At 44.7% G+C, this 72,089-nt stretch overlaps 1 protein-coding gene across 1 annotated transcript; it reads right to left on the bottom strand.

The window, feature by feature from the left end:
- Positions 1-40,329: 40,329 nt before the first annotated feature.
- Positions 40,330-71,554, bottom strand: LOC135524548 (midnolin-like). The gene is given in 9 exon segments (XM_064952172.1): positions 40,330-43,875; positions 51,869-52,198; positions 52,405-52,537; positions 53,703-53,846; positions 53,849-54,211; positions 66,755-66,817; positions 67,040-67,127; positions 68,575-68,803; positions 71,249-71,554. Coding segments are annotated over 9 exon segments (1,689 nt in total). The 5' UTR covers positions 71,325-71,554; the 3' UTR covers positions 40,330-43,612.
- Positions 71,555-72,089: the final 535 nt, after the last annotated feature.

The following is a 72,089-nucleotide window of genomic DNA, read 5'->3' as shown; positions in this document are numbered from 1 at the left end:
GCTTAGCATTTTGAGTAGCATTTAGCACGCAACATTTTCACAAAAACAGGATAACCAAATAAATAAAATAATTTACCTTTGAAGAGCTTCGGATGTTTTCAATGAGGAGACTCTCAGTTACATACCAAATGTGCAGTTTTTCCTGAAAGCGTCTTTGTGTAGGAGAAATCGCTCTGTTTTGTACATCACATTTGGCTACCGAAACGAACCAAAAATTCAGTCACCTACAATGTCAAACTTTTTCCGAATTAACTCCATAATATCGACCGAAACATGGCAAACGTTGTTTGGAATCAATCCTCAAGGTGTTTTTTCACATATCTCTTCATTGATATATCGTTCGTGGAAGCCTGCATTCTTCTCTGAATTCTGTGGAAAAATACTTGCAGCTGACTTTTGCGCACCAATTTCGGCGCAGGACACCGGGCGGACACCTGGTAAATGTGGTCTCTTATGGTCAATCTTCCAATGATATGCCTACAAATACGTCACAATGCTGCAGACACCTTGGGGAAACGACAGAAAGGGCTGACTCACTCCTCTCGCATTCACAGCCATATAAGGAGACAATGGAAAACTGAGCCTCAAAAATCCTGCTCATTTCCTGGATGCCGTTTCATCTTGGTTTTGCCTGTAGCTCACGTTCTAGGGCACGCACAGAAAATATCTTTGCAGTTCTGGAAACGTCAGTGTTTTCTTTCCAAAGCTATCAATTATATGCATAGTCGAGCATCTTTTTGTGACAAAATATTGCGCTTATAACGGGCACGTCTTTTTATCCAAAAATTATATAGCGCCCCCAGAGTTTCAACAGGTTATATTAAGAAAACCAGACGGCGCAATTTTCTTTCTATTTTAATTTATTGTTAACCAGGGGCACACTCCAACACTCAGACATAATTTACGGTACAAACAAAGCATTTGTGTTTAGTGCGTCCACCAGATCAGACGCAGCAGGGGTGATCAGGGATGTTCTTTTGATAATTGTATGAATTGGATCATTTTCCAGTCCTGCTAAGCATTCAAAATGTAGCAAGTACTTTTGGGTGTCAGGGAAAATGTATGGAGTAAAAAGCTCATTATTTTCTCTGGGAATGTAGTGGAGTAAAAGTAAAAGTAGTCAAAAATATAAATAGTGAAGTAAAGTATACAGTGGGGCAAAAAAGTATTTAGTCAGCCACCAATTGTGCAAGTTCTCCCACTTAAAAATATGAGAGAAGTCTGTAATTTTCATCATATGTACACTTCAACTACAACAGACAAAATGAGAAAAACAATCCAGAAAATCACATTGTAGGATTTTGAATGAATTTATTTGCAAATTATGGTGGAAAATAAGTATTTGGTCAATAACAAAAGTTTCTCAATACTTTGTTATATGCCCTTTGTTGGCAATGACAGAGGTCAAACGTTTTCTGTCAGTCTTCACACTGTTGCTGGTATTTTGGCCCATTCCTCTATGCAGATCTCCTCTAGACTAGTGATGTTTTGGGGCTGTTGCTGGGCAACATGGACTTTCAACTCCCTCCAAAGATTTTCTATGGAGTTGAGATCTGGAGACTGGCTAGGCCACTCCAGGACCTTGAAATGCTTCTTACGAAGCCACTCCTTCGTTGCCCGGGTGGTGTGTTTGGGATCATTGTCATGCTGAAAGACCCAGCCACGTTTCATCTTCAATGCCCTTGCTGATGGAAGGAGGTTTTCACTCAAAATCTCATGATACATGGCCCCATTCATTCTTTCCTTTACACGGATCAGTTGTCCTGGTCCCTTTGCAGAAAAACAGCCCAAAGCATGATGATTCCACCCCCATACTTCACAGTAGGTATGGTGTTCTTTGGATTTGAGTCCCTGGTGGCGTAGTGTGTTACTGATGGTAGGCTTTGTTACTTTGGTCCCAGCTCTCTGCAGGTCATTCACTAGGTCCCACCGTGTGGTTCTGGTATTTTTGCTCACCGTTCTTGTGATCATTTTGACCCGACGGGGTGAGATCTTGCGTGGAGCTCCAGATCGAGGGAGATTATCAGTGGTCTTGTATGTCTTCCATTTCCTAATAATTGCTCCCACAGTTGATTTCTTCAAACCAAGCTGCTTACCTATTGCAGATTCAGTCTTCCCAGCCTGGTGCAGGTCTACAATTTTGTTTCTGGTGTCCTTTGACAGCTCTTTGGTCTTGGCCATAGTGGAGTTTGGAGTGGGACTGTTTGAGGTTGTGGACAGGTGTCTTTTATACTGATAACAAGTTCAAACAGGTGCCATTAATACAGGTAACGAGTGGAGGACAGAGGAGCCTCTTAAAGAAGAAGTTACAGGTCTGTGAGAGCCAGAAATCTTGCTTGTTTGTAGGTGACCAAATACTTATTTGCCACCATAATTTGCAAATAAATTCATTAAAAATCCTACAATGTGATTTTCTGGGGGGAAAAAATCTCATTTTGTCTGTCATAGTTGAAGTGTACCTATGAAGAAAATTACAGGCCTCTCTCATCTTTTAAGTGGGAGAACTTGCACAATTGGTGGCTGACTAAATACTTTTTGGCCAAACTGTAGATACCACCCAAAAATGACTTAAATGACTATTATGCGTAGGGGAGCAGGTGAACCTAAGAGCAGACTCAGACAAGGAGACTGGGATAAGGTAACCAAGGTATTTATTGAAAAACAGGGTGCAGATGGGGTGCAGGCCAGGGAAAGTTCGGGCTGGTTGCAGGGAGCCAGGTGCTGAGGCTGAGGCTGAGACTGGAGCGAGGGGAGTTGGGGCTGGGTAAGCAGGTCCGGAGTAGGAATCCAAGGAAGCAGTAGAATGGGGGGTCCAGGACAGTTTAGCAGGACTGACAAGACGTGGGACTCGAGACAGTGACCAGAGTCAGAGCGGACAGAACTGTAGCAGAGAGGAAAACAGCATCAGTCAAGAGCAGGCCTTTCTAATCAACCTGGCCGGGGTATCCTGGAAGGATATTGATCTCATCCCGTCAGTAGAGGATTCCTGTTTTTTTTTAAATGCCTTCCTAACCATCTTAAATAAGCATGCCCCATTCAAGAAATGTAGAACCAGGAACAGATATAGCCCTTGGTTCTCCCCAGACCTGACTGCCCTTAACCAACACAAACACATCCTATGGCGTTCTGTATTAGCATCGAACAGCCCCAGTGATATCAAATCAAATTTATTTATATAGCCCTTCGTACATCAGCTGATATCTCAAAGTGCTGTACAGAAACCCAGCCTAAAACCCCAAACAGCAAGCAATGCAGGTGTAGAAGCACGGTGGCTAGGAAAAACTCCCTAGAAAGGCCAAAACCTAGGAAGAAACCTAGAGAGGAACCAGGCTATGTGGGGTGGCCAGTCCTCTTCTGGCTGTGCCGGGTGGAGATTATAACAGAACATGGCCAAGATGTTCAAATGTTCATAAATGACCAGCATGGTCAAATAATAATAAGGCAGAACAGTTGAAACTGGAGCAGCAGCACGGTCAGGTGGACTGGGGACAGCAAGGAGTCATCATGTCAGGTAGTCCTGGGGCATGGTCCTAGGGCTCAGGTCCTCGGAGAGAGAGAAAGAAAGAGAGAATTAGAGAGAGCACACTTAAATTCACACAGGACACCGAATAGGACAGGAGAAGTACTCCAGATATAACAAACTGACCCTAGCCCCCCGTCAGGAGACACTGTGGCCCCATCCGAGTACAACCCCGGACAGGGCCAAACAGGAAGGATATAACCCCACCCACTTTGCCAAAGCACAGCCCACACACCACTAGAGGGATATCTTCAACCACCAACTTACCATCCTGAGACAAGGCTGAGTATAGCCCACAAAGATCTCTGCCACGGCACAACCCAAGGGGGGGCGTCAACCCAGACAGGATGATCACATCAGTGACTCAACCCACTCAGGTGACGCACCCCTCCCAGGGATGGTATGAGAGAGCCCCAGTAAGCCAGTGACTCAGCCCCTGTAATAGGGTTAGAGGCAGAGAATCCCAGTGGAAAGAGGGTAATCGGCCAGGCAGAGACAGCAAGGGCGGTTCGTTGCTCCAGAGCCTTTCAGTTCACCTTCCCATTCATGGGCAAGACTACACTCAATCATATGATCCACTGAAGAGATGAGTCTTCAGTAAAGACTTAAAGGTTGAGACCGAATTTGCGTCTCTGACATGGGTAGGCAGACTGTTCCATAAAAATGGAGCTCTATAGGAGAAATTCTAGGGACAATTATGAGGCTTGTGTCTTGTGACCATAGCGTACGTGTAGGTATGTAAGGCAGGACCAAATCAGAGAGATAGGTAGGAGCAAGCCCATGTAATGCTTTGTAGGTTAGCAGTAAAACCTTGAAATCAGCCCTTGCTTTGACAGGAAGCCAGTGTAGGGAGGCTAGCACTGGAGTAATATGATCAAAGTTTTTGGTTCTAGTCAGGATTCTAGCAGCCGTATTTAGCACTAACTGAAGTTTATTTAGTGCTTTATCTGGGTAGCCGGAAAGTAGAGCATTGCAGTAGTCTAACCTCGAAGTAAACAAAAGCATGGATTCATTTTTCTGCATCATTGTTGGACAGAAAGTTTCTGATTTTTGCAATGTTACGTAGATGGAAAAAAGCTGTCCTTGAAATGGTCTTGATATGTTCTTCAAAAGAGAGATCAGGGTCCAGAGTAACGCCGAGGTCCTTCACAGTTTTATTTGAGACAACTGTACAACCATTGAGATTAATTGTCAGATTCAACAGAAGATCTCTTTGTTTCTTGGGACCTAGAACAAGCATCTCTGTTTTGTCTGAATTTAGAAGTAGAAAGTTTGCAGCCATCCACTTTCTTATGTCTGAAACACATGCTTCTAGCGAGGGCAATTTTGGGGCTTCACCATGTTTCATTGAAGTGTACAGCTGTGTGTCATCCGCATAGCAGTGAAAGTTAACATTATGTTTTCGAATGACATCCCCAACCTTCTCTGTCTCCTCATTCTTCAGGTAAAATATATAGTGAAAACAATAGTGGTCCTAAAACGGAACCTTGAGGAACACCGACATTTACAGTTGATTTGTCAGAGGACAAACCATTCACAGAGACAAACTGATATCTTTCCGACAGATAAGATCTAAACTTGTCCGTGTAGACCAAATTGGGTTTCCAATCTCTCCAAAAGAATGTGGTGATCGATGGTATCAAAAGCAGCACTAAAGTCTAGGAGCATGAGGACAGATGCAGAGCCTCAGTCTGATGCCATTAAAAGGTAATTTACCACCTTCACAAGTACAGTCTCAGTGCTATGATGGGGTCTAAAACCAGAATTAAGCATTTCGTATACATTGTTTGTATTCAGGAAGGCAGTGAGTTGCTGCGCAACAGCTATGATATGCAGCTGTTCAGGGAAGCTAGAAACCATTATACACAGGCAGTTAGAAAAGCCAAGGCTAGCTTTTTCAAGCAGAAATTTGCCTCCTGCAACACTAACTCAAAAAAATTCTGTGACACTGTAAAGTCCATGGAGAATAAGAACACCTCCTCCCAGCTGCTCACTGCACTGAAGATAGGAAACACTGTCACCACTGATAAATCCACTATAATTGAGAATTTCAACAAGCATTTTTCTACGGCTGGCCATGCTTTCCACCTGGCTACTCCTACCCCGGTCAACAGCACTGCACCCCCCACAGCAACTCGCCCAAGCCTTCCCCATTTCTCCTTCTCCCAAATCCAGTCAGCTGATGTTCTGAAAGACCCTTACAAATCAGCCGGGCTAGACAATCTGGATCCTTTCTTTCTAAAATTATCTGCCGAAATTGTTGCCACCCCTATTACTAGCCTGTTCAACCTCTCTTTCGTGTCGTCTGAGATTCCCAAAGATTGGAAAGCAGCTGCGGTCATCCCCCTCTTGAAAGGGGGGGACACTCTTGACCCAAACTGCTACAGACCTATATCTATCCTACCCTGCCTTTCTAAGGTCTTCGAAAGCCAAGTCAACAAACAGATTACCGACCATTTCGAATCTCACCATACCTTCTCTGCTATGCAATCTGGTTTCAGAGCTGGTCATGGGTGCACCTCAGCCACGCTCAAGGTCCTAAACGATATCTTAACCGGCATTGATAAGAAACATTACTGTGCAGCCGTATTCATTGATCTGGCCAAGGCTTTTGACTCTGTCAATCACCATATCCTCATCGGCAGACTCGACAGCCTTGATTTCTCAAATGATTGCCTCACCTGGTTCACCAACTACTTCTCTGATAGAGTTCAGTGTGTCAAATCGGAGGGTCTGCTGTCCGGAGCTCTGGCAGTCTCTATGGGGGTGCCACGGGGTTCAATTCTTGGGCCGACTCTCTTTTCTGTATACATCAATGATGTCGCTCTTGCTGCTGGTGAGTCTCTGATCCCCCTCTATGCAAATGACACCATTCTGTATACTTCTGGCCCTTCTTTGGACACTGTGTTAACATCCCTCCAAGCAAGCTTCAATGCCATACAACTCTCATTCCGTGGCCTCCAATTGCTCTTAAATACAAGTAAAACTAAATGCATGCTCTTCAACCGATTACTGCCTGCACCTGCCCGCCTTTCCAACATCACTACTTTGGATGGCTCTGACTTAGAATACGTGGACAACTACAAATACCTAGGTGTCTGGTTAGAATATAAACTCTCCTTCCAGACCTACATCAAACATATCCAATCCAAAGTTAAATCTAGAATTGGATTCCTATTTCGCAACAAAGCATCCTTCACTCATGCTGCCAAACATACCCTTGTAAAACTGACCATCCTACCAATCCTCGACTTCGGCGATGTCATTTACAAAATAGCCTCCAATACCCTACTCAACAAATTGGATGCAGTCTTTCACAGTGCAATCCGTTTTGTTACCAAAGCCCCACATACTACCCACCATTGCGACCTATATGCTCTTGTTGGCTGGCCCTCGCTTCATACTCGTCGCCAAACCCACTGGCTCCATGTCATCTACAAGACCCTGCTAGGTAAAGTCCCCCTTTATCTCAGCTCGCTGGTCACCATAGCATCACCCACCTGTAGCACGCGCTCCAGCAGGTATATCTTTCTGGTCACCCCCAAAACCAATTCTTTCTTTGGCCGCCTCTCCTTCCAGTTCTCTGCTGCCAATGACTGGAACGAACTACAAAAATCTCTGAAACTGGAAACACTTAACTCCCTCACTAGCTTTAAGCACCAACTGTCAGAGCAGCTCACAGATTACTGCACCTGTACATAGCCCACCTATAATTTAGCCCAAACAACTACCTCTTTCCCAACGGGATTTATTTTATTTATTTATTTATTTTGCTCCTTTGCACCCCATTATTTTTATTTCTACTTTGCACATTCTTCCACTGCAAATCTACCATTCCAGTGTTTTACTTGCTATATTGTATTTACTTTGCCACCATGGCCTTTTTTTGCCTTTACCTCCCTTATCTCACCTAATTTGCTCACATCGTATATAGACTTGTTTCTACTATATTATTGACTGTATGTTTGTTTGACTCCATGTGTAACTCTATGACGTTGTATGTGTCGAACTGCTTTGCTTTATCTTGGCCAGGTCGCAATTGTAAATGAGAACTTGTTCTCAACTTGCCTACCTGGTTAAATAAAGGTGAAATAAAAAATAAAAAATAAATAAAAAGAGAAAACAGGCACAACACAAAAACAGGATCTATGCAGGAACAAACAGCTAAAAACGTAGACTGACTGTGCAGAGGTTACGATCTGACAGTGTGGAAGTGGCAGAGCTGAGTATTTGTGGAGGTCTTGATTATGGAACAGGTTGCAGCTGGTGGGGATCTGCACTGCCTCCAAGCACATCTGTCTCCACCCACACAATCACACACACACAGAAAGAGAAAGAGGGAGAGCGCATTGGGGGAGTGGCAGCAGATTAGGGAGGCACAGGATGAGCAATAGAGGACGTGGCAGGAGCAGATGTAACAAATACTTTAAAGTATTTTTACTTACACCACTGGATATGAGTGTATAACCGGCTGCATGCATTCCCTTTGGACGTTAAGATGAAACAACTTAATATCTGCCGGCATTTGGTCTAGCTAAATGGCATACTGGAACATCAAATGGTAATGTCGACAAAAACACACAAATGTGTCTTTCTCACCCAAAGACAAAACACACAAATGAACGGTACAGATTAAAAATAAGGTTGGATACAGAGGGAATGGTCAGTCGTTTATGCATTAAATAAAATCTAATCTCTTAGTGTATGACCAGTGAATAATCATTAACTGCAACCACTAGTAAATCTGCAAACAGAAGTCACTAGTTGTCATTTCAGACTGACATATTGACAGTAAGGGGACAATTAAAATAGTCTTATTCATCAGTTTCTGACAAGCAGGGCCTGACCCAGGCATAAGCAGTCGCTTAGGGCGCCAGGTCGTTAGGGGGCCCCCGACAACTATTGAGAGTAAAAATAGAGGAATACACCTGGTGCAATTTTAAAATTTGATTTTAAACTGCAGAAATATCTTTCCACTCTATGGCAAAATGGGTAGAATTGTAGGATAATAGTTCTAAAACTGCATATTTTTCTGTTCGCCCCATGGCAAAATGTGTAGGAAGGGCAGAAAATGTGCTTTCAAACTGCAGTATTTCTCTATGCCCAATGGAAAAATATGTAGAATTGCAGGAAATTAACTTCTTGCCGTCAAATCTCGCTTAGGGCCCCCAAAAGGCTTGGGTCGGCCCTGCTGACAAGCAAGAGATCCAATCCAGACCACTCATTATATGTTCCAGATCGTGCCTGTTCAAACAACAATATTAATCCACATTCAAACGGAGAGCTGGGTCTTGTTTAGTATCCGTTCTGTCCATTTACCTGTCATCATCAACAACCGTACCATAATAATGTAGCAGAAGGAACATCACTGAGCCAATCTGATCAAGAGCTAAGATGGAGACTGAGACACTGATGATCAGGCCAGTCACACTGGAAGGTCAAGGATCGTCCTTCCCACGTGGGGGCCAATGCACACAGATCAATACATAATATCGTACAAATTGAATTTGACCTGGATCAACCCAGACGGCTTGTGCGGCTGGCTGTGATCTGTGGACGAGTGCACATTAAATCCTAATGATCAGCATGGGGAGGGGGAGTGAGGCGCGGTTGGGGGTGTAGTATCAGTTCATCACTACTGAGAACGTTTCTCCCAAATTCCAAATAAAAATATTGTCATTTAGAGCATTTATTTGCAGAAAATGACAACTGGTCAAAATAACAAAAAAGATGCAGTGTTGTCAGACCTCGAATAATGCAAAGAAAATAAGTTCATATTCATTTTAACTAACTCCCATCTCCAAGGGGACCAGCCAAGGGGGAGGAGTCTACAATAAATCAATTAGAAAGCACAAAAGGAGGGAGAGGCAGTGCAAACCATAGAAATTCATGCAAATTAGAAGTAAGCACGTATAATATGGTAAATAAAAGATCGAACAATTTCCAAATGATAATTTAACACACAAATAGGGCTGGTTTCCATTTGGGGGGAAAACAAGGTAGGGCAACATGTGACACGTGTATTTTGTGTTACTTTTACCCCCATCTCTACTGGAAATAGCTGACAGGTTCAGTTGTAATCTTGTCCCCCAGACCATGGTATGGCATTTTTGTAGGTAAATAGAGCAGTAATTCCACATAAATGAATAGAAATGAAAAGGCTGGTTGTTTTTATCCAAGTAAAGACAAAGGAGATGATTGTGGACTCCAGGAAAAGGAGAACCGAGCACGCACCCATTCTCATCTACGTGCCTGTAAAGGAGCCGGCTGAGAGCTTCAAGTTCCTTGGCGTCCACATCACCAACAATCTTACATAGTCCAAGCACATCAAGACAGTCGTGAAGAGAGCACGACAGAACCTATTCCCCCTCAGTAGACTGAAAACATTTGGCATGGGTCCTCAGATCTTCAAAAGGTTCTACAGCTGCACCATCGAGAGCATCCTGACGGGTTACATCACTGCCTGGTATGGCAACTGCTCAGCTTCCAACCGCAAGGCACTACAGAGGGTAGTGCGTATGGCTCAGTACATCACTGGGGCCAAGCTTCCTGCCATCCAGGACCTCTATTCAAGGCGTTGTCAGAGAAAGGCCCTAAAAATTGTCAAAGACTCCAGCCAACCTAGTCATAGACTGTTCTCCCTGCTACCTCACGGCAAGCAGTACCGGAGCGCCAAGTCTAGGTCCATGAGGCTACTAAACAGCTTCTACCCCCAAGCTTCTACCCCATAAGTCTCCTGAACTGCTGATCAAATGGCTACCCAGACTATTTGCACCCCCCCCCACACACACACACACACACTGCTGCTACTCTCTGTTATTATCTATGCATAAACACTTTAATAACCCTACCTGCATGTACATAATTACCTCAATTACCTCGACACCGGTGCCCCCACACATTGACACATTGACTCTGTACCGGTACCCCTTTTGTATATAGCCCCACTATTGTTATTTACTGCTGTTCCTTAATTATTTGTTTTTCTTATCTCTTACTTTTTTGAGGGTATTTTCTTAAAACTGCATTGTTGGTTAAGGGCTTGTAAGTAAGCATTTCGCTGTCAGGTCTACACCTGTTGTATTCGGTGCATGTGACAAATACATTTGGATTTGATTTGATATAAATATGTATTTGAACAAAGCTTTACTTCTGTTTTTTCTTAGCAAGATTTGTTTGTCTTTGCTGTGTATAACAATCTTGTACAGTAGAGTTAATATAGATTTGTTTGTCTTTGCTGTATGTAACAATCTCGTTCAGGAGAGATAATATATACAACAGTTTGGGTGCTTTTTATCCCTTCCTAATTTAATTTATATCTGATGTAACATATCATAAATGTATCATAATGTATGCTAGTTCTCTATTCCTCAACAGACCATTTGTAAGACAATGGTCACAAACTGTGTCAGGATGTTAAAATAACTCAGTGAATGTTAACGTTTATGTCAAGATTTCACCTCATCCTATTCCCACTACGGCTATGACAGGGGGCCACGCGGTCATTTAAAGTTCTGCTGAAAGTTGTTCACCAGAAAAGTCAGCTGTAATCATACAGAGAATGAACCGAGTCTCCTTACCAGGAACAAAAATACACAGTTAATTTGGCCAACGACAGATGACTACATTTGTTTTTACAGAATCTGCGTCTGTTAAAGCAGTAAGCAAATATATTTGTGTATCTGACAGCCTTCACGGGGTCAAATTGAAAAACAATCGGTCTTGTGACAAGGCTATTGTGTTGGTGTCGTTTACATGGCCCGTTTCAGCATATACTATGGGAGGCTAAGGGCACATTTATTTGAGTCCATCTAATTGACGTTTGCGGATCGATGAAACAGAAAGCCAGCCAATACAGACCTATTCCCCTGAGTGTCCCGGGTCCCTCCTAACATGCGTACGAGGCCAGGCACATCATCAGTCACAACTATTGGTCCAGTCACAACATTCTGCACCTGCCCCACCACACAATCCCCATTGATCAGCAGGGGCACCTACCCCTCCTCCATGAGGCTCCATATTGTTGGAGGGACAGCTCACCGGCGTTAGTGGATGTGTCACCGGTGGCAATGCCCTGTCTATTGTCGACCAATTCCATGGGTATAACCCAGCTACAATAGAATGAAATAACCTCGTCAGGATTTCCTATGATAAGTCATAAGAACCGCTGGCCCTTTGATGATTAGTGGGCCTGTGTAACCTGATGACGTGGACTAGTTCTAATGACAGTCCATTTGGCAGTTCCAGCTCTGAAGCATAAGACCATGCTGAACAGAATACACAGATGTTTTCCATGTTACTTCCGGCGCCGACAGAGATGGCCGCCTCGCTTCACGTTTCTAGGAAACTATGCAGTATTTAGTTTTTTTACGTGTTATTTCTTACATTGGCACCCCAGGTAATCTTACGTTTTATTACATACAGTCGGGAGAAACTACTGGATATAAGAGCAACGTCAACTCACCATCATTACGACCAGGAATAGGACTTTCCCGAAGCGGATCCTCTGTTTTGCCCACCACCCAGGACAATGGATCAGATCCCAGCCGGTGAACCAAAACAACGATGCTGTAAAACGGGCAGGTCTTCTGGTCAGGCTCCGGAGACGGGCACATCGCGCACCGCTCCCGAGCATACTACTCGTCAATGTCCAGTCTCTTGACAACAAGGTTGATGAAATCCGAGCAAAGGTAGCATTCCAGAGATACATAAGAGACTGTAACGTTCTTTGCTTCACGGAAACATGGCTCACTCTAGACACGCTATCGGAGTCGATACAGCCAGCTGGTTTCTTCACGCATCGCGCCGACAGAAACAAGCATCTTTCTGGTAAGAAGAGGGGCGGGGGGGGGGGGTATGCCTTATGATTAACAAGACGTGGTGTGCTCATAACAACATACAGGAACTCAAGTCCTTCTGTTCACCTGATTTAGAATTCCTCACAATCAAATGTCGTCCGCATTATCTACCAGGAGAATTGTCTTCGATTATAATCACAGCCGCATATATTCCCTCCCAAGCAGACATAATGATGGCCCTGATTTGACTCTATGTAAACTGGAAACAACATTTCCTGAGGCTGCATTCATTGTAGCTGGGGATTTTAACAAGGCTAATCTGAAAACAATATTCCCTAATTTCTATCAGCATATCGATTGTGCTACCAGGGCTGGTAAAACCCTGGATCATTGTTATTCTAACTTCCACGACACATATAAGGCCCTCCCCCGCACTCCTTTCGGAAAATCTGACCACGACTCCATTTTGTTGCTCCCTGCCTATAGACAGAGACTAAAACAGGAAGCTCCCGTGCTCAGGTTTGTTCAACGCTGGTCTGACAAATCTGATTCCACGCTTCAAGATTGCTTTGATAAAGTGGATTGGGATATGTTCCGCATTGCGTCAAACAACAACATTGACGAATACGCTGATTCGGTGAGCGAGTTTATTAGCAAGTGCATAGGCGATGTCGTAGCCACAGCAACTATTACAACATTCCCAAATCAGAAACCGTTTATTGATGGCAGTATTCGCGCAAAACTGAAAGTGCGAACCACTGCTTTTAACCAGGGCAAGGTGACCGGAAACATGACCGAATACAAAACAGTGTCGCTATTCCCTCAGCAAGGCAATCAAACAAGCTAAGAGTCAGTATAGAGACAAAGTAGAGTTGCAATTCAACGGCTCAGACACAAGACGTATGTGGCAGGGTCTACAGTCAATCACGGATTACAAAAAGAAAACCAGCCCCGTCATGGACCAACATGTCTTACTCCCAGACAGACTAAACGACTTCTTTGCTCGCTTTGAGGACAATACAGTGCCACTGACACGGCCCGCTACAAAAACCTGCGGACTCTCCTTCACTGCAGCCGACGTGAGTAAAACATTTCAACGTGTTAAACCTCGCAAGGCTGCAGGCCCAGACGGCATCCCCAGCCGCGTCCTCAGAGCATGCGCAGACCAGCTGGCTGGTGTGTTTAGGGACATATTCAATCAATCCTTATCCCAGTCTGCAGTTCCCACATGCTTCAAGAGGGCCACCACTGTTCCTGTACCACCCCGTAGCATTCACTAGGTCACAACATCTCCACCCCGCTGATCCTCAACACTGGGGCCACACAAGGGTGCGTTCTGAGCACTCTCCTGTACTCCCTGTTCACCCACGACTGCATTGCCATGCACGCCTCCAACTCAATCATCAAGATTGCAGACGTCACTACGAAGGTAGGCTTGATTACCAAAAACGACGAGACGGCCTACAGGGAGGCTGTGAGGACCCTCGGAGTGTGGTGTCAGGAAAATAACCTCTCACTCAACGTCAACAAAACAAAGGAGATGATTGTGGACTTCAGGAAACAGCAGAGGGAGCACCCCCCTATCCACATCGACAGGACAGTAGTGGAGAGGGTAGTAAGTTTTAAGTTCCTCGGCGTACATATCACGGACAAAATGAATTGGCCCACCCACACAGGCAGCGTGGTGAAGAAGGAGCAGCAGAGCCTCTTCAACGCCGATGTCCAGTCTCTTGACAACAAGGTTGATGAAATCCGAGCAAGGGTAGCATTCCAGAGGGACATCAGAGACTGTAACGTTCTTTGCTTCACGGAAACATGGCTCACTGGAGAGACGCTCTCGGATGCGGTGCAGCCAGCGGGTTTCTCCACACATCGCGCCGACAGAAACAAACACCTTTCTGGTAAGAAGAGTGGTGGGGGCGTATGCCTTATGGCTAACGAGACGTGGTGTAACGGCGTTCTTGTTTAGTTGAAGGAGAGTCGGACCGAAATGCAGCGTGTAAGTTACTCATGTTTATTAAGTGAAAGACAAAACGAAGAAATAACTCTTAAATTATAATCAACGTAATGAACCCAATACAGCCTGACTGGTGAAACTAGCACAGAGACAGGAACAATCATCCTGAGGCTGCAAATGCAAAGCGAAAAACAGGCTACCTAAAACGGTTCCCAATCAGAGACATCGAGAAGCACCTGACTCTGATTGAGAACCGCCTCAAGGCAGCCAACCTAATTAACACCACACACACCCCTAATCAACTAGAATCCCAAACACTACAAACCCCAAAACGAAAACACAATACATAATAACCCCATGTCACACCCTGGTCTGACTAACTAATAAACTAAAACACACAATACTAAGACCAAGGCGTGACAGAACCCCCCAAGGTGACGGACTCCCAAGCACCTCAAAACCGTGGACTGGGAGGGTCCGTATTGTGTCAGGCATCTATCCATGGTGGCGGTTCCGGATCCGGACGTGGACCCCACTTCAAAAATGTCAATGATTCCTCCCCATAGCGTCCATTAAAACATTCCCTAACCAGAAACCATGGCCGAATAGTCCTCACCCAGAACCCTACATAATAGAAGAGCAGCTCGTGACTGAGGGGCAGCTCAGGACTGAGGCAGCTCGGGACTGAGTGGACAGCTCGGGACAGAGGGGCAGCTCAGGACTGAGAGGCAGCTCAGCACTGAGGGGCAGCTCAGCACTGAAGAGGCAGCCCAGCACTGAGAAAAGCCCAGTACTGAGAAAAAGCCCAGCCAGGAAGTAGTCTTGCAGATCCAGGCTGACTGGCGGATCCTGGCTGACTGGCGGATCCTGGCCGACTGACGGATCCTGGCCGACAGCAGATCTGGCAGATCCTGGCTGACTGGCGGATCCTGGCTGACAGGCAGATCTGGCAGATCCTCACAAGGCTGCAGATCCTGGCTGATGGCGGATCCTGGCCCTGGCGGATCATGGCAGACCAGCAGATCCTGGTGTGTTTACGGACATATTCAATCAATCCCTATACCAGTCTGCTGTTCTGGCAGCTTCTGGAGGGATTGTTCCTGGTTGACTGGCAGCTCTGGAAGAGTCTGGATGACTGGCAGCTCTGGAAGAGTCTGGATGACTGGCAGCTCTGGAAGAGTCTGGATGACTGGCAGCTCTGGAAGAGTCTGGATGACTGGCAATTTCTGGAAGAGTCTGGATGACTGGCAGATCTGGAAGAGTCTGGATGACTGGCAGATCTGGAAGAGTCTGGATGACTGGCAGATCTGGAAGAGTCTGGATGACTGGCAGATCTGGAAGAGTCTGGATGACTGGAGATCTGGAAGAGTCTGGATGACTGGCAGATCTGGAAGAGTCCTGACTGGCAGATCTGGAAGAGTCTGGCTGACTGGCAGATCTGGAAGAGTGGTGACTGGCAGATCTGGAAGAGTCTCGACTGGCAGATCTGGAAGAGTCTGGCTGACTGGCAGATCTGAAGCCCTCTCCTGTACGGCAGATCTGGAAGAGTCTGGCTGACTGGCAGATATCTGGAAGAGTCTGGCTGACTGGCAGATCATGGAAGAGTCTGGCTGACTGGCAGATCTGGAAGAGTCTGGATGACTGGCAGATCTGGAAGAGTCTGGCTGACAGGGATCTGGAAGGTCTGGCTGACTGGTGTCAGGACAATAACCTCACACTGGAAGAGTCTGGCAAAACTGGCAGATCTGGCTGACTTCATGCTGACTGACGGCTCAGGCTGCTCCATGCAGATTGACAGCTCTGGCGGCTTCTTGCAGATTGGCAGCTCCATGCAGACTGGCAACTCCATGCAGACTGGCAGCTCAGGCTGCTCAATGCAAACTGACAGCTCTGGCTGCTCAATGTAGACTGACAGCTCAGGCATCCGGGCGGGCTGTATCACCGCCTGGTACGGCAACTGCTCCGCCCACAACCGTAAGGCTCTCCAGAGGGTAGTGAGGTCTGCACAACGTATCACCGGGGGCAAACTACCTGCCCTCCAGGACACCTACACCACCCGATGTTACAAGAAGGCCATAAAGATCATCAAGGACAACACCCACCCGAGCCACTGCCTGTTCACCCCGCTATCATCCAGAAGGCGAGGTCAGTACAGGTGCATCAAAGGTGGAACCGAGAGACTGAAAAACAGCTTCTATCTCAAGGCCATCAGACTGTTAAACAGCAACCACTAACATTGAGTGGCTGCTGCCAACACACTGACTCAACTCCAGCCACTTCAATAATCGGAATTGATAGGAAAGGATGTAGAATATATCACTAGCCACTTTAAACAATGCTACCTAATATAATGTTTACATACCCTACATTATTCATCTTATATGTATACGTATATACTGTACTCTATCATCTACTGCATCCTTATGTAATACATGTATCACTAGCCACTTTAACTATGCCACTTTGTTTACATACTCATCTCATATGTATATACTGTACTCGATACCATCTACTGTATCTTGCCTATGCTGCTCTGCACCATCACTCATTCATATATCCTTATGTACATATTCTTTATCCCCTTACACTGTGTATAAGATATTAGTTTTGGAATTGTTAGTTAGATTACTTGTTGGTTATTACTGCATTGTCGGAACTGGAAGCACAAGCATTTCGCTACACTCGCATTAACATCTGCTAACCATGTGTATGTGACAAATAAAATTTGATTTGATTTGAACCTCAGGAGGCTGAAGAAATTCGGCTTGTCACCAAAAGCACTCACAAACTTTTACAGATGCATAATTGAGAGCATCCTGTCTGGCTATATCACCGTGTGGTATGGCAACTGCTCCACCCACGTAAGGCTCTCCAGAGTGTAGTGAGGTCTGCACAACGCTTCACCGGGGGCAAACTATCTGCCCTCCAGGACAACTACACCACCCGATGTCACAGGAAGGCCATAAAGATCATCAAGGACAACAACCACCCGAGCCACTGCCTGTTCACCCCGCTATCATACAGAAGGCGAGGTCAGTATAGGTGCGTCAAAGCAGGGACCGAGAGACTGAAAAACAGCTTCTATCCCAAGGCCATCAGACTGTTGAACAGCCACCACTAACATTGAGTGGCTGCTGCCAACATACTGACTCAACTCCAGCCACTTTAATAATAGAAACATTTATTTTAAAAAATGTATCACTTGCCACTTTTAAACAATGCCACTTAATATAATGTTTACATACCCTACATTACTCATCACATAAGTATATACAGTACTCTATACCATCTACTGCATCTTGCCATCTTTATGTAATACATGTATCACTAGCCACTTTAAACAATGCCACTTTTATATGTTTACATACCCTACATTACTCATCTCATATGAATATACTGTACTCTATACCATCTACTGCATCTTGTCTATGCCGTTCTGTACCATCATTCATTCATATATTTTATGTACACATTCTTCATCCCTTTGCACTTGTGTGTATATGGTAGATGTTGGGACATTTTTAGGTTAGATTACTCGTTGGTTATTACTGCATTGTCGGTTCTAGAAGCACACGCATTTCATTACACTCGCATTAACATCTGCTAACCATGTGTATGTGACAAATAACATTTGATTTGATTTGAAGATTGGTCTTCTGAGTGGATTTATGTTCTTGGTTGGATCATAACTGACAGTCAGTGTAACACTCTGGTACTGTTGACGTACATCACTTCCTGGTGCTCCCAGAGTGTCTGGTTCTTCAGTGGTGGGGATGTTCTGAGAGTGTGAAGAGGAATGAAACCCAGGCCACCCCAGCACCCAGAACACCCCTGGCTGTTTCAGGAGAAAGAGAGTCTGGGTGGGGAGGAGAACAAATCTGTCTGGATGATTATAGAAGGCAAACAAGCAGACGTACAGGAGGTGAGTAGGTGATGGGCAGGGTGTATGTGCTTGTGAGTTCTGGGGGTGAGGGATTACTGGAGAGATTTAGGTGGCATTTCAGAGGAGGCTCAGCGTGGGTGGCTCAGGGTTAAGTCAACCCCCTTCCACCCTCCCCCTCCTCCTCTGCATCCCAGACCCCCCAGTCCTCCCTCTGCACCCCCCCCCCCCACCTCCACTGAATGCCTAATTCACAATCAGTTCCTCCACTCTACCCATACCAGTGACACACCCCACCCTTCGCCTAACACACAATCTAAGTAGAGTCTCTCTCATGGATTCAGCCTTGAGTGCCAAACAAAGTCTGAGCCCCATCTCCAAGCCTCCATGCTAATAGACCAGTAGCCTCATCAGCATTAGGGCATAATTACCATCAGCGAAGCCATAATTAGTGAGGAATTTTGTAGCGTTGGTGTGAATGCTGCTGGTTTAATGAGCTAGTGGGGAGAGAGGTCAGGCGAGGAGAGCAGATACAATAGGGAGCATCAGCCTGAGAGCAGGCTCAACCACTCAGGGTCATATAGCATACAGCCGCTCTAAAAGGGGGGGGGGGGTAGATCAGTTTTAATATTGCAGATAGATTGTGGCTTCCATCAATGTAATATATTTCTTGGTACAAATATAGATATACACTACCGTTCAAAAGTTTGGGGTCACTTAGAAGCGTCCTTGTTTTTGAAAGAAGGCCAGCATTCCGGAGTCGCCTCTTCGCTGTTGATGTTGAGACTGGTGTTTTGTGGGTACTATTTAATAAAGCTGCCAGTTGAAGACATGTGAGGCGTCTGTTTCTCAAACTAAACACTCTAATGTACTTGTCCTCTTGCTCAGTTGTGCACCGGGGCCTCCCACTCTTCTTTCTATTATGGTTAGAGCAAGTTTGCGCCGTTCTATGAAGGGAGTGGTACACAGCGTTGTACCAGATCTTCACTTTCTTAACAATTTCTCGCATGGAATAGAATTAATTTCTCAGAACAAGAATAGACTGACAGGTTTCAGAAGAAAGTTCTTTGTTTCTGGCCATTTTGAGCCTGTAATCGAACCTACAAATGCTGATGCTCCAGATACTCAACTAATCTAAAGAAGGCCAGTTTTATTGCTTCTTTAATCAGAACAACAGTTTTCAACTGTGCTAACATAATTGCAAAATATTTTTCTGATGATCAATTAGCCTTATAAAATTATACACTTGGATTAGCTAACACAACGTGTCATTGGAACACAGAAGTGACGGTTGCTGATAATGGGCCTCTCTACACCTATGTAGAGATTCCATAAAAAAATAATCAGTTCCAGCTGGAATAGTCATTTACAACATTAACAATGTCTACACTGTATTTCTGATCAATTTGATGTTATTTTAATGGACAAAAAAATCTCTTGTGGACAAGCTGACTTCTTTTAATATGTATACACTACCATTCAAAAGTGTGTGGTCACTTAGAAATGTCCTTGTTTTTGAAAGAAAAACACATTTTTCTTTCAAAAACAAGGACATTTCTAAGTGACCACACACTTTTGAATGGTAGTGTATATATATTGATAAAAGTCAGCTTGTCCACAAAAGATTTAAATGGTTATCAAAATGTCACTCAAGGGTAAGACTACACGAAACACATCCCTTATTTTAAGTGTTTCTAAAAATGCTTTCCTTTCAAAAACAAGAACATTTCTAAGTGACCCCAAACTTTTGAACAGGAGTGTATATTGGGAGTAGTGCCTTTCCTCAGCCACAGTGTGTTATGTTTGCAAAAGTACCATCTCACAACTCGATGAAACCTTCACTTGTGTGCAGACATTTGGAAAGAAAACATGCCAATTTGAAAAATAAAACACAGGAGTTTTTTGAGCGAGAATTAAGATGACTTTCAAGAAACGTCTTATATGGTGAGCTACCGAGTGGCTAGGACAGGCAAGCCCCATGCTATTGTGGAGGACTTAATTATCCCTGCTGCTGCGGATATAGCTGGGACAATGGTGAAGGAAAGGCCAAAAAACTACACAAACAATGCCTTCATCAAACAACACTGTTTCACGATGCATCAGTGACATGGCAGGAGATGTTTTGAAACAATTACTGCTTCGCATACAAGCCAGTGAATTCTATAAGTTACAGCTGGATGAGTTAACAGACTTGGCAGGCCTGTCACAGCTCCTGGTATATGTCCGCCACGTTTATGGGGGTCAAATAAGGAAGACATCCTCTTCTGAAAACCACTGGAAACCACAACAATAGGAGAGGATATTTTCTAAGTACTGGAAAGCTTTGTGACATCAAATGGACTTTGGTGGTCAAGATGTGTTGGTATCTGTTCTACATGACATCTTGTAGTTCCAAGATGGCGTAGCAGTTGGATGTGTGTGTTTGTCTTTGTCTTATACCGTGTCTTATCCCATGTAAATAGCCGTTTTTTTCCATATATATCTTAATTTCCCATTCTATCTACAAACTAAATATACTTTCCTGCAACCCGCCTCACCCAATGTGTTAAGGATCTGCTATTTTTATGCCTTGTAACTGGAACTTCCATCAAAAGCTAGCCAGCTAACTAGCAACTAGTCTTTGTTAGCCACGGCTAGCGGTCTTCAACTTTTTCTCGGCCACCAGCCAGCCTTAACTTAAGACAATACCTGTCAGTCTGCACAGCACAATATCAACCCAGAGCATATCGGATTGCTTCACTCTACCACATCAATGGATTCCTGCCTCTCTGGATCATTACACCGGATCATCAAAGCTAGGTAGCTGCAAACGAGTGGCTACTGTTAACTAACGCCTCTGTCCCGAAGCAAGCACCAGCCAGCCTTGAGCTAGCCTCGAACTAGGCCCATATACCAACTAATTCTAGGGCTATAATACCTCCTTTGCCAATTTGCCAATTGGCCTGGACCCTTTATTGTCGATACGGGGCCCCGCCGATCCATCACGACTGGACTGCCAAAGTGATCGACAGATGTGGTCTCAACAGGCTATTCTGTTACAATGTCGCCGAAGAACCATCTAGCTTTTAGCCCGCTTTTTCTAGCCCGCTAGCTTTTCTGAATGCTGTGTCCACTGCTCGCGTAGCGTAATAGTGACTACCGAACGGCACCCTGACTCACCTATTGCTGCTCTTGTGACCCTATGATCACTCGGCTACACAGCTAATGCCCCCTGGACTGTTTCAATAACATGGACCTCATTTTGTTTACCTGTCGGCCCCAGCCTTAAACTGAGGTCCTGTATGTACCTAACTGACCCGCTCTGTCCATTCATCACCAATTACCCGTTCTTGTCTTAGCTCTCCTGATCAACAACTGTGATTGCTTTATGCCTCTCTCTAATGCCAATATGCCTTGTCTACTGCTGTCTTGGCTGTAGAGCCCTCAGTCCCACTAAAAATGCCTTTGATAGCTCTTTTGTCCCACCCCACACACATGCGGAGACCTCAGCTGGCTTAACTGGTGCCTCCAGAGATTGAAACCTCTCTCTTCGTCACTCAACACATAGGGTTACCGCCACTGTACTCACATCCTACCAAACCATTGTCTCAACATTATGCCCTGAATCTTTCCTACCACTCCCAGAAATCTGCTCCTCTTATTCTCTGTCCCCAATGCACTAGACACCCGTTCTTATAGCATTTAGCCGCACCCTTATCCTACTCCTGCTCTGTTCCTCTGGTGATGTAGAGGTTAACCCAGGCCCTGTAGCCCCCAGGTCCACTACTATCCACTAGGTGCTATCATTTGTTGACTTCTGTAACCGGAAAAGTCTTGTTTTCATGCATGCTAACATCAGAAGCCTTCCCCTAAGTTTGTTTTATTCACTGCTTTAGCACACTCCGCCAACCCTGATGTCCTAGCCATGTCTGAATCCTGGTTTAGGAAGACCAACAAATATTCTGAAATTTCCATCCCCAACTACAGCATTTTCCGCCAAGATAGAACTGCCAAAGGGGGTGGAGTTGCAATCTGCTGCAGAGATAGCATGCAGAGTTCTGTCATGCTATCCAGGTCTGTGCCCAAACAGTTCGAGCTTCAACTTTTAAAAATCCACCTTTCCAGAAATACGACTCTCACTGTTGCCCCTTGTTATAGACCCCCCCTCAGCCCCCAGCTGTGCCCTGGACACCATATGAATTAATTGCCCCCATTTATCTTCAGAGTTTGCACTGTTAGGTGACCTAAATTGGGACATGCTTAACACCCCGGCCATCCTACAATCTAAACGAGATGACCTCGATCTCACACAAATGATCAAGGAACCTACCAGGTACAACCCTAAATCCGTAAACATGGGCACCCTCATAGATATCATGCTGCCCAATCTGCCCTCTAAATACACCTCTGCTGTCTTCAACCGGGATCTCAGCGATCACTGCCTCATTGCTTGCGTCCGTAAAGGTTCCGCAGTCAAACGACCACCCCTCATCACTGTCAAACGTTCCCTATAACACCTCAGCGAGCAGGTCTTTCTAATCAACCTGGCCCGGGTATCCTGGAAGGATATTTATCTAATTCCATGAGTAGAGGATGCCTGGTTATTCTTTAAAAGTGCTTTCCTCACCATAAGTAAGCATGCCCCATTCAAAAACATAGAACTAAGAACAGATATAGCCCTTGGTTAACTCCAGACTTGACTGCCCTCGACCAGCGCAAAAACATCCTGTGGTGTACTGCATTAGCATCGTATATCCCCCGCAATATGCAACTTTTCAGGGAAGTTAGGAACCAATATACACAGGCAGTTAGGAAAGCAAAGGATAGCTTTTTCAAACAGAAATATGCATCCTGTAGCACAATCTCGCACACTGTAAAGTCCATGGAGAATAAGAACACCTCCTCCCAGCTGCCCACTGAAGCTAGGAAATACTGTCACCACCAATAAATCTACGATAATCACTAATTTCAAGAAGCATTTTTCAACGGCTGACCATGCTTTCCACCTGGCTACCCCTACCCCGGTCAACAGCTCTGCACCCCCCACAGCAACTTGCCCAAGCATCCTGCATTTCTCCTTCACCCAAATCCAGATAGCTGGTGTTCTGAAAGAGCTGCAAAATCTGGACCCCTACAAATCAGCTGAACTAGACAATCTGGACCCTCTCTTTCTAAATGTATCCGCTGCAAATGTTGCAACCCCTATTACTTGACTGTTCAACCTCTCTTTCGTATCGTCTGACATCCCTAAATATTGGAAAGCTGCCGCGGTCATCCCCCCTTCAAATGGGGAGACACTCTAGACCCGAACTGTTACAGACCTATATCTATCCTACCCTACCTTTCTAAAGGGGGTGGCAGGGTAGCCTAGTGGTTAGAGTGTTGGACTAACCAAAAGGTTGCAAGTTCAAATCCCCAAGCTGACAAGGTACAAATCTGTCGTTCTGCCCTGAACAGGCAGTTAACCCACTGTTCCTAGGCCATCATTGAAAATAAGAATTTGTTCTTAACAAACTTGCCTAGTTAAATAAAGGTTAAATAAAATAAAATTAAAAAAATTTAAGTCTTCAAAAGCCAAGTTAACAAACAGATCACCGAACATTTAGAATCCCACCGTACCTTCTCCGCTATGCGATCTGGTTTCTGAGCTGGTCCTGGGTGCACCTCAGCCAGGCTCAAGGTCCTAAACAATATCATAACTGCCATTGATAAAAGACAATACTGTGCAGCCATCTTCATTGACCTGGTCAAGGCTTTCGAATCAATCACCGCATTCTTATCAGCAGACTCAACAGCCTTGGTTTCTCAAAATACTGACTTGCCTGGTTCACCAACTACTTCTCAGATAGAGTTCAGAGTGTCAAATCAGTGTGTCTGGACCTCTGGCAATCTCTATGGGGGTGCCACAAGGTTCAATTCTTGGGCCGACAACTACAAATACATAGGTGTCTGGTTAGACTGTAAACTCTCCTTCCAGACTCACATTAAGCATCTCCAATTCAAAATGACATCTAGAATAGGCTTCTTATTTTGCAACAAAGCATCCTTCACTCATGCTGACAAACATACCCTCGTAAAACTGACCATCCTACCGAACCTTGACTTCGGCGATGTCATTTATAAAATAGCCTCCAACACTACTCGGAAAATTGGAAGTAGTCTATCACAGTGCCATCCATTTTGTCACCAACATCCCATATACTACCCACCACTGTGACCTGTATGCTCTCGTTGGCTGGCCCTCGCTACATATTCGTTGCCAAACCCACTGGCTCCAGGTCATCTATAAGTCTTTGCTAGGTGAAGCCCCACCTTATCTCAGCTCACTGGTCACCATAGTAGCACCCACCGTAGCACGCGCTCCAGCAAGTATTTTGCCACTATATTATTTTTATTGCCTTACCTCCCTAATCTTACTTCATTTGCACACACTGTATATAGATGTTTCTATGTTGTTATTGACTGTACGTTTGTTTATCCCATGTGTGACTAACTTGTTTGTGTCGCACTGCTTTGCTTTATCTTGGCCAGGTTGCAGTTGTAAATAAGAACTTGTTCTCAACTAGCTTACCTGGTTAAATTAAGGTAAAATAAAATAAATAAAATAAATAAAAAACAGGGAGACATAGTGGACTGGTAACATGCATGCAAGCAGTTGCTCCCGATGCCACTTGGTTACACTGCAGCTTCCACGAAGATGCTGTTGCTGCCAAGGGAATGCCTGACAACTTGAAATAAGTTTTGGTCACTACAGTGAAAATGGTTAAAGCAAGGTCCCTGAACTCGCATGTATTTTCTGCACTATGCAATAATATGGGCAGCGACCATGCAACGCTTTTACAACATACAGAAGTGCGCTGGTAATCAAGGGGCAAAGTATTGACACGTTTTTTTATATTGAAAGACGAGCTTAAAGTTTTCTTTACTGACCATAATTTTCACTTGTCTGACCGCTTGCATGATGACGAGATTCTCACACGACTGGCCTATCTGGGTGATGTTTTTTCTCACCTGAATTATCTAAATCTAGGATTACAGGGACTTTCCACAACTATATTTCATGTGCGGGACAAAATTGAGGCTATGATTAAGAAGTTGGAGATCTTCTCTGTCTGCATTAACATGAACAACACACAGGTCGTTCCATCATTGTATCATTTTTTTGTGTGCAAATGAATTCCTTACGGACAATATCAAATGTGGTATAGCGAAGCACCTGAGTGAGTAGGTTGCGCAATTACACAGGTACTTTCCCAAAACGGATGACACAAACAACTGGATTCGCTATCCCTTTCATGTCCTGCCACCAGTCCACTTATCGATATCTGAACAAGAGAGCCTCTTCGAAATTGCAATATGCGGTTCTGTGAAAATTTAATCAGTAGCCACTGCCAGATTTCTGGATTGGGCTGCGCTCAGAGTATACTGCCTTGGCAAATCGCGCTGTTAACACACTGATGCCCTTTGCAACCACATACCTTTGTGAGAGTGGATTCTCGGACCTCACTAGCAGGTACAGACTGTGTGGAAAACGATTTAAGACAGAGACTCTCTCCAATCCAACCCAACATTGCAGAGTAATGTGCATCCTTTCAAGCACACCCTTCTCATTAACCTGCGGTGAGTTAGTCACAATTTTCGATGAACAAATAAGGTTTTATATGTAAGATGGTTATATAAAGAGCAAAATTCTTGATTATTATTATATTATTATTTGTGCCCTGGTCCTATAAGAGCTCTTTGTCACTTCCCATGAGCCAGGTTGTGACAAAATCTCATTCTTATGTTTAATACATGTATTGTTTAGTGTGTGTGTGTGGCAGGCTTACAATGATGGCAAAAAAACAACATTTGAGAGTGTGCTGACCCTGGTGCTAGAGGGGGTACGCAGCTGGAGGTTGAATGTTTGAAGGGGTATGGGACTATAACGTTTTGGAACCACTGACTTAGAGGAACCAAAACAATATGCATCCATGCCAAGTGCATTCTACCCAGGCAGGTCTGGACATGTATTCACATGTCCGAGTCAGGATAGGAATGCTGATATAGAATCAGTTTAGACTTTTAGATCATAACGAATAAGATTACATAGCCGGGGGAACCTGATCTCAAAGACGGCTAAATGACTTCTTCTGCTTAGTCAGTACCTACTGTTTGAACCCAACGAAAACAGCAGAGTTGTATCTGCTATATACTATGAGATAAGAAGTAGGCCAGGGGAACAGTCTCACTAGCTCCGTTTCCATCCAACTGGTGACAGATTTTCATGTGAATATTCGAAAATCTGTATAAGGAAAATATGTTCATTTTCCCACCAGTGGTGTGTTTCCAACAAACTGACTTGTTGCGGATAAAAATCAGTGTATGATGAGGTAGTGAACACAAAATATCGTTTTCCACTTAAGATTTCATGTACCAAATAAAAATCGAAAGTTCAGTGTGTTTCCATCGCATATTCAACTCTACCCTTAATTTGGTCACAAAAACTGTTACGTTAAATAGCAAATGTGTCACTCTGGTCATGGCATAGCCAACAGCTCACAGATACAGTGCGGGTAGGCTGTGCAGGTAGGCTAATCTACAGTTGAAGTCGTAAGTTTACATACACCTTAGCCAAATGCATTTAAACTCAGTTTTTCACAATCCCTGAGATTTAATCCTAGTAAAACAATCCACGTCTTAGGTCAGTTAGGATCACCACTTTATTTTAAGAATGTGAAATGTCAGAATAATACTAGAGAATGATTTATTCAGCTTTTATTTCTTTCATCACATTCCCAGTGAGTCAGACGTTTACATACACTCAATTAGTATTTGGTAGCATTGCCTTTAAATTGTTTAACTTGGGTCAAAACGTTTCAGGTAGCCTTCCACAAGCTTCCCACAATAAGTTAGGTGACTTTTGGGCCCATTCCTCCGGACAGAGCTGGTGTAACTGAGTCAAGTTTGTAGGCCTCTTTGCTCACACATGCTTTTTCAGTTCTGCCCACAAAATGTCTATAGGATTGAGGTCAGGGCTTTGTGATTGCCACTCCAGTACCTTGACTTTGTTGTCCTTAAGCCATTTTGCCACAACTTTGGAAGAATGCTTGGGGTCATTGTCAATTTGGAAGACCTATTTGTGATGTCTTGAGATGTTGCTTCAATATATCCACATCATTTTCCATGCTCATGATGCCATCAATTTTGTGAAGTGCACCAGTACCTCCTGCAGCAAAGCACCCCCACACATGATGCTGTCACCCCCGTGCTTCACGGTTGAGATGGTGTTCTTCGGCTTGCAAGCTTCCCCCTTTTTTCTCCAAACATAATGATGGTCATTATGGCCCAACAGTTCTATTTTTGTTTCATCAGACCAGAGGACATTTCCCCAAGAAGTACAATCTTTGTCCCCATGTGCAGTTGAAAACTGTAGTCTGGCTTTTTAATGGCGGTTTTGGAGAATTGTCTTCCTTGCTGAGCGCCTTTCAGGTTATGTCGATATAGGACTCGTTTTACTGTGGATATAGATATTTTTGTACCTGTTTCCTCCGGCATCTTCACAAGGTCCTTTGCTGTTGTTCTGGGATTGATTTGCACTTTTCGCACCAAAGTGCATTCATCTCTAGGAGACAGAACGCGTCTTCTTCCTGAGCAATATGACGGATGCGTGGTCCCATGGTGTTTATACTTGCGTACTATGGTTTGTACAGAGGACTGTGGTACCTTCAGGCATTTGGAAATTGCTCCCAAGGATGAATCAGACTTGTGGAGGTTTACTATTTTGTTCTGAGGTGTTGGCTGATTTCTTAGATTTTCCCATGATGACAAGCAAAGATGCACTAAGTTTGAATGTAGGCCTTGAAATACATCCACAGGTACACTTCCAATTTACTTAAATTATGTCAATTAGCCTATCAGAAGCTTCTAAAGCCATGACATGATTTTTTGGAATTAAAGGAACAATCAACTTAGGGTATGTAAACTTCTGACCCACTGGAATTGTGATACAGTGAAATAATCTTTCTGTAAACAATTGTTGGAAAAATGACTTGTGTCATGCACAAAGTAGATGTCCTAACTGACTTGCCAAAACTATAGTTTGTTAAGATATTTGTGGAGCGGTTGAAAAACGAGTTTAAATGACTCCAACCTAAATGTATGTAAACTTCCGACTTCAACTGTACATTATGAGATTATTATGGATAAGAGCAAGAATATTTTTATTTGTCAAACGGCAGTCAAGCATCGATCATCACGTCACCAGAATAAGACTCTCAATATTTATTGGAAAGGAGCATCAAGATCACTGTGTACTTTCAACACCCTGCGAAGTTCACCATCATTTATTTAATCTGTAGCTTAATAAACACTGCAATAATCTACAGTACGTGGTTTCCCGAGTCGTGGTGTGAGGATCACGCATCGTGTGACCCCAAGTTTACTTCAATATGATGGTTATTATATCAATACTTGCACGTAAAGGCATTTCCACCTCCATTTCTCGCATTATACATTTGTCAAACAAACAAATTATCTGTCGGCATTTATAAAATTGTACCAAAACTTCCTGTTTCCATCACAGCTGTCGTGATTTTTTTGTAATACAGTATGATTTTACCCGCATAAAACTGTGGATGGAAACATGGTTATTAACTGATATCCAGCAACACTGACACCAAGCCAGTGAACTTCTTAGATTGAGATGCATCATTTTGAGAATGGCTAGCTGGATATGTGTTTTCAATACAGATAACAACACCAAATATTTGGGTGACAAGGTCATAAGGTCACTTGAACAATACATTTAAACAATGACATCAGAAAATCACAATGCATTGTTATTATTGCTCCCTTATCGTGCTGTTACACAATAACAGTATTTGTCACACTTGAGCAATGGCTGTCATTATTTAGACTGCAATACTTTAACACTGTCCTTGATTGGATACAGTACATAGTGAACATATGGCCTTTGCCAAGAGAGACATTTTCTTAAAAGGACAATGCTGTCAAAACATTTGGCATTGCTCTCATAATTTTCTATAAGCATTTGAAAGTTCATCCGAGACTTTGTTTGTTTTATGTCTCCCGCAGCTGCTCCCTCTTCGTCTCTATGTACTAGAAATGACGTCAAGATAGCGATAAAGGTGAGCCTTCCTCGCTGCTTATGGTTTCAGTTTGTTACCATGGAAGCACTCTCTACTTCCTGCCAGAGTAGGGCTTCCTGTGTTCATTCATTTTTCTGTGCGTGTGCTCCAGAGGAGTTACTAAGAGGTGTTTACAATACCATATAAGGGGTTTTATGAACAACGAGCTCAGGGCTTTCCCTAAATAAAATAAACATGGTTAAGGATGTGGCTGTGATTATCATAAGCATGTCTGTCGTCCTGATGACGAGTTAAGTGAATTCCTTTCATACACGTGAGAATATACAAACGTGTGTGAGTGTACACACAAACACACACACACACACACACACACACACACACACACCACATACATGCACACACACACGCACACACACTTCTGTCCCTTTCCAAAACTCTTTTCCTACATTCCAATCTCCACCCATTTGCAAAGCAACAAATTATCCCTACTTAAAACAGGCAAATGTATAAACAGCTTGACATGTTATTTCAAGAGACCGTGAAATTGTAGCTACAAAACCAAAAAGGGGTCTATCTTGGTCAAAATCTGCTCTTTCATGTGATTGAAAGTGCTCTTTGAAATTGCCATTACATATATAAACACTGGTCGCAAACGATAAACCATGTTTTAGGTGTGTTTTCAAGGGTGTGAGATTCTCTGTGCCTGTCTGTGATGTTCACCAGAGATCTGTGTCATAGGTACTTAGGACCATCTGTCCTCCCAGCCACCTCCTCTTCCTCTGATAATATAAAACTGCTGAGCAGACAACCATTATGTCATTAAGACAGGCCGTTCTCTCTCTCTCTCTCTCTCTCTCTCTCTTGCTCTCTCTCGTACTTCAACGCCTAGACAGAGATCTTTGAGCAGGGTGCAGCGGTTTGGCCATGAGTGGGTTTATTATATTTTCCACTGAGGCCAGCCTAGAGAATGTGAAAGCAGTGCATACACAGCAAAGAGCTCGCAGCGAGGCTACTTCGAGCTAGACACCCTGGTATAAAGAGTCATTGCTGCATCTAAGAAGGCAGCAGCGGTGACATTCTATTCTTGCAGCTGTATGCTCTTTTATTATGCTATCTCACATATTTTGGGTTGTTTGCAGAATCCCTGCCCTGCTGTCAGAGAAGGAGAGGCAGACCGGAGGACCTTCCTTCCTCTGCCTGGGCCTCGGCTGCAGTGTGGAGCTGGAGTCAGGCCAGCTCCCTTATATCCAGCCCTGTGCTGCGCTATGTATCAATGACCTCAGCTGTTTCTCCCCACTGTAATGACATTCCATAACTCATAGTGCCACATTTACTGATGAGGGTGGTAAATGTGGCACTATTCTGGGAAAGAAAAATGCAAATGAGTTCAGCCTACAGTACTGTACTCAGACTGCTGAATAGCACCTGTTGGAAGGCAACCAAAACACCGCCTGCCTCGCCCTGCCCTTTCAGAAGAGCAGTCCCCTATATAAAACACATGATTTGTACAGCAGGCCTGGTCAGCTCGGAGCAGCAGTACACATTACAATTAAGTTAGACAGCTTCCTAATTAGGCAAGGAGCCAGAGTGTCTAACAGAGGTTTAGCCTACGTTGAACACGATGTGGTGGGAGTGTTAAGGGCTGGTGTGTAGGTCAGGTTAGGGCCCGTGTCACAGCCAGTAAATGGGAGATGAGCAACAGGCGAGCAGCCTGCCAACCAGCCACTGATCATTAATTTGTAAAGGCACCCTGTGACTGGCTGTGGCATTGTAGGCGAGAGGTGGTAGCAGTTTGGCGGGCGGAGTGTAGAGGAGGGTGGATGGGAGCAGGGCCTGTCAGGTGAAATCAGCTCAGCTCAGCTCACCATCTTTCTCACCACAGCTGCTAAAGGTCACCGGAGCAACTACATGCCAAGCCCTGCTCTTTCCTAGAACGAAACGCCTCTAAATAAAAAGTGTTCAGCACAGTCGCAGAAGAGGCCACCAGCTAATTCTACTATGAGCAACCACAATACCTTTAGCAGGTGGGGACGTGGAGGACCTCACACAAACCAGAATGTCAAGCCTGAATGTTAACCCAAATGACCATGAGAAGCTCACCTTCACCTTGTGGTACTTTTGAACTTTGCATAAAGGAACAGTAGGCTCCACAGTATACTATCCTACAGTATACTATGACTATCCTGCCTGCCTTATCTCAGCTCACTGGTCACCATAGCAACACCCACCCGTAGCACGCACTCCAGCAGGTATATTTCACTGGTCATCCCAGAAGCCAACACTTCCTTTGGCCGTCTTTCCTTCCAGTTGTCTGCTGCCAATGACTGGAGCGAATTGCAAAAATCACTGAAGCTGGAGACTTATATCTCCCTCTCTAACTTTAAACATCAGCTGTCAGAGCAGCTTACCGATCACTGTACCTGTACACAGCCCATCTGTAAATAGCCCACCCAACTACCTCATCCCCATATTGTTATTTATCTTCTTGCTCTTTTGCACTGCAGTATCGCTACTTGCACATCATCATCTGCACATCTATCACTCCAGTGTTAATGCTCAATTGTAATTATTTCGCTACTATGGTCTTTTTATTGCTTTACTTCCCTAGTTTTCTACATTTGCACACACTGTACATAGATTTTTCTATTGTGTTATTGACTGTACATTTGTTTATGTATAACTCTGTGTTATTGTTTTTGTCACACTGCTTTGCTTTATCTTGGCCAGGTCGCAGTTGTAAATGAGAACTTGTTCTCAACTGGCCGACCTGGTTAAATAAAGGTGAAATAAATAAATAAATACTACTCCTATACCCTTTTTAAAAGTAAACACGACTCAATCTGATGTGGATCCTTCTCAGAAACATTTGAACTTTCCTTCATCTTTCTATCCCTAGAAATGAGACATAGTGATATATCTGTAAAATGTTATTCTCCCACACCTATCACCACTGACAGTTGACAGTTGAATAGTGGCTGCCACATGGTTGTGTTGGTCTACATCCTGTTTACGCTAGGTCTAATTTAACCTTGACCCCTTTGTCATGCGTGGGCATGCTTTAAGGTCAGCTCTGAGAGGCCAGTGCTCATTGATATGAATGGACAGCTGCCCCCACTGTTCATCTGACCCTCCATGTGCTGTTCAGTGCAGCTCATTACGGAGGACTGGAGAAAGAGCCTGAACAGATATCAAAGGTCCCCTCAGCTCACAGCTGCATACATATCCACCAGGTATTATTTCAAACAGATCACCATTCTTCTCTTTTGAGTGGGCAGGGACAAACAAGAACAGGACAAAAGGCAACGGAATCCCAACAGCAGAAGCCACGAGAACTATATTCGTACACGAGAACTATATCCGTACACGAGAACTATATCCGTACACGAGAACTATATCCGTACACGAGGAATATATCCGTACACGAGAACTATATCCGTACACGAGAAGTATATCCGTACACGACAACTATATTCGAACACGACAACTATATCTGTACACGAGAACTATATCCGTACACGAGAACTATATTCCAACATGAGAACTATATTCCAACACGAGAACTATATTCCAACACGAGAACTATATTCCAACACGAGAACTATATTCGAACACGAGAACTATATCCGTACACGAGAACTATATCCGTACACGAGAACTATATCCGTACACGAGACCTATATTCGAACACGAGAACTATATCCCTACACGAGAACTATATCCGTACACGAGAACTATATCCGAACACGAGAACTATATCCGTACATGAGAACTATATCCGTACACGAGAAGTATATCCGTACACGACAACTATATTCGAACACGAGAACTATATCTGTACACAAGAACTATATTCGAACACGAGAAATATATTCCAACACGAGAACTATATTCCAACACGAGAACTATATCCGTACATGAGAAGTAGGCAACGGAATCCCAACAGCAGAAGCCACGAGAACTATATCCGTACACGAGAACTATATCCGTACACGAGAACTATATCCGTACACGAGAACTATATCCGTACACGAGGACTATATCCGTACACGAGAACTATATCCGTACACGAGAAGTATATCCGTACACGACAACTATATTCGAACACGAGAACTATATCTGTACACGAGAACTATATTCGTACACGAGAACTATATTCCAACACGAGAACTATATTCCAACACGAGAACTATATTCCAACACGAGAACTATATTCCAACACGAGAACTATATCCGTACACGAGAACTATATCCGTACACGAGAACTATATCCGTACACGAGACCTATATTCGAACACGAGAACTATATCCCTACACGAGAACTATATCCGTACACGAGAACTATATCCGAACACGAGAACTATATTCGAACACGAGAACTATATCCGTACACGAGAACTATATCCGTACACGAGAACTATATCCGAACACGAGAACTATATTCGAACACGAGAACTATATCCGTACACGAGAACTATATCCGTACACGAGAACTATATCCGTACACGAGGACTATATCCGTACACGTGAACTATATCCGTACACGAGAAGTATATCCGTACACGACAACTATATTCGAACACGAGAACTATATCCGTACACGAGAACTATATCCGTACACGAGAACTATATTCCAACACGAGAACTATATTCCAACACGAGAACTATATTCCAACACGAGAACTATATCCGTACATGAGAACTATATTCTAACACGAGAACTATATCCGTACACGAGGACTATATCCGTACACGAGAACTATATCCGTACACGAGAAGTATATCCGTACACGACAACTATATTCGAACACGAGAACTATATCTGTACACGAGAACTATATCCGTACACGAGAACTATATTCGAACACGAGAAATATATTCCAACACGAGAACTATATTCCAACACGAGAACTATATCCGTACATGAGAAGTAGGCAACGGAATCCCAACAGCAGAAGCCACGAGAACTATATCCGTACACGAGAACTATATCCGTACACGAGAACTATATCCGTACACGAGAACTATATCCGTACACGAGAACTATATCCGTACACGAGGACTATATCCATACACGAGAACTATATCCGTACACGAGAAGTATATCCGTACACGACAACTATATTCGAACACGAGAACTATATCTGTACACGAGAACTATATCCGTACACGAGAACTATATTCCAACACGAGAACTATATTCCAACACGAGAACTATATTCCAACACGAGAACTATATTCCAACACGAGAACTATATTCCAACACGAGAACTATATTCGAACACGAGAACTATATCCGTACACGAGAACTATATCCGTACACGAGAACTATATCCGTACACGAGACCTATATTCGAACACGAGAACTATATCCCTACACGAGAACTATATCCGTACACGAGAACTATATCCGAACACGAGAACTATATCCGTACATGAGAACTATATCCGTACACGAGAAGTATATCCGTACACGACAACTATATTCGAACACGAGAAATATATTCCAACACGAGAACTATATTCCAAAACGAGAACTATATCCGTACATGAGAAGTAGGCAACGGAATCCCAACAGCAGAAGCCACAAGAACTATATCCGTACACGAGAACTATATCCGTACACGAGAACTATATCCGTACACGAGAACTATATCCGTACACGAGGACTATATCCGTACACGAGAACTATATCCGTACACGAGAAGTATATCCGCACACGAGAAGTATATCCGTACACGAGAAGTATATCCGTACACAAGAACTATATTCCAACATGAGAACTATATTCCAACACGAGAACTATATTCCAACACGAGAACTATATTCCAACACGAGAACTATATTCCAACACGAGAACTATATTCCAACACGAGAACCTGAGAGGATTTTAGTTCCGTTCTAATGTTTGTTTGTGCTTCATTACCCAGACGCAGGTTTCAGCCAGGATTTCATCACAAGAGGTTGTTCTCATTGTAGACATAAACCTTATGCAACACGGTATTCACAGAGATGAGTAACCATCAGACACAAAGGAAGACTTCATAAACAGTTGAGTTGAATCCATTTTTTTTTGTCATCAAAATGTATCCAATCACCTCGAACAAAGTAAGCCTAGATTTGTAAACAGAAACGCAACACAACACAATATAAAGGATGTAACATAATGCCCTTTCATCAATTTTGTTGTTTAGTGAGATGTCAAGGTTTTTCCCATTGGTGCACTCTTCTCTGTCACACGTGAGGTATACAACTGAGCCTGACTGGTCTGACCACAGTTAAAAGTTTGAAAACCGACCAACGGTACTGAACTGCATCCAGGGACTCCTGTATCCCAGAGCCACAGGAATTTCAGTTTGTGGTGGCAGCTGTGGTCTCAGTGAACACACACGGTCTCTGTCTTTCCCTCCTGCTCAGTTTCACTCTCGACTCAAACACACACACACACACACACACACACACACACACACACACACACACACACAAACAGTAACATCAGGCCTGCCGTCAGCAGACTCAAAGTGTGGAGGCAGAGAAGTTCACCAAGTCAGCGTAAAAACAGAGGGCCTCTTCTGGGAAATTCATCAACTCATGGTTGTAACATTACTGTAAACATCCAGTATGTGTGAACGTCAGAGTTCTCTCTATCTCTGCTCTTGCTCTCTCTTTGTTCATTTAGTACAACACACAGGAGGGTAATAGACGTCTACAGTGGCAGGTGAATATGTCACAGGTGTGACTCATTTGCATGTTTAACCTAACAAGATTTTCTATTGGTTAATTGCCTGGTCATGTGACGAGCTGCATGTATTTAATTCCCCTGTTGCATGTTACTTCGTGCTGCCCATAAGATGTTAATGCAATCTGGAGCCATGCTGGAGCCATGCTGGAGCCATGCTGGAGCCATGCTGGAGCCATGCTGGAGCCATGCTGGAGCCATGCTGGAGCCTAGGTTTTTCCAGAGCATGGGATGTCTTGTTTTGGTAAAATCACATGGCTAATGGATTTTGTTTGCGCTGGCCATGTTCTGCGCTGGCCATGTAGTCTACACCCGGCACAGCCAGAATAGGACTGGCCACCCCTCATAGCCTGGTTCCTCTCTAGGTTTCTTCCTAGGTTTTGGCCTTTCTAGGGAGTTTTTCCTAGCCAACATGCTTCAACACCTGCATTGCTTGCTGTTTGGGGTTTTAGGCTGGGTTTCTGTACAGCACTTTGAGATATCAGCTTATGTACGAATAAATTTGATTTGAAGTGAGATCTTTAATAAAATGGACACCTGCCTCCTGGGCTGCATTGCTTCCTGTGACCCTTTGGAAACAATTCAAAAGAATGGAATGGAGAAACTGAAATGTGTTGAAATGGAACATGCCTTAAAAAAACATACCTTAAAAAAAATGTTAAACTGTCTTCTGTGTTCTGCCTCTGCTTCCTGATACCTGCTCAATCCCAGAACTTTCACCTTTCAACCTCGTAACAAATACACAAACTGTAAAGACATCAAATGTACAGGGGGTGCAATTGGGTTTGTGATATTTTCAGGAAATGTATGTCAGCATCTTTTTTTCTCAGTTGTGTTTTTGTTTGTTTACAGCTGTCACGTTCTGACCTTAATTCCTTTGTGATTTATTTTTTTCAGTATGGTCAGGGCTTGAGTTGGGTGGGCAGTCTATGTTCTTTTTTCTATGATTTGGGATTTCTGTGTTTGGCCCGGTATGGACCTCAATCAGAGGCAGCTGTCAATCGTTGTTTCTGATTGAGAACCATACTTAGGTAGCCTGTTTTCACCCTTGAATTATGGGTGATTATTTTTCTGTTTTGTGTGTTTTGCACCTGACGGAGCTGTTTCGGTTGTGGTTTTTGTTTCTTTGTTTGATAGTGTTCAGTTTAAATAAATAACATGAACAAGTACCACGCTGCACTTTGGTCCTCACCTTCCTCCGACGACCGTTACAGAATCACCCACCGAGAAAGGACCAAGCAGCGTGGTGAAGAGAGGCAGTGATACCTGGAGAACTGGACTTGGGAGGAGATATTAGACGGCAGGGGGCCCTGGGCACAGGCTGGGGAATATCGTCGCCCCAAGGCAGAGCTGGAGACAGCGAAGGCCGAGAGGCGGCATTATGAGGAGCTAGCACGGCAGAGCAACAGGGACGAGAGGCAGCCCCAAAAATGTATTGGGAGGGGGCACACGGGGAGTGTGGCTAAGTCAGGTAGGAGACCTGAGCCAACTCCCCGTGCTTACTGTGGAGAGAGGTGGACCGGGCAGGCACCGTGTTATGCCGTGAGGCGCACGGTGTCCCCGGTGAGCAGGCATAGCCCGGTGCGTTACATCGCAGCGCCTCGTATCGGCCGGGCTGAAGTGGGCATCGAGCCAGGTGCCATGAAGCCGGCTCAGCGCATCTGGTCTCCAGTGCGTCTCCTTGGGCAGGGGTACATGGCACCAGCCCTACGCACGGTGTCCCAGGTTCGCCAGCACAGCCCTGTGCGGTCTGTTCCACCTCGCCGCACTGGCCTGGCGACAGGGAGTATCCAGCCAGGTAGGGTTGTGCAGGCTTGGTGCTCGAGAACTCCAGTGCACCTCCGATGCCTCCTCCACGCACCAGGCCTGCGGTGGCAGCCCCACGCACCAGGCTGTCTCTCCGTCTCCTTCCTCCAGGTGCTCCCTCCTGTTCAGGGCTGCCAGAGTCACCCGTCTGTCCTGAGCTGCCCGATTCGCGCCTCTGTCCTGAGCTGCCGGAGTCGCCCCTCTGTCCTGAGCTGCCGGAGTCGCCGTCAGTCAGGAGCTGCCGGAATCGCCCTTCAGTCTGGCGCTGCCGGAGTCTCCCGCCTGTCCGGCGCTGCCAGAATCTCCCGTCCGTCCGGCGCTGCCAGAATCTCCCGTCCGTCCGGCGCTGCCAGAATCTCCTGTCTGTCCGGCACTGCCAGAATCTCCCGTCCATTTGGGGCACGCTGCTAGGGTCCCCAGTCCGAGGTCGCGCGGCGAAGGTCGCCGCTCTAAAGGAGCCACAGAGGCGGGTAAGGAAGCATGCAAAGACTATGGTGGAGTGGGGTCCACGTCCCGCGCCTGAGTCGCCACCGCGGACAGACGCCCCACACAGACCCTCCCCTATAGGTTCAGGATTTGCGGCCGGAGGGGGGGGGGGGGGTACTGTCACGTTCTGACCTTAGTTCCTTTGTGATGTCTTTGTTTTAGTATGGTCAGGGCGAGAGTTGGGTGGGCAGTCTGTGTTCTTTTTTTCTATGATTTGGGATTTCTGTGTTTGGCCTGGTATGGTTCTCAATCAGAGGCAGCTGTCAATCGTTTTTCCCTGAATGAGGACCATACTTAGGTAACCTGTTTTCACCCTTGAGTTGGGGGTGATCGTTTTTCTGTTTAGTGAGTTTTTCACCTGACGGAGCTGTTTCGGTTGTGCTTTTTGTTTCTTTGTTTGATAGTGTTCAGTTTAAATAAATAATATGAACAAGTACCACGCTGCGCTTTGGTCCTCACCTTCTTCCACCGATGACCATTACAACAGCTATGGGTTTCTCCTAACTGATCAAAGCCAGAGCAGACAGACAGTTATGGTAACAGGCAAACCTAATTTCTTACACATGTGCACCAAGGAATGTCTGCCTCCTAGACGTTTGATACCACCAATTCTACTCTACCCGATTACATTATCATCAATATTGTTTTCTGAGGGGTGACCAAATCAATAACTCCGGGGTACCCCAGGGTTCAACACTGGGTCTCTTTACATTTCTCCCCCACATGGACTCACATACTGTATATCATCGGAATAGTTACTGAGTTTGAGTCCTATTCTCAGCTAAAAGGTTCAATTGAGAGTTTAGTACTGAGAACTGATCCTGAATCAAATGGGTGGACGCTGATCAATGTCTAATCTTTCATCAATATTCTGCCTTACGGGCTTCCTTATTAAAGTGGTATATCGAGGATTTATTCACTGCTGTACGCCATGTACCTGGTGGGTAGAGAAGGGCAGCAAGTGGGGGGGTTTGATTATCTGCATCTATCATCATGGAGAAAAGGGGTGAGGGATAGATCTCTACAGTCCTTTACTATTATCTTCACCATCAACATGGAGGTGCAACCAAGGCTATGCATCTGCTGGCTGGAGGTTGGCACAGTTGCTATTTATTGCATTCTAATCAGATAGCAAAAGCATCAGGCTCTGATAAAACGTCAGAGATAAAAGAACAACCAGATATTTGGTCAAAGTAGGTTATTAGTAATTGATAAAGGACTCCAAACTTCATAGTACTTCACAGCACTTTAGCACTTAATGATAAAATTAAACAAATAGCTTCTTCCCCTTAAGTGTTACTCTACTGTACCCCCACCCACTGGTATTAGCTCCAAAAAATTATTGTCCATAATTTAGCAGACCTCGTTACAAGATCACTATAGCAACACACATTACCAATTCCAAAACAGCCATTTCCAAAATGTCCCAGCTTTGCTGCTTTTGCCCTGTAAATAACATCCATCCAGGGACTGTGTTGCAGCATTAGCCTGACATATTCTGAGCAGCAATGCCTTGACATACAGTAGCTTTGTCCTTTCAAGTGCACGTCTTTCAGGCATTTCCGCATCACCAAGTCATGCTGTTCTGTTCTGAGCAGCCTTCCTTCCCCAATCTGAGTGTGTGCTTCAGAACCTGACGATGTAACTGCAGGCGTCAGAGAGCTTGCTGTACATGTTCCACTTGCTTACTGCTCTTATCTCTCTCCAATCTGTCACTCCTTTTCTCTTCTCTACTCCCTCTCATCCTCAGCCTGACTGACAGATAGGGAGATCTCATCTGTCTGTTCTTTCAGCCCTGGGAGCTTCTCTCTCTCCTCTCCGTCTCTTCTATCGTTCTCCCTAATGGTAAAATGAGCCAGCAGATATACTAACATATTGCCATTCTATATGATGGGTAAATTGATACTTTATTAATGTACTTTCTAGCTTTTCTGCTTTTTAATAATGTAACTGCTATGTGATTACCTTAAGAAACAGACTCTCGTGCAAAATACAACTCTTATTTGGCACATTTCACTCAATACTCAAAACTGAATATTCTTCCATAAGGATTTGAACTCCCACACGGACGACTGGGTCTACTCATTTTGTATTTTTATTTATTACCTAAAAAAGAAAAATGTTCTATCACAAGTCACACTGAAATGTATTGCTTAAGAAAAAAATATATTGATATATTTTTTGTTTTTTTGGGAAACATGATTTCCGTTATATTCCATCAAATAGGACATAGGAATTAGTCATTGCTATGTCCCAACCACCTTGTCCCACTTATACAAAAGCACAAAGAAATACATCATTCACAGTTACCGTTTTGGTTTCATAAATTAATACAGTCACACATGTGCTACACCGGTCTATAGCTAGAACATTGTAAATTGTATTTTTGACTCTTGTCATTATTTTCAATGGTTGGCTACAAGAAATAACAGGCAACTTAAATGACGTGATCAGAACTCCACCAACAAACTGTTTTTTAAATGCCCTCCCCATCCCCTCTTTTGTCCCATCTCATCCCATGTCATCTTTTAATATTTTTATTTAAAAAATTATTTATTTTTTATTTCACACATAAGTGAGGCACACACAGAGTATATTTCATACATGTATACAAAATTCTATTAAATTTAGGGGGGAGTAATTTGTCCTTTGAAATGTCTTATCCAAGGAGACAGGAAGTGCATGTCCTGTCATCTCACGTCCTCAGAGGACACCTGCCAAGTCAGTCAGGCCACTTTGTTGCCGTAGTTGCACATTGCAGTCAAAACTTCCACGTCAGGTACTTTGTTTTGTCAATGTGTTGATTTTCAGCTTGTTGGTGGGCAGGACAGAGGGGAGGATTTGGACAAAGTAGACCAACAAACATGGCAACACAATGGAGAGAAAATGGGAAAACCGATTGAGGAACAAACACATCAATATTAATTCACTCAACGTGCTTACCCCTAAAAACTACAGCTCTCGTGTGGTTACAGATTCTTATATGAATGAATTCATTAATCAAAGGAAATAATTTGTTCATCGTATATATGACACACTCTGCAAGGGCAACGTTTAAGGCACAGAAGCCTTGACATAAGACTCCACCCTTTAAAAGCACAAACAAGAGATGCCCGAATCCTCAGTGACAATAGCGTTGTGACAAAATACAGGTAAAGAAAGAAACCGTGTCCCCCCAGTCCACACCTGTCTTGTTTAGTGAAAGATAAGGCCACTTAAAAAAAGAAGAGGTTCACCAAACAAGGTAATCTCTCACTGCAAACTCTTTGAGTGCAATCATGGTAGGGTGGTGTGTTTCTCCATACAGGTTTGGGTTCGGGGATGTGTACGCTGGTCCAAAGGGTCTCCCTGTTAGTCCCAAACATGCACTGTGCTGAACACTATGTTATTAAGTAGGCTGAGGGGGGTTATAGTTGGCTGCTGCCAGGGTACTGGTCTCTGTGTTGAGGAGATTGGTGTTGGTTGAACTAGCGTTCAGGGAGGAAAGTCAGTTGCTCTTTGCTCATGATCATCACGGTCCAGGGAATGTTCAGTCCAGGGTAAGATATGAGTCTAGTCTTCTGTTTTGGTTTGCTTTGAGAATACTTGGAGCAGGACACTGCTGTTGTTTTTCAGAACATAAAAACCTAACCAACAAAAGCAGCTGATCATTATTCATGCATGTTTTACCTCCTCTTCAAAGCACCCATTTCTCCTCTATTTGTTTTCTTCCAACAACAAAAATATCAGGATAATTCACACTTTTTGCATGCAAAGAAAAGTTACTCTTTTCCCTGTCTATCAAAGTCCCATGTAGCAGCAAATCTCTTAGAAAGTCTGTCAAAGGCCTAATCTGATATGTGAGGGAATCCACTGGTGGAGGCACTAGTTGATGAAAGTGGAGACAGGTTCCCTGCTTGGGATTTCTTAGCTTTCTTCCACCTCTCCTTTCCAATAGTAGAAAGTAGCTTGACGTAATCACATTTTTCTAACAAGGGCCTTGGTTAAAGTGTGATGTAGGTTCAAAAAGGAATATATGGGACATGTGTCTACATCATCGCAATGGTAAGGAATGGAGAGAATTGTCTGTACCGAACCTCCATGGTTTGAGTGACAAAAGGGATGAATCAGCCATCGTAATGAATATACACAAATGTCACACACACACACACACACACATTTGTGATCCCCACCTATAAGTGAAATAGGTCTGTAAGACACAAGTTGGATTCAATAGGATTTTTTTCCATTATTTGTTTGTGGCAATATGACCCTAATGAGTGAATGAGCTGATGAATGATTGGATGAATACGTTTGTTAGATATCGATTTAATGAATGGCTTGACCCAAGCAAAACTGGACTAATGTTTTTTTTAAACATCAGATGAAAAGTTAAATAAACAGATTTCTTTCCAAATACATTTTTAAATCATGAATTTAAAATCCTCTAAAGCACTCCATTAATATTATCTTTGTTTATTAATTAATGAATTCCTATTAATATCCTACTGTATGTCACTGAGGTTGCCGTTCATGTAAGTCTGAACTTTAGTCAAATGCCCATTTCCCATGAGTCATTGCTCCTCGTATCCTACTTCCTGCACACTCTGACCTGCTGTTCCAAAATCATGAAAAATTGGCAAATCAACGACTACTTTTGAAACTGTCGATGAAAACCTGAATGCTTTGTGAACAATGCTACATAGTTCTTTAGAAAAAAATAAAATAACAATACATTTCAAATTAAAATAAAAAGATAACCCTATAAGAAAAAAGTTAACTCTTGTCGGTGAAGTGGAGACCTAGAATGCCCATTAGAGTAGGCCAGGGATGGCTCTGGGGCCAGCGGTTATCTGTCTGTCCTGTGTCGTTACACCACGGCCCCAGCCATCATCACTCCTGCTCACAAGTCCAGTGTGGATCTGTCTCCAGAGTTCTGCTTGAAAACAAATCAATGGAAAAAAAACCACACCAAAACACCACCACCATCCAAGTCTGCTATGCTCAGTTCTGTTTTTTTTTCTCTTCTCATAGGCAGTACGTATTTGCAGTCTATATGCATAACTGTAGTCTCATAAGTCCAAACATATCCGTTCCCAGTCTAAATGTCAAACACCTGTTTCTGTTGTTTATTTCTAATGGTAGGAGGCTGTTGGGGACATGACAAGATGAAAGTCAGCAGTGAGCCTTTTGGTGTGACAGTTGGTTGTCCCACCGAGAGAAGACCATGACCAGCTTTCTTCCCTCTCTCTTTTTTTTCATGCTCCACACTCGGCTCCTGCCTGTTTTCCACACCTCTGAAACCATCCCCAACTTCCTCTCGCTTAATCCCAGAGTCTGGCTCTCCATTATCCAGCCAATCGGTATCCTCGTCTTTACCCTTACGCCATGACGAACTCGGACTTCATGTCGGCCTTGACGTCGGGCTTCCACACAGAGTCGTCGAAGTCGAGGTCCATGGATCCCTCGCTGGACACACTGCTGTTGCTGTTGCTGCGTCCCGCCTTGCGGTTGGGCAGCCAGTGGTAGGGCGCTCTGGAGTCCCGCCTTGCTTTCCTGCGCAGGCGCTTTTGCTGCATCAGGAGCTGCAGACGCTCTACCTTACAGCGAGTTGCACGGTTCTCTGTCTGACGCACACGGTCACCTGGAGGAGGGAGGAAAGGAAAGCAGAAGGTCAATGAACAAACCAAACCAGCTTTTTTCAAACAGTCATACTTTTCCATTACCTTTTGATACACCCTGCTTTGCAAGATGTATAAAGTACAGTAAATAAACAAAGCATTGGTAGGAGAGGTTGTATATGTAATGGAGGGGAGAGGGAACAGAGAGCTCTGTTCAGTGTGCATCCAGTGTTATCTAAGGCCAGGCAGAGGAGAACTCAGACTGGAGTGATGACTATGCTGCGACTCAGACAGAGAGAGACAAAAAGATGCTGCTGTGATTCTTAAGTGCCTGACACACACACACACACACACACACACACACACACAGTGGTTAGTGTCTGGAGTGTGTAGTGAGATGCCCCACTGTGTTCTATTAGCCCTGTGTCCTTCTTCACAACCCCCTTTAACCCTGTTTGGGAGAAAATGACTGGGACAGAAGTCTCCTTGAAATCTCACAATCACAGAGAGAACACACTCACTCATTCTTGCACAGACACACACACACCCAACCCTCTAATTTCTGCCTATCATATGCAGACACATAACTACGACTGGCAATCCAAATGAGTGCCATTGTCAGAGCTGTGTGACTAAGTCCATTTCTAGCTGTTGATGTGCTTATATGAGAGGCTGATCTCCAAGGAGAGGCCTTTGGTTCCATTGTGAATGGCTGCCCACACCACACAACACAACCCAACCTTAATTTCATTTAGAAATATATTCAGGAGCTGGGGTGGAAGGCAAGCACAATCTATTAGCTAGCTCCATTAGTATCTGTCTCGGAATGAAAGAATGGCCTAGAATGTCAATAACCCAAAGCCCTCTCTCTCGAAAACACACAAACACGGACAAACACATAAAGTGCATGCACACACACACACACACACACACACACACACACACACACACACACACACACACACACACACACACACACACACACACACACACACACACACACACACACACACACACACACACACACACAAGTGTGTACACACTAACACACACAGCAGCCGCAGCAGCAGTAGCTTTTAACATGGATCGATGGCAAATGAAAAAGACCTATTGATTAAACCTTAGCTCTAGTGCAGCCATCCATCTCCAGCCGAGGACACTGCTATTGGCTTTCAATAGAAAATGCAAGCGAATGGAAATTGTAAGCGAAGAGAGCTTGGCTTCTTCTTTATGGCTGCAGCATCCTACTCCCAGCTCATTGATCCATCACCCTCCCACTGCCTCCACTTACCCCTCTACCTCCAGCCCACCACCCCCCTTCATGGGCCAGTCTCACCAGAGAGGGCAAGGTCGGGTGGAAGGGTGGAGGGGAGGGGCGCGGGCAGTGGAATTCCGCCCCACGGGTGATGGGGAATGGGGGAGGCGAGGGTAAGGGATCAGATGTAGCTGGCAGTTTTTCACAATCAATTGTGCCCTCTCTCCTCCTCCTCCTCTTCCCCCATCGGAATGAATTCCTGACTCTGTGTGGGCTTAATTTACCTCTTCCCTTCATTTGCTTATCGGATTGAGCAGAGCGATTCTCTGGCTATAAATATTCACTACTCCTGGCAATGCATGCTAACTAACTCTCAGCCCTGCTGGTGCTTCAGAAAGAATAGAGCGGAATGGAGGAGCACTGAATTAAATAGTACAAGGTATATTTTGCACAAGTTATTCTACGTTTTCCTCACTAGATAAGACTGTGTGTCTACATGAGGTCCTATGCCACAGGACTATATTTCTTGCCTGCTTTATATTATAGGGGGTAACTAGTGGGTTATTGTGTGTTAGGGGCATTGTTCAGCTGCCTGCATGTGAAGGCTATACATTCTGCCAGGGGCTTTGTTCCCCCTGCGCCCCTCCTCTCCCCCCTCCTCTCCTTCCCTCTCCTCGGCTAAGTCCCTTCAATTACACAGAAAAGAAACCCCACCACATGCCCTCTACTTTCTCTCTCTTTTGCACACTCTCTCAGAGAGAAAAGGGATTTCTCTCCTCTCCAGCTGCCCTTTATTTATCTCTCTCCCTCCTTCTCTCTCCCTCGCTCTCTATTCTAAAGCCACAGACAAACGTGGGGTTGTCTCCTGCACCTCAAAGCTGGTCAGGCGTGGGTCACATAGCTCAAGCCCTGCTTAATGAGGAGTGACTGGCGCCTGGGGCGCGGACTCCTTATAGAACACACACGGGAGGGAGGGAGGGAGGGAGGGAGGGAGGGAGAATGATAGAGGTGGATGGGGGCAGGGAGAAAGAACACAAAGGCATAACGCAATCACTAGCAGGGTGAAACCCTCCACATCTTCCTTATTGTTGGTTTCTCTATGGCCTGACAAACACAGCTCTCTGACGCACTCAGCACCGAGGAGGAGGAAGTAATAACACACATTTTCTTGGAAGCCACCACAGGCAAATATTAGGCAAGGGACCGGTCAGGAGCAGAGAGAACAAGGAACATACAACAGAGGGCATTCCCTCCCTTTTTTTCTTCCTCCTTCCCTCTCTTTCTCTCTGGTTATGCAACCTTCCTGCACCCTGTGCTGCTCCTCCATCAGCACTGTATCGTCTCTACCCGTCCCCCCTTGGAGCGAAGCTGTGTGTGTGTGTGTGTGTGTGTGTGTGTGTGTGTGTGTGTGTGTGTGTGTGTGTGTGTGTGTGTGTGTCCTCAGTACACACTTTCACAGGCCCAGTAAAAGCCTACAGTGACTAAAGGCATTGACAGGATTGCACCACAGTCACAGAGCTGTAGCTGACTGAGCTATGAGGACAAAACCCTCTCCAGCTCCCCCCTGCTGCCCAGCTGCTCAGGGCAGGCCACAGAGGACCACGTACAACATGGTGCAGGGACAGAGGAGCACAGCAGAACAAACCACATAGGAGGGGTGTGGGTGGTAGTAGGGGTGGAGGTAGAGACTAACCCAAAAGCCCCTGTGGAATCCCAGAACTCCACCCAGCCAAAAAACACTCTGCACCCTCTGTTTCCGAGAATGACTGCATACACTTCATAAACACACAGGCCACTTTACACACAGCACTGCATGCAGGTTGGGGGTGGGGTATCCCAGCTGGGCTGTGGCAGTAGCAACTGACCACCACGTTGCAAGGCAGAGAGAGACCGAGACAGAGAGAGACTGAGACAGAGAGACAGAGAGAGACCAAGACAGAGACAGAGAGAGACCGAGACAGAGAGACTGAGAGAAGAAAAGACAGGCTATGTGCACACTGCCCACAAAATGGAGGTGGAAACTGAGCTGCACTTCCTAACCCCCTGCCAAATGTATGACCATATTAGAGACATATTTCCCTCAGATTACACAGATCCATAAAAAATTAGAAAACAACCCCAATTTTGATCAACTCCCATATCTATTGAGTGAAATACCAGGGTGTGCCATCACAGCAGCAAGATTTGTGACCTGTTGCTACAAGAAAAGGGCAACTAGTGAAGAACAAACACCATTGTAAATACAACCCATATTTATTTACATTTATTTTCCTAAAATAAAATTGTTACAACACTGTATATAGACATTATATGACATTTGAAATGTCTTTATTCTTTTGGAACTTGTGAGTGTAATGTTTACTGTACATTTGTATTGTATTGTTTATTTTATTGTTTGTTTAGTATCTACTTCACTTTCTTTGGCAATGTTAGAAACAGAAAAGAGAGAGGCTGATCTATGAACAATCAATTTGTCAGTCAGTCTCCTGGCCTTCTAGAGCCTGGGCCAAGTAGGAGGGCTACAGTAGGACAAATACAGAGGAGATTAAAGGAGCTTCTCCTCCTATTGTTTCCTTATAGATTCCGCTTCATGAACAGTTGTCCAAGTGTTGTTGATTGCTTGTTTGCCTTCATAATTCTTGTGATCTCATGAAAGGAGAGTGTTGTTTGCCGAGCATCAGGGCCCAGTTTTTCAAAAGCTATCTATCTGGATTTTGCCTAACCAATAGGATTACATGCATAGAAATATAATTAATAGAATGGGAAAATCATTGACTTGAATGCGGACACCTGTTCTATTCATTTTATTTCTGATAGCTGAAATCCGAAAAGATCTCATTTAAAAAACTGGGCCCCAGGGGATCAGGTAGAGTGTGTGAAGGCTCAAACTGCAGCAAAAATAGCCTGGGTTTAAATACAGGAAGAACCTTGCTTTTTACAGTCTTGTAGTAAATCCCACCAAGATCTACAGGAGCTGAATGGGACCTGGTTCTTGCATCCTCCATTTGTATCCAGTGGTGGAGCCCCACCTATTCTAGAGTCACTAGAACTGAAAACGTACTACATTCACACAATTCCCATTTATTCCCCAATAATAACCTGACACTCTTAGGCCTACTACTCTGAGGAAAGCCAAAGTAATTTTCCAAAACATGACAGAGCCAACCCTCTGAGGCTTTGCCTTTCCCCTGTGCTCCTCTACTCTCCTAGTCATCCATACGTCATTGCAGCTACAGTCCCATCCTCCAACACAGACACATGTCCTTCCTGGTTGGCTTGGGCCCCGAGCACAGCCCAGAGGGTAAACACAGGCCTGGAGTACACATAGCCATGCCTTTGTCCTGCCATCCATCCTAGCCATCCGGAGCGCAAACAAGAAGACAGAGAGACAGAGAGGAAGAGGTAGAGGAAACCCAGAGGAAAAGGGCCAAACTGAGGGAGTCAGACCAGTCAAAAGGAGTGAACGTCCCTGTTTTGACAGGCGTTGAAAGGGCATCGACAGCCCTGCAGGGGCACGAGTTCTTAAATGACTTTTAGAAGCAATTAACATTCACTTCTTTTTTCTCCCCCTCTCGTCGTTAGACAATGAAAGGGCACCTGACGCGGTTGGTTAGCTGGCACTGTTATAGGTCGAGGCTGATAGGTCAGGGATGGGGTTAGACGGCTCGGTTACTGTTGCTCATCAACGTGTGTGTGTTTCACTGGCCGGGTAGCTGCTTACATGCTCGCTGACAGCCTGGCGATGCTGGTCAATGAATTATGCATAGTGCCCTGGCGCCCTAGCTTGGTGGGTCAACCATGCAGAAGCACGACAGACAGAGTGAGCAGGGTGAGGGATCAGGGCACCTGGTCAGGTCGACACTGATACCCACACACATGTCAGAAACAAGGAGAGGAGACAAACATAGTCCAGAGTTGAAGAGAGGATAAAGGTTAAATAATAGGGGAGAACCTGGCAAAGACCTTCCACAGTAGAACAGAGCTAGCGGTTCAGAATTAGCCATGTTGACAATGCTAACGCGAGGCAGTGGCAGACTACAGAGCGTTAACATTTCAACATAGATTTGTCTTCCAGTAGAATGCACCGACTGCAAAGGCCATTCGCTCTGGGCTGGATTAAACAAGCTGGGAGAGGAATTTAGCCATTCCCACCCAATCCCTCTATTGCTAGCTCTCTCTCTCTCACTCTTTCTCTCACTCTTTCTCTTTCTCTCTCTTTCTCTCTCTTTCTCTCTGCACACACAGCTCCACCCTGCCTCCCTCAGCCAGAGCTAGACTAACCTGACCTGACAGATAGTGAGGAGATGGGAGGGGGGGAGGAAGAAACAGGAGGGGGAGGAGAGGAGAGTTACCCCCTGCCTTCCTTTTTTTCACAACTCATTTTGTTCCCTTTTTCCCCTATCTGTTGAACCAAGCAGCTGCAGAGGGATGGGTCTTAAAACCAGGTCTAATCCTGAGGCATGGAGGGCTACCTCACTCCATCTTTTCCTCCCTATTTTGTCTTTCCTTCTCTCCTTCTCTCTCCCATCTTCTCTGCCCTACAATGGCTGAGCCTGGTTCCCTGCATGGAGCCTGGGTCACAGCAGACAGACAAAGGACTGGGCCGGGCAGCAGGCTAGGGGTCCCACTGAGCACAGGAATTCAGCTAACAATTAGCCTAACACCCCCTTCTAAAGTACTCCCCTCAGAACCTAGCCACAGGCCCTGCCTCTGGCCCTGGGCCTAACAAAGACCTGCATGCAGCAGTCACCACCACCAAAATCTGCCATGCTGCCACCCCACAACCAAAACCAGACTTTTCTAGCTAGTTAGCTAGACTAGCTTTTCCAGCTATCTCCGGATCGACCGAAGCTCTTTATTCAAAGCCCCCTTCTATCCTCCCGTCTCTGCACATTAACTTGCAGTGGAAAGGGTAAAGGCTCTCTGGAGATAGCAGAGCTATGTGACATTTTCAAGAGGCTGTCTCAACCTGAGGTAACGTAACACAGACATTAAACGTCTGAGAAGGTACTAAGCAGTAAGCATAGGTTATTCCTGTAGTCCAATGGAAGCAGGCTTCTACGAAGAGTTAAGCTGTGAAGTCTTTCACCAGGTGTTGGCTGATAAGACCGTCGTCTCAGGGTTTTACCGGAGCACTTAGTCATCTGCCTTCTAAAATGTTCCTCACCAAGAATTCCGAAGTCACGAAGCTAAACAGACAGACAGCTTCTGTCCATACAGAAAAGCCCCAGGTCATTAATTGATAAGCAAGTGGATTCAGCCGGTCGCCAGTCTGACTCCAAAGGCATTTATTTAGCCCTTTGTTTTTTTCAGTGAAAGTACAAATGAATCTGTGGGCTGTTAGCAGAGGCCGGATATAAACAACAATCTTATGAAAGGAGGTTTAATGTGTGTTTGTTTTTTCTTCCTCCCACTGCCCTACAAACACAATGTGCATTCTTTTAGCACTCAATTTTTTTAGCATAAATCTATCTATTTAAAGTCCGAGTGAACACAAGCCGCCATTGATGGTGTCCTGGGCTGGACGAGACCAGAGAGAGATGTATTTTACAGATGAGGCTAGTTTTGGACAGCGACTGAGGAAGCAGTGGGACGGCCAATTCACGGGAGAGACGGGGGGAGAGTGGGACAAAGAAAGAGAGAAAAAGCATGGGATGACGGCTGAGTGGAGGAGTGGGAGAGGGGTAGTGGTGAGGGAAGGGGTCTTCCTGGGTTAAGTTAATAAGCATGTATTATTCAACTGTGCAGAACTTTTTTAAAGGGCTCACTGGGTACTGCAGAGTTCCCTGGATGTTCGGTGAACTTTCGGTCCGTGCTTCGATTAAGTGATCCATTCTATCGCAATGCCAAGTTACAATACAAGTGCTGATGTCAGTCCTTGTCTACCATGGAATTCATGTTTTTCTTTCAAACAAAGAGACCACATAAAACTTTAATCAGAGTCATTCAGAGATCCTCCTCCACTATCCATCTCTATTCAACATGCAACAAGAGCAGACTCATGGAAGAACAGTTCGATTTCCTCTGGTACAGTTTAAACAAGCAGAGCGTGGACAATGCGCTTCAGCACTAAGACTAACTGACACATGGCCTGTGAATGTTATCAGTAGATCTGGATCTGCCCTAGCCTCTGTGTGGAGGGCAGTAATCCCCAGTCCGGCCCTCTGAGGGGTAAACCTATCCCCCCTGCCCAGAGACAAAGACAAGTCTTCTGCTGCGGCTGGGTCTGCCTGACAACTGAGCCTGATGGAACAGCCCTACAGGAGCATCTCCTTCCCCCTGTACTCCTCTCCTCCCTCTTCCAACCCCCGCAACAACCTCTCTGCCAACCTCTGTATTCCCTTTCTTTCTCTTTCCTTTTGAGCAAGGTTCTGAAAAGTCATTCTGGGAGTTGAAAGAAAAAGCTTGTTTATCATAATTGTGTTGATCAGAACTGGCATCTGATCCAAGTGTCTTATCGAGTCCAGCAAAACATGTGGGTATAATAAGTTGAACAGCATTTGAACAGAAACACAACTGCAGAAACAAAGCCGTTGATGAATCCTCTTATGGGCTCTACAACAGACCAGCGGCTCATCTAAATTCCTTAACAAGCTCTTGACTAGAGTCCTTTCAATCACTCTCATCCACAACAACAACATCTGTTGCTCTGCTGCAACGGGGCTCAAAGACAGTGAAGGGCCTTTTGTGTGTGTGTGTGTGTGTGTGTGCGTGTGTGCGTGTGTGTGTGTGTGTGTGTGTGTGATGTTATCAATGCTCACCAGGGGGCTTGCACATGCGGATCTGGCTCTGGCACTGCACCAGCGGGTGGAGGGGGGATGAGATGGGGTTTCTGGCAGGCACCGAGGTAGCTTTGGCAGAGATGCCCGCGATGCCAGCGGTGGTGGCTGGGGGCGAAGGAGGGGGTGAGGGAGGCGTGGAGGCGGGGGAGGGCGAGCTACACTGCGTCTGGTAGCGGAGCTGGGTGAGGGAGGGAGGCACGCCCTGGTAGTGGCGCGTGGCACTCAGGAGGTCGTTGAGGATCTGCAGGATGGTGCCGATGTCTCGCCTGGGCCGCCCAGTGCTGTCCTGACAGTTAGGATGCAAAGTGCCTGAGGGAGGGTAGGAGACAGAGACAAAAAAGAGAGAGAGAGAGATGGAGAGAGTGTTCAACCACTACAGCTCCCCTCAGCTCCAATCTAACCACAGATAACACCCCCACCCAGTAGGACACAGCAGTAATCTGAGCCGCTGACAGAGTGCTATGCCATAGACTTAGAGTTAAAGCCTTAGTGTAATGGTATTGGCCCTCACTCACCTGAAAAAGTCCCTGAGAAGACCCCAGGAGCGTGGTTGACAAAGCTTTCGATGATGGCACCTGGTTTACGGGAGGAGGAGGAGGAGTGCACTGAAGCACTAGTGCCGTTGCTGGGGCTCTTAGCACAGTTAGCCTGTAGAGGAGAGGAAAGGAGACATCAGTCTAACGTTAGAGATAAACCTTCAACAAACCAACACTCTCCCTGCAGTGAGTGATAAGAAATATACTGCCACTGGACAGCAGTTTTTAGTAGTTGCATTATGACCATGAGATGCATGTATGTAATACATGGTCATGTAAGACACACATAGAACATGCTACTGAAATAGAACCATTTATCAAAAGCCATGAAGTGGCAGTGACTTGAAGCTGGTGTTGTAACATATATGTTATAATTAGGAGGTGCGGTATATATATATATTTTATTTTGGGGAGGGGCAATATACCAGGGCTAAGGGCCGTTCTTAAGCACGACGCAACGTCACAAACCCCTGAGGTACCTTATTGCTATTATAAACTGGTTATCAACGTAATTAAAGCAGTGCAACTAAACATTTTGTCATACCCGTGGTATATGGTCTGGTATACCATGCCTTTCAGCCAATCAGAATTCAGGCCTCAAACCACCCAGTTTATAACAGCAATGTTGTAACAACGAGTGATGTTGTAAGTAACCCTAATGTAAACCATGTAGTTCCTCGTATAGGGACACATAAGACTCAGAAGAAACTGAGTCCAGGGAGCTCCTTTTACTGTCCCTGACAACAGACCTATCCGTTACCTGCCCTGCTCTGTGAACTGAAAGTGAAAACCTACAGGAGGAAGAGGGGGAGCGAAAAGGGGAGAGGTAGGGGGACATTTCAGAGTGGAGAAGTTTCTTTTTTCATTGTTCTATGTGGCCTCTAAACTACACCAACCCATATCTGGTTTGTTTCTGAAAACTCATAGAGTTGACTTCAGGCGAAGAGAGAGAGAGACAATAACAACCAAGTTGGTGGAAATCAACTGTCATTAAAAGAGTGACAGATAGCTCCTAGCTCCAGGCTGCAGTGAGAGAGGCTTGCTGACCAGCAAGACGGCTAATGATCAACAAGACAACAACCTACACAGACTAACTCATTAACTCCTCTCCCTCTTTCTTCCCTCTCTTTCTTTCATCCTTTCATCTCTCCTGGTCTCTGGCGAGGTAATAATGGTGTGTGCTGTGTCCTGGCCCGCCTTTGTGTAAGTGTGGTATGCACTGAGTAATACAGTGTTATAAAGCAGTAGGTAGGTTGATTGATTGGTGGAGGTCTTACCTCAGAACAGGGGGCTGCAGTGGGGGTGCTCTGGGGTTCAGAAGCGGGGCTGGGTCGACCCGGAGAGGGATGGTGGGAGCGACTAAACAGACTGCCCGGCAACTGGGAGGGACGAGGAGAAGGAGGAGGGGTGCTGCAGTGACTTGAGGGGCGGAAGAGGAAGACTGGTACATGGGAGGAGAGGGCTGTTGTGAGGGGGCAGGGGGGAAGGCCGCTGTGCTGGTAGAGGGGAAGGGCACTGGGTGGGCCTGGGACTGGTTAGGATGGGGGCGAGAGTGGTGGTGGTGGGGGGTGGGGGCGCGAGGGTGATGTCCGCTGCTGAACCCTCCAGAAGCGCCTGTGGACTGTCCCATGGTGCCCTCTGTACCCCCGCGGGCGATGAGCTGCCTGTGCTGTAAGTGCTGCCCTCCAGACTGCTGGGCAGCCAACTGCAGCTGGACAAACATCATGTGATCACCTACTCGCAGCGCCAGGGTCAGAGGAGAGCGGCCGGACAGGAAGTCACTGACCTAGAGACAGGAGGAGGAGAGAGTTAAGCTACCTAGTTCATGGACTATAGACTACAAAAACTCAGTATATATTGAATGCTTATGCAACATACATTAAATGCATACTAACTACATGTTTAATATACACATCAAGAGAAGGTCTGTTATCTCTACATCATTGTTTTCCAGGCTTGGGGCTTTGTTAATGAGTTTAACAAAAGCACATGTATGGATGTGAAAGCAGAAAGACAGAAGAGTGCATTGAGCTGCATTGGATTGCCCCAGCAGAGAGGCTGGTATGCCACACTATCCCATCCTGTAATCAATCACTGCCCTGGACACTGAAATACTGGGTTATTAACATTTGCTTGGGGGGGGGGTGAAAGGTGCTATTGGAACACACACACTCTAAACACACACAAGCAAGCACGCACACTGGTGCACACATATATACCATGCCCACCCACTCCTGTTTCAAATGCCCCTATAGTCCAGAGTCTGAACTTCATTCCCAGGCATACAAAGGCCACCCTTCTGTTTGGCCCCCGGCCTGAAAAATCAGAACTTCGATACAGGATGCAGCGTAGACCCACTCGTCCCACAGCCTCACACACTCATAATACCCGATTGTTTGGTGGTCTGCGGCAGGTTTTGAAGGGCTGCCCATTTTAGGAGTACGAGAATGGGCCCCGGAGCCAAGAATGGAGGCCCTGACCCACTCACTCCAGGCCACACCACAGAGAGCGTTGACATGACTTGGCCGTAGGAAACATTAGCGCCACACTGCTCCTACAATCTCCCTGTTGTCTCACCCTTCCAGCGACCTTGCTACTGCTCTGGTGAAGGGAGAGCATTGACGGGTCAGAGAGTTCATCTCCCCAACGACACTGAGGTAATGACGTCTCAGGCTCTCCCCAAATAGGAACAGGAGTACAAGAGGCTCTCAGCACTAACACAATGTGACGCTTATTTTCTGTAAGACTTCAACTTCAAGAGGGTGGGAGGAGATAGAGAGAGACAGAGAGGGGAGAGAGGGCGAGATAGAGAGAGAAATACATAGAGTGGGGAGAGAGCGAGAGAGAGACAGAGAGTGGGGTGAGTGCGAGAGAGAGAAAGACAGAGGGAGGGGAGAGCAAGAGAGAGAGAGAGAGAAGGATGAGAAATAGAGAGAAAGATGACAAAGTTGAGAAAAAGAAAGTGCGAGAGAGAGAGAGAGAGAGAGCACATAGAACAGAGAGAGCGCTCCCTCCAGACCCATATGCCTTTGGAGGGTGCTTGTGTGTGTTGACCTGTTGTTAACCCTCTGAATCACCAGGCTCTGCCCTCCATCATTTTCCTCTTTCTTCAGCTTATTTATTTTTCTATCGACCGCTGGCTTTCTGCAGCCACGGTGACCTTTGCACATTGCTTATTGACACACTTCGGAGGAGAGGAGCAAAGGAGGGGGAGGGAGGACGTCACCCAACACAACACCTCTGTCTCCCCAGCATCTCACAATGAGCCAACACATAGGAATATAAATGTATGATTGTTCACTAGTCCTAATCACATGTCATGTTAATATAGTGGGTGTTTCTCAATATGCTTACTACCGTGCTCCACACTCTCATGCTCCGAGTGCATTCTCCGAGGCCATTCTCTTCAAGTACATTGTGAGGAGTGTGGAGAACGCATAAAACATTACATTTGAGAAGCACTTGCACTCACCCTGACGTATTACCTCACACTGCATCTCCCCATTCACTGAACCTTCTTCCAGCCAGGACAATTTCAAAAATAGCGACAAATCAAGATATACTCAAAGCAAATCTTTTACTTCATAACCAGCTATATGTGAAAGGTAATAATGTAGCCAACCAGATAGTTTAACCTCTTAAAACTCTGGGGGCGCAATTTCATTTTTGGATGAAAAACGTTCCCGTTTTAAACAAGATATTCTGTCACAAAAAGATGCTCGACTATGCATATAATTGATAGCTTTGGAAAGAAAACACTCTGAATTTTCCAGAACTGCAAAGATATTGTCTGTGGGTGCCCTAGAACGGGAGCTACAGGCAAAACCAAGATGAAACGGCAACCAGGAAATGAGCAGGATTTTTGAGGCTCTGTTTTCCATTGTCTCCTTATATGGCTGTGAATGCGAGAGGAATGAGCCTGCCCTATCTACCGTTTCCCCAAGGTGTCTGCAGCATTGTGACGTATTTGTAGGCATATCATTGGAAGATTGACCATAAGAGACTACATTTTCCAGGTGTCCGCCCGGTGTCCTCCGTCGAAATTGGTGCGTCATTTTCAGCTGCTGGTATTTTTCCATGGGATTCTTAGGGGAAAGCAGGCTTCCACGAACGGCATATCAATGAAGAGATATGTGAAAAAACACCTTGAGGATTGATTCTAAACAACGTTTGCCATGTTTCGGTCGATATTATGGAGTTAATTCGGAAAAGGTTTGACGTTTTGGTGACTGAATTTTTGGTTAGTTTCGGTAGCCAAATGTGATGTACAAAACGGAGCGATTTCTCCTACACAAAGATTCTTTCAGGAAAAACTGAACATTTGCTATGTAACTGAGAGTCTCCTCATTGAAAACATACGAAGCTCTTCAAAGGTAAATGATTTTATTTATTTGGTTATCTGGTTTTTGTGAAAATGTTGCGTGCTAAATGCTACGCGAAATGCTAAGCTAGCTTGCAATACTCTTACACAAATGCTTGATTTGCTATGGTTCAAAAGCATATTTTGAAAATCTGAGTTGACAGTGTTGTTAAGAAAAGGCTAAGCTTGAGAGCAGGCATATTATTTTCATTTCATTTGCGATTTTCAGAAATCGTTAATGTTGCGTTATGCTAATGAGCCTGAGGCTGTATTCACGATCCCAAATCCGGGATGAGGAGTCAGGCAAAAATGACATAAAACAGTAGAAGCTAGCCAGTTAGCCCTAATGACTTACAATGGGCTTGTGATCTACGCACACTACAGTGGGAATTGTAAGCAGGTAAACATGCCAAAATGAACACAGCATGTATTTATTGACGTATCAACATACAGTGGGGCAAAAAAGTATTTAGTCAGCCACCAATGGTGCAAGTTCTCCCACTTAAAAAGATGAGAGGCCTGTAATTTTCTTCATAGGTACACTTCAACTATGACAGATAAAATGAGAAGAAAAAAATCCAGAAAATCACATTGTAGGATTTTAAATGAATTTATTTGCAAATTATGGTGGAAAATAAGTATTTGGTCACCTACAAACAAGCAAGATTTCTGGCTCTCACAGACCTGTAACTTCTTCTTTAAGAGGCTCCTCTGTCCTCCACTTGTTACCTGTATTAATGACACCTGTTTGAACTTGTTATCAGTATAAAAGACACCTGTCCACAACCTCAAACAGCCACACTCCAAACTCCACTATGGCCAAGACCAAAGAGCTGTCAAAGGACACCAGAAACAAAATTGTAGACCTGCACCAGGCTGGGAAGACTGAATCTGCAATAGGTAAGCAGCTTGGTTTGAAGAAATTAACTGTGGGAACAATGATTAGGAAATGGAAGAGATACAAGACCACTGATAATCTCCCTCGATCTGGGGCTCCACGCAAGATCTCACCCCGTGGGGTCAAAATTATCACAAGAACGGTGAGCAAAAATCCCAGAACCACACGGGGGGACCTAGTGAATGACCTGCAGAGAGCTGGGACCAAAGTAACAAAGCCTACCATCAGTAACACACTACGCCGCCACGGACTCAAATCCTGCAGTGCCAGACGTGTCCCCCTGCTTAATTAAGCCAGTACATGCCCAGGCCTGTCTGAAGTTTGCTAGAGAGCATTTGGATGATCCAGAAGAAGATTGGGAGAATGTCATATGGTCAGATGAAACCAAAATATAACTTTTTGGTAAAAACTCAACTCGTCGTGTTTGGAGGACAAAGAATGTTGAGTTACATCCAAAGAACACCATACCTACTGTGAAGCATGAGGGTGGAAACATCATGCTTTGGGGCTGTTTTTCTGCAAAGGGACCTGGACGACTGATCCGTGTAAAGGAAAGAATGAATAGGGCCATGTATCGTGAGATTTTGAGTGAAAACCTCCTTCCATCAGCAAGGGCATTGAAGATCAAACGTGGCTGGGTCTTTCAGCATGACAATGATCCCAAACACACCGCCCGGGCAACGAAGGAGTGGCTTCGTAAGAAGCATTTCAAGGTCATGGAGTGGCCTAGCCAGTCTCCAGATCTCAACCCCATAGAAAATCTTTGGAGGGAGTTGAAAGTCCGTGTTCTCCAGCAACAGCCCCAAAAAATCACTGCTCTAGAGGAGATCTGCATGGAGGAATGGGCCAAAATACCAGCAACAGTGTGTGAAAACCTTGTGAAGACTTACAGAAAAAGTTTGACCTCTGTCATTACCAACAAAGGGTATTTAACAAAGTATTGAGATAAACTTTTGTTATTGACCAAATACTTATTTTCCACCATAATTTGCAAATAAATTCATAAAAAATTCTACAATGTGAATTTCTTCTCATTTTGTCTGTCATAGTTGAAGTGTACCTATGATGAAAATTACAGGCCTCTCTCGTCTTTTTAAGTGGGAGAACTTGCACAATTGGTGGCAGACTAAATACTTTTTTGCCCCACTGTAAATTATGTAGTCAGGCAACATATGAGACGTGAATAGGCAAAATTTGATTCCGAAGTTGGAGTGTATTTTCTCTTGCTTCGGCTAAAATAATGGCCGCCACTGATAGCAAGAAATGTTGCATCAATGCATGCTACAAAATATGTGCAAACGGAGTACGCATTCGAGAGGTGCCCTCCATGCTCCATTTCGCATACTTTGATTTGGAATCATACTCCCACCCTCTCGGGCTCCAATTTGCGTGCTCAGAGCATGGTAGTACGCATTTTGAAAAACACCCAGGGACTGACTATGATGGTGATGATGACTAATGAAACATAATGGTGCTGTTCTTAGTAAGGGCGGGAATGGGAAAGCAGAGGACAAGCACGAGGTGAGATGGCTATAGTAAACTCCTCACACAAAGGTCACCTGTGAGTCAACCAAGGGGGACAGGGAGAAAAGAGAGAGGGAGGCAGGCGAGGAGAGGGGGATGGAACAGACGGAGGGGGTAGTTGATTGTATCCCTGACTGACAGCTGTCAGAAGAATGAGTAGGCAGTTTGCAAAACCCATCACACACACACACACCCCTTGAGGGAGTCACAGCGCTGTGTTTGATCTGGGTGGAGAAGAGAGAGGGGGATGACACATCAGCATGGCTTTGCTGAGAGAGAGGAGAGAGAATGAGCGAGACAGAGAGGAAGAGCAAGGCATTCCATTTCCCTTTAAAGACTAGTGTGGATTATTCAACAAACACCAAGCTGTGATTCATGATACGTTTATACTGAGCTCCCAACCCCACATGGCAAACCTCAACTTAGTCCGTCATATATGCAAGCTCCGCCTCTTGTTTTCTCTCTCTTTACATTTTACATCCCTCACTTCCTTGGTACATTTGTCACTCATGGCCTTGGCATCTCAGTCGTTGACTCATAAAGCCAAGTCTGATTCTGAAGTTTTCACCCAAACCCCACGAACGAGTATGTGTGTCACACACACACACACGCACGCACGCATGCGCGCACACACACACACACACACACACCGCCCACCACAATGTTCCCATTAGGTCATAACTGAAAAGGCCACGAGCCCACATAAACAAAAGCATCAAGCGACTTAAGCAATGGCTCCATAACTCTCAGCCTGCCCTTTAAACCGCTCATTCTCAGGTCTTTGTGGTCCATGCCTTATTTTCCCACCAGAAATAAATGAGTAACCCAAATAAGACCCTGGGCTCGAAATTCCAGCCTGGGTCTGATCAGTCATTCCGCAACCGCATCTCAGATTGAAAGGGGAAGACAGGATGGAAAACGGGACAGGTTGCAGCTCTGAGCCCGGGGGTTGAGCCGGGGGTGGAGCCAGAGGCTGTGGACTGGAACACCTGAAATAGATCAGTCTTCGGAGAGATGGGAGGTAACACTAACAGTTAACAGCCAGTGGGTACATGTTGCAGGAGAGTTAGTTCAAACGATCATGTAAAAACATCCATGCCTCAGATAGCATATCACTACCAAGAAAACCTGTCCGTACACGCCTTTCTGCTCTCCTGAGACAAGTCAGTATTACATTGATGTCAGGAACAAAAACATATAGGACTTCTAGAACAAAGCAGACAAAGAGCCTCTCTCAGAGTCTTTGAGCCTTTAACCTCCTTGGTGTCTTTACAAATTCCTAAGCCCTAGGAAGACAGTCGCTCCTGTCAGTCAGGACAGCTCCAGTAGAAGAGAATGACAGTGAGCTAGGGCCCCAGTTTTGTTATGTTTAGACAGAAAGGAATGGCCTCCTCATTGTTCCTATTGTCCTGACGCAGCGAGAATGGTATGCAGAGGGAAGAGCGAGGACAAACCAGTTGTCCATTTGTCTGACAAAAAGTGTACTCTGATCGGTACATTTCATAGACAGTGCTGTGATAAGTCAATGATAGCCTATCAGCTAATTGGGTGTTTGAGAAGGAACAATAGCACTATATGAACAACACCCAGTTCTCTGTTCAGTTCAACCTGACCTCCCACCATCTTGCTCTATCTGCCATTTTGTTTTGTTGTTGGGAGAGTAGCAACTGGGTGGCATTTTGTGTAGCTGTATTAGCAGGCTTTGGTTGCTACGCAGAGAAGGGAGAATATGATAAGCAGAGACCGGGGAGGAGGGATGGATGGGGAGATGAGGGAGAAAGAGAGGATGTAGAAGGGGGGTGGGGGTGTCAGAGAGGTAATGATGAAATATTCAGAGAGTGTGTTTCTGGATGCGTTTCTCTTTTCTTCCTCCACCTCTGGGGCTGACCGGTTTAGTTATTGCGGTCCCTGTGGTTCAAGGAACTCATTTGCAGGAGTTTGTCCTTTGCACACTAAGTGTACTGAGAGACAGGCAGAGAGAAGTGTGTGTGTGTGTGTGTGTGTGTGTGTGGGGGGGGGGGGGGGAGTTGGGAACAGGACTGAGCTGACATTCATGAACAACTGAGCAGAGTTTGTGTCAGAGACCCGAGAGGACAGGGATCTGTGGGAGGGTTCAAGCGAAGGAATCACCCTTCTCCTTCAGCTGCATTATGGCTGAGAAGCTCCTGGTCAACCTATCAAACAGCAATGTGAAGGAGGGAAGGGGAGAGGTGAAATTCAGAAACCAGTTTATTAACTCACCTATCGACCTAGATGTGTTGATCAAACTTGGAAACAATTGATACGCTGTTTGTGCAGATTAGCGCTGGGTTAAGAAGCAATAACATGATTCTCAAAAGATAAGAAAAAAAATCTATGGCACCTGCACCATGCCCAAAATCCTAAAAGCAGGCCCCATCTTCAAAAGACCCCATCATTGGAGAGATAGCCGTCTGTAATAGTGCCTGATAGGAAACAGAAAGCAAAAAGGGCGAATGAGAAACAGAAAGACAGCTGGCCATCAGTGAATTTGATGAGCTGGGTGAAAAAAAAGAGACAGAATGGCATAATGATAAGGTTCCTGGATCCAGCCCTCCACCCCCACTCCATCCCTCCAGTCCCTCTGTTTCCAGTCAACCACAATGGCTTTGAAGGTTCTAAGGCAACAGACGCAAAGCAATCCACTTAAAACCTGAGTCTATTCGCTCGCCTTGCTGTATCACAGCACCTGCTGCTATTGCGAATGCGTCCGTCTCTCATACACACTCTCTCCATTCTCTGGGCGGTCAAAGATGGTGCAACACCAATGCACAAGGCCTATGATTCCAACTGATGAATACATTCCGACCTAGTCTCTGTGATAAGAGGAGGAGACAGAGAGAGAACGAGGGCCAGGCTTAACCACATGCTGGCTCTACAACAGGACAGAGAAATGAAAGGAGTGCAGATGAATAAAACAACATTTGGAGTAGATGGAAACCCCATTTGTTATTTTTCCACAGCGCTGAGATGTGGTAGCCGATAGGGTTTGTGTGTATTCTTTGCACACAAGGAGATGGGCTATCTGTTTTATCTAACAAGATATTCATGGGCTCGACCGCCTCCCAGACACTAGCCCAATCAGTCACGATCACCAAGCTGCAGGAGCACTTGAAGCACAAAGGTGGCCAGCCGATGAAAAACAATGATCGTCACAACATAATACACACACAACAGTATATGTTCACTGGACACACGCTCAAGAGCTCTTTCGCTCTTACTGTCTCCCACATACAGGAACACAGACACACGCACACAAAAATGCACACACACAATAGGACAAAGAAAATATCAGCAAATCCATCTCCCCCATTTCTCAAGCACACGTTGATACCCCTCCTCTATGTGCCTGTCTGAATCACAAAGAGATTACACAGGTGCAGAAACACTCCACCAGCTTATTAATGTGTTGTCAGGCTAGGATTTATAGGGAACAGAAACAAATAGTCCCTCTTTTCACTATTGTCTTTCAATCAGTCAATATACAATTAGATTTATACATTCAGCTCCGAATTAATAGCCTTCATTTACCAGGAGAAATTACCATTTAAAGGGCAAGACTACTGCCTAAATATAAAAAGTTGATTTGAAGTAGGAAGACAACAGGCTGGTTTTATAGATGGGCTGATGCTCTCATATTGACATGGTGACTCAATCATTTTTCAATTCCATCCACTCCCGAATCCTCAATACAATTAAAGAACAATGATTTCCAGTGGTGTCTGACTGGCTGATTAACTACCATCTTGATAAGGTGAGTATTGGGCAGGGGTCTGGAAAAATAAACATATTGACCAATTGCATTGAGCAGTATCGTACACACACAGGCCCATCAGACACATACACATGTGCACGCACGAGCACATCACACACATTTTATGATGTACTTCTAATATCTTATCTAGAAAAGAACAGTAAAATATGACTATGACATGAATGGACCATATAGTTAATAGAGCTGTGACAAGACAAGGCCTTATCAGACAGAGAAACCTGCTATAGCAACGCTCCACCACCAACACACAGAACACTCCTCTACCTCCTGGTGACCTTTCCCCTCCTCCTCCTTATCACCCACACTCCTTCTGCCCATCGTCCTTATCTTTGAGTCCCTCCTGTCATTCCAAACATCCTCCCTCTGTGGTTCAGAACAACCTGTACACAACACGCCGCAACACCTTAAAACGAATGGCGTGACTCAGCAAGGCCATCTATACCTCCCTCCAGCCCTGTATTCCCCCTGTCTGGCCCGGCCCGCCCTGCTCCCTGGGGGAGTGCAGTGACTGGAAATGACAAGAGGGGTGACCCAGAGGTGACTCATATATTGTTAGATCCCACTATTTGCATCTGTCCGTTTTCAGATATAATAACAATTCTGGGTCTTATTCAGAGACCAGCGTTGGCTGGTGGAGGAGGGTGTTGGGAGGAGGAGGTGAGAAAACGTAGAACAGAAATGTAAGAATGTACTCCTCAGGGACCTGGCCAAGACACCGCCTCCCCAAAGACAATATATGTACTTCCTCCAGGACAACATGGCAATCTTCTCCTCCCTCCTATCCTTCCAGCTGGGCTACACATTGATTTTGAAATGGCCTTGTAGCACTGTTTCACTCAATTGGCTCCAGCCTATGTGGAAAACAGTCATCGGGGAGACCTAAACCTAAAGCTTGACTCTCGGCCATTGTTTTGTATTGGAGGGTCGGTTAGCTAGGCAGGATTTGTGGATTTGACTGGGGTTTATGCTTTAAAAGTGGAACAAAAGGGTGAGGTGGGGGAAGGGCCGTGTGGGGGGGATGGTTAGGTTATGGGGCTTGGTTTCATACAAGCATCAATGAGCAAACACTCACTATAACATACAAAGGACTGGACAATCCTTATTTTCCAAACTAAAACAACATCAAGCAATAGCAGCTAATGAAGCTGACTATAACCAGCCATGGTAAACATTACTCTTCATCGACATACCATATTTCTCATAAACAGACATTACATCACTATACTCTGTCTGAGTCCAAGCTCGAAGGGGCATTTTCTCATTCTTCCATCAACAGAAGAAAGCCTCTTAAATACAGTTTGCTCCACAGAGACGCAATCCCAGGCTCAGCTCAACCTAAGCCTATCTCGGGTAGACAGAGGGTGAAAAACCAGCCCAGTCTTGATGGACTTTCAGGAGGTGGTGGCTTAATGGAGCTTAGAAGTCAGGAGAAAATTTGCCTGGGAAGTCAAGCAGAGGAATTTAGGGAGCCAGTGCCCTTGACAGAGTCCAGCCTATTCTACCATAGTCAAAATACAGCAGGACATACAGTCGACTGCAGGCAGCAGGCAGGCACTGGGCAGAGAACAAGACTTGCAAACCACAGCACATTCAAATGATAGGGCCATTGATGAGTTCCGATAATTGGCCTCCCTTTCCATAAAACACTTTCTTTCCTGCTCCACGAAGTCTGAAATAGTTCTCTCCCGGGAAGTCACCTGACTGGGCAGCGAGCTGAATACTCCTCCAGAAGCAGACTAGAACCATTATAAGCTGGGCTTCTAATGAACACACTGGACTTCCTGGCACATTACCTGATCTCCAACCCTGACCAGACCACACATATTTGGGGGGAGGGAGGAGGGTGAGGGAGGGAGAAGCTTAAGCTACCAATTTTCCCGAATGTTACCAGCCAGCCACTAGCCTGGCTATTTTGGAATGCGGGGGGTATCTGTTAATCTATCAGACACTTCTAAGAGCTCAGTGCATTGATTGATTTTTGATAGCCCCCAAGTTGGAGGAAGCGAATGGGAAAGCTTGTGTTCCTATTTTTTTTATCTTACCCGGTATCTGTAATCTCTCCCCAATCTATATCGTCCCATTCCGCCTCATGAATTATAAAGCAGGAATCAATTCTCCCTGATAGAAACACATCAAATCAGGTTTATACTGGCATTCTTATTTTACTGGGCTTTCATTATTGTCTGTGCATATGAGCCCATTGAATGACTTACCAGGCAATAGTTCCACCAGCTCACATTCTTACAGTAAAGTCTTGGAGACAAGAGGCGCGCTTGATGAAGGAGGAAGTCATACCAAAGTGACTCAAAATGACTATAGGTCTTAACTGCTGTATATGCCCTTTCCTGTTGCCTGCCTGCCTGCCCCCCGAGAGGAGGAGAGGCGAGGCCAATAGGCCTTGAATACAGAGCTGAGGCAAGTCAGGGTAGAGACTGTTTGAGGTTGTCACTGTTGAATTATGGGAAAGCCTTGACTAGTGGAAACAGCAGTCAATGTGGGCCGCCCAGCGAGGGCGTACTGCATGATGAGAAAGGCGTGCTTCCAGCACACCCAACTCCCACCCACCCACCCACGCACACACACACAAACACACTCACTCATCTGTCGTCACCACTGTGCTGTGTGCAGGCAGGCTAGGGGCTGAGCTCACACACACACTAACGCCAGGATTTCCAGTGAAAAATATCAGCAGGAGAGAAGCCACACTGAGGTTTTGACATGCTGCTATGTGTTTTATCCGTATGCGTTTCCTGTTCTCAAACTTCATTATCTTGACGTTAGTAGGAAGTAAAACTTCAACCCCCAAATATAGGTGTGCTACTGGTCCATTTTTATGTCAAGGTCTTATCTAACATTAGAAACATATTTTTACTGCAACTATGTGCATCACAGACTTAAACAACACACCTGGAGTCAGTCAGCTGCTGAGACAGTACGTCATCGCTGTTGTCAGTGCCATCGACTCTCTCACCCGCTCTGAGGTTGAGGAGGTGAGATCAGACCTGATCCCTTTACTTTCACTATTTATCATATCAGGGACTCACACCACTGACTCATATTCTTACTGTATTTCAACAGTTCCACAAAGGTACATCAAGTTCACAGGCACTATGTACTCATGCATGCATTCTATGCTTCCAGGAACTATAGGACACTATTGATCGAAACGCCCATCTGTCAATTTAATCTCCGTTTATGAGTTGAGTCTATCTGTGTTGGCTTCGTGGAGGCAGCTCTATATGGTGAGGAGAGAGCCAGCCTGGGCTCTGCACGGATGGGGGTTTGACTGAACTCTCAATCAGGCCCATGTTGGGTGGGGTTTGCCTGGGCTTACGGCTTACACACACACACACACACACACACACACACACACACACACACACACACACACACACACATAAAGTTGCCAGGAGACTAGAGGGTGTTGGTTTTAATATCCACAGTGGCCAGCTTGCTTGTTTAAGAGGCTAACATTAAACATGGAAAGAGCCGTGTGTTCATCAGCAACCTCACTCTTATCTTAGCTCTTCTCTAAACTATTTTTGACTGCTCCAGCCTGACATGCAAACAGATCTCATTCACTTTAAAATATAATTCTCCATGTTTTTCCAGGGGCAACCTGTTTAAGTTTCACATTAAACCAGGAGTATTTCAAATCAATTATGTAATCATTGTGTGATCTCTGAAGCAGGTATACTAAATGATCTATTCATGAAGGCCACATAAAATAAAATTGACTTGAAAGAGTTCTTACCTGAGTTTCTGTTAAACTCTCCAAAGCTTGCATCACTGACTGTTCTGGTCTTGATGTTTGAGACTTCAAAGAAAGGACGAGGAGAAAACATGATTTACTTGTAAGCCTAGTAGACAAAGGAGAAAGGCTTGTGCCTTCAAAGATATGAAGGAGATGAGACCAACACATACTTCATTACCACATTAACCTGTCAGATATTAATAACACTTCTATTATCTTGAGGCCAAAAAACCCACCTGGGTTTATAGCACAACACACACTGTTGAGGTGTCTGACTATCCTTACCATTAAGCCTGCTTCAACTGTAGGTACAAGTGTTAACTTGCTCCCATCAGATATCCCTAGGTCCTGGAGTTTTCCTGAACTCAGACGCCTGAGGGGGAGAAAAAAACACCATGTTAGTTCATAGACAAACGGACATTTTAACTGACTAACTCCTGCATTTAGGAACACTTCTGCCTATTTACTGGATAGCCATTTCATGTGTCATTCTGAGTGGTCCTTTTCAGGACCTCATCAAGTTAAAAAAAAAAAAAAAAGAAGTGGAAAAAAGTTCATGTCATTTTCAGGTTGATGAATGATAATGTAATCACATAGACCACTAGCATTGCCACTTTAATGTCACTCTTCTTAACCGTGACAGTAGGCTAGAGGAAGGGTTGCTTTGTGAAAAGCCTATCCTACTGTATTGTACAGTGTGAACTAAATGTCACCTCAAGCTGAACAAAGGGAGTCAGCAGCCCTAAATTCAGCTATTTGGAGAGATGATTAAAAAAGGTACTCTGTTTAGGGGATGATTTGATTTGGAGGCGATTATTCTAGGGGGATGTGGGATGGTTGTTATTTAAAAGGTAAACAATGCGACAGGGCGATTTGCATCAAGTGACAAAGACCACTTATCATACCACAGCTCATACATTGTCATTTAACGCACGACAATCCGACTCAATTGAAAACCGACTAAAACAGTTTCAGTTGGCTTTATTAAATAAAAAATGTGCAACACACGATTGTAAAGCGTTGTTAAACTATCGTCATATACTCAAAAGCTCCCCTTATCAAAATTGCAATGATGTTCTCTCCATTCATTTGGGATTGTCTCCAGGGGGTTTCCTCGTAATAAAACGTGAGCAGAAAACAGTGAATATGCGTTCGCTGGTATGCAATGTGATTGTAGAAAGTTGTGTGTAACAATATATCACGAAAAGGGAGAAATTAAAGGGATGCCTTGCGTTCGTCTTCACCTAACCGTCACATAACACTAACCATGGAATACAATGGCGCACCCCACTTGCGTATAGATAACATCAATTAGATTCTAAACCCAAAGCCTCAGCATAATTGTGTATTTATTTAAGATCAAATGTAATGGTCAGACGGTAGCTATATAAATTAAGTAAACATGCACCATTGCTCGTATGCATTTCATTCAGCAAATGCATACATCTTAGCTGTTAATCATTTGTAAAATATATTTACTCAGTATTGGTATTTTTAATGAACGCTGAAGGAATCGATGCAAGTATGCCCCACAAGTTCCTCATCAATAGACTACGGCTCCAACCCGTGACTGACCAGTTTGCGTTTCCATGCCTCATTCCAATACTGGTAGCACTGGCCAATATCGTCTTCCCTTGAATATAGTGCTGATACCCATCCTATGCAATTCTTGATCTCCACAATGTTCTACCGTTTAAATAAATGCGAAATATTCCTGTAGACATCAGGGACTTTAACATAGCAAATACTATATAATGTATGCATATGTTATACCGTATGACAGTGGGATATACTGACGTTTATACATGTAGTCTACTCACGTTTCTTTATGTAGAAGGGCGAGTCTTTCTTTTGGTACTTTGAGTCTCTGAGAAAGTCTTCTCTTCAGTCCTTCCACAGTCTCCTCCAGGGGAAGAGCGAGCTCGAAGCGTGTGCCGGTTGTGGAATGGATGTACAAATTCATGGAGGGTTCACTCGGGACGGCCTCGCAAGACGGAGCCCCGCGGCTGGTGCAGCTCCGGGCGCTAGGATGTTGGTCCATTCGATAGCCTGTTGTCAGGGGGGAGACAATGCGAGTTGAACGGGGTTGGAGAGAAAGAGCCGACCCTTTACGCAGTGTCCCTTGTTTTCAGAGAGAGAAACTGCTTGCATTCAAAAGAGAGAAAGAGGCTCTCTCTCTCTCCTGGTGCCTTTCTTTCTCTGTATGCCGAGGGGTTGAATAAACCCGAGTCCTCGCTCTTCTGATACGACCATGAGAATATTCCCAGAACTAGTCTTATAGAGAAAGGCTTTATTGCGCTTTTCTTGTGTATGCAACTTGCTCAAGAGAGGTTCCAACGACTACTCCAAATGTTCCAGGTTTTTAAACGCTTCAGATGTGAATGAATGCCAAGCAGTAATACAAGTATTTGTTTCACAGGGAATATGCCACGGAACATCAACTACGCAAATAACTATTGCCTTTCTGAGAGAAAATGCGCAACACAGGCTATAGCTTTCTGTCCTTATTATTGTTTTAAATGCATGGGACTGAAAGCTGCCTTGAAGCCAAATACAAGACCTACAGAATGCAAAAGCCTCGTAAGATTACTATTGTATAGGTATCCACTGGGCACCCATGACCACAGCAGCTCGAATGAAAATCGACTATGAACATTGTCTCAAAGTAGCTCACTTCCACAACGATAAAAAAAAAAAAATACACTCACAGTCCGCAGACATTCTACCCAATCACAAGAGAAGTTATCGAAGACGCTGTTGATCAAAGCCAATGGCCAAAGTAGATTTACACCCACGTGGTGAACAGATGCCTCCCATTTTCTCTCCCACACCATTTTGTCACAAATAACCAATCGGCTTGAAGGGGGCCAGGCCTTGGCGCGTCAAGCAATAGGATCCTTCCAGCACTCAGGCAATTTTAGCCATTCTAATATATTAGTCACAGAAGATAACTCTATATGTGGTCGAATTTCAAATTCAATACCGAAGACTGCATTAATGAAAACATCCTACCTCATATTCTTACATAGATAATGTATGTGGGTAGGCCTTTAAATGTAGGACTGTTTTATTCTAGGTTATGCAGGCTACAATGGCAACAATGCACGTAGGTTGCACAATGCACTTAAATTGCCACATTGTCCATTTCCTATAACTATGTCACGAAATGTACTATACAATGTTGTGCAACTTCAGGTTACACACGTTGGGTATCATCGTCATTACTAATAGTACAGTGCTGACGTCATCTCCTTCCTTCAACTGACTGCATCCAAAACCATTAAAGTAATCGCGCACGGTAAGCAAATTACGCATTAGATGGGGTATTCCCTTCATGAAGTGCGGTTCTTCATCAGCTCTTTGAGATGTTCTCGGGATAGAATGTACACTGGAGATATACAGGGTTCGGTTCCTACGTCATGCAATTCCTACAATCAGCGTTATAAGAAAGAGTGGCAATATTGGCTACTCAGTTCGACACTATCCCCATGTTTATCCACTGACTTCTCTGAATGCACATACTATTTCTTCTGCAACATAAACTCACATACCCAACTTGGGCAACTGTTATACCTGTCAACCCCTAAATATCAAAGACATCAGTTTACTTAAAATAACTGTAAAAAAAATAACTGTCTCCAACCCTCGTTTTAAGCCGATCCTGAAAAAGCTCAATTTGACCGACTCACGGGCTACATAGCTTTAAGAGAAAAGTTTAAAACGGGTCGCTTTGACAATTGTAAATACGTATCCTACATAGTAAAGTGCGAAATATGTATTCCATATAGAGCAAATGTTGACAGAGTTTATGATAGGAGCTTGGGAAAAACAAGATACTCGCTCGCCATCCAGTGGTCAATGGAGGCACTTGGGGAGCCTTTACTTGTCTATTTGTTGTTGAAGATGTTTATAACACATTTGGAATGAAAAGTAGGCTAGCCTACCGGGAATTTACCTCTGAGTACAGCTGCAGCTGACTGCAATCTGTAATCTGGATAAAGATATAATATCACAGACTCTGAACTTGGCATCTATATAGAAGGTAGACTAGACTGTGTTGTCGGTTTATAATTGCATAACATATGGATGCGTGCTGTCATCAATAAAAAACAGCACATTCACTGTCTGCAGATAACACCAATTCCATTGACAATATCAATTTCATTATTAAGTCAATTGGCTACATGTAGATGCATAGTTTAGAAACTCTCAGAAGTTGGCAGAACTCCATTTGAATGCAATGCATGTAACCAAAACAAACGTTGAGACAATGTATCAATGTCCGCTATCAAATAGGTGCCCCAGGTGGCCTTTTATAAACATAACAAAGATATATGTCCAAATTATATGTCCAAATCTAACCCACTCAAATTGCTAACCTTAATTCACAGGTAGGCTATTAAAACTTTAGAATCATCAATGTACATAGTTATCAAATATTCACTAAGACTACTCTTAGGTTTGACATGAGTCCAACGTTTGAATGTAACTTACCAATTATTGTGGCGAGAACTTTAAAGCTTTGCGATAAAGCTTGGGTTTTTCCAACACGTTTCCCCAGCTTTGGCATGTAAATCTTCCTAAACTATGAGAAATACTGAAGTAGGCTATATCCAGATAGGTCAGTAGGCTATCCACTGTGACAGTAAATTCGCAGACAAATGTGTGCGTCTCGACTGTAGGATTAAGGACAGGCTCTGTACTCCTCTTGCTCACTGCTTGAGATCCAGTTGTCCTAAAATGCCTGTATGACGTTTACCCACCAGTGTCTTTCGTATTACAAGTGCAATTCGGGAGGCAAGAGACCTTTTAAACGAGCCCTCTCAGTTATGGGTGGAGAGTAGACTACGGTTCTTGCTATGTCAGGTTGCCATTTAAGGTAGCCACGGAATTCTTCCTCACATGAGAGTTCGTTTCCAAGATCTGCTGCCTAATTCGTTCTCCACACCGTTGGAAAGAATGCGCTTGGGCAAAGCTTTAAATCATGCACGGGATTTGTAGTGTCTGTGATTGCGCATATATTGTAGTCTAAACAAGGGTAAGGACATGTATCCCGAAGAACAAAAACATAAATCATATTCAACTGAGTTACGACCTTAACAAGAAGTTAACGAAGTAGCGATTTCAGGAGGGGGTGTAACCTTCCACTGACAACAGAAAAAAAGAGAAAAAAAACATCGCTAGGCAACCAGTGCAGGACAACACAATGCATGGATACAGCCTACCTGGATATATATAAAGGTGTATTTGGCAAGGGACCAGTTCTGCAGTTGATGCCTTCCAGGTTGTTCCTCAAACAATGACAATCCTATGCCAGGAACCATACCTTGACAGT

Source organism: Oncorhynchus masou, chromosome 31 (genome assembly GCF_036934945.1).
Source record: "Oncorhynchus masou masou isolate Uvic2021 chromosome 31, UVic_Omas_1.1, whole genome shotgun sequence".
NCBI lineage: Eukaryota > Metazoa > Chordata > Actinopteri > Salmoniformes > Salmonidae > Oncorhynchus > Oncorhynchus masou.
Note: the sequence above shows the minus strand (reverse complement) of the source record. Positions and strands in the feature narration are given on the sequence as shown.